This window comes from Amblyomma americanum, chromosome 1 (genome assembly GCF_052857255.1).
Source record: "Amblyomma americanum isolate KBUSLIRL-KWMA chromosome 1, ASM5285725v1, whole genome shotgun sequence".
Taxonomy (NCBI): Eukaryota; Metazoa; Arthropoda; class Arachnida; order Ixodida; family Ixodidae; genus Amblyomma; species Amblyomma americanum.
The window spans coordinates 104041283-104113371 of record NC_135497.1 but is presented as its reverse complement, the minus strand read 5'-3'; the positions used below and the strand labels follow the sequence as shown (position 1 = coordinate 104113371).

Genomic DNA, 72089 nt, shown 5'->3' with positions numbered 1-72089 from the left:
GATGGACCTCAGGGTCTACTTGCTAGTGCGTGGGCATTGCAAAGAGCTGAGTCTAGATGCCTGTGACAGGAAGGAGCAAACGCATTTAATGACTGATGAAGATCAGCACTGCTCCAGGAGAAGTGCAGCACCACGCAAACTTGCAGTGATGACGGTGACGGAGACTTCTGGTGTTAGCAACACGAATTTCCACCATTCTAACTCCGCCAGATAGGTTGCGCTAAGTGATTTCCATTGGATATAAGTGTTGTGTGGGACGTTTCACAGTGGTTCTGCAGGGGAGTCACAGCAAGCACGATCTAACTTTTTCGTCTTGACCACGATGTAGATCCTGTGTTCGCGCTGATGTCTGAATACCTGAGGCATTTGTTATTAACTAGCATGACAGATCCCCATTTTATGAGATCCGGGGGTTTCGAGTGGTTCATAGAAATGTTTCTCAACTTATTCAAGTATTCTCTAACCCAGTGGGGCCAAAAGGCTTGTAATTGGTTCTCTCTGAGTCGTCAAATGTTCCTCAGTTGGTCTGGTGGGGAGCAGGGAGTGTTTGACATGCTAAACAAAGGGAATGATGTGAGCCATTGTCCAGCCAGAAAACTCAATAAATAGAGGGCAGGGTCCATCAACACTTCTGAAAACAAAGGTGAGGGGATGAGAGTTCAACATTGCCTCCACTTCTGTAAGAATGATAATGAGGTCATTCTCGCTGACCATTTGTCTTCCCAGCACCCTTTACTGACTGCACAAGTCTTCCATAAAACCCTACCCACCACGGGAAATGTGGGCAAATAAACTTCTATTGTATATTCGAAACCATGAAGAATGAGAGAATGTCAGGATCTTGAATCATGCTCCATATTTTCTTCAGTTGCTTAAAAGATTTCACGAAAGTTCATGCATTGTCAGTGTTTACTAATACCTGTGCTACACGGGTACGTTGAAATGACATTCGAGTCGAACGGCATTCGAAACTTCAAATGGCATTCGGACTGGATGGATCCGCACGGTGCTACACGACTATTCCAAAAGCATTCGAAAGCTTCAGTATTCTGCCGCCAAGCTACAGGGGTGCTGCTGCCATCAAGTTTTGTTTTAAACAAATATAGCAGCAACAATTAATTTGTATAGTTACAGCCCGCTATAAAATTGCTACTTTTAAAAGTAATATGTCATTTATAATAAATTTTACTATTTATTCATTACTAAACGCATCTGTTCTAACAGAGGCCGATGCCCAAAGCCCTGCCATTTTTTGTGTGCGGTCTGTTGGCTACAATGGGCTCTATCTCTTGCGTGTGTCGCAAAAACGAAAATGTGCAATAAACTTCGAATAAAAAAAAAGTTCACTAAAATGTACACACAGACGCACTCGCACACAAAATAAAAAGACAAAACACAGCAACAGCACCAAGTGAAAAAACTGGCACCGGGCCAAAATGGCTGCCTTTCTTTCCTACGATGGGTTCCAGAGTATGCGGTAAATATTTGCTTCCTAACAAAACTTCTGGAAAAGATCCGTGTAGTGTATATAAATAGTATTTAGAATTTCATTGTTTAACGAACGTATTTGCTCTTCAAAACTTATGCTGCCATCTATGGCGCGAAGACGCTGCGGTAGAGAGTAGTCGCGCTTGCTCCTCGAAGGCATTCCAAAATCTCGAATGTCTCCGCGGAGCTCAGTCGACTGGATTGTCATGTGAACCGAATGCCGTTCAAAGACGTCGTGTAGCAACGCAGGTTTAGCTGTCGAGTCAAATGACATTCGTTTGGAAGGCATTGGAGACGCCCGTGTAGCACAGGTATAACACGGTCACCATCTGGGCAGAAATCGACAAAAGGCATGAAGGAAATTGACAGCCGTTATGTCATCAACTGGTTCGAAATGTACAGCCATTGTGACAGTACAGTCAAAAAGAGTGAGGTATACTTTCCTCTGATCTTCATTAGGGACAAGAAGAGATCCTGCAAATTAGTCGATGCCAATGATGAGGAAGGAGGTTGCAGTCTTGGAAGGTCTACAAGTAAAAGGGTTTCCTGGTCAAATATTGTAGACTGCGCCTTCCAACAAATAAAACATTTGCATTTCAGTTTCTTCGCTGACTGCCATCCTCAAGGAATCCAATATCTTTCATGGATCTTCATAAGGGTGTCACAAGCACCAGCATGAAAAACCTTCGCGTGAGCTTGCCAGATAAGTGTAATCAACGACGAATCCTTTGGAAGCAGAATAGGACAACTGGCTGCATGTATTTCGTTTATGCTCGTTGCTCTTCCTAGGACTCGTAATAAGCCCTTGTTGTTGATACTCGGTCTTAGTTGTATCAAGCGTCCTGGAAGGAAAGCTCTCTGTTCCAACAGGCAGTTAACTTCCACTGCAAAGTGGCGCTTTTGCTCGACGCCATTCAAATGCCTTTCAGCATTGACTTCTTCAGATGAACGTTCCCCTATCTTTTTGGGCCTGTTTAGGTTGTGCAGGTATCTAAAAATCTATGCTGTTAATCACAGTAGCCTCATTAAAGAGCTGAAGGTCTTGATGTCGAATAGAGGCTCATCCTGGATCTTGATTTCGAATGTGTGACGGTAGCCAATTTTTGATTGGGCATTGCACGCTGTACGGCTTCTTTCGAAATTTGGCCCGGCTGACCTGCCTTATCCCTTATCCACTGTGGATATAGATGGCAACAGCTTGTCTATGGAGATGCCTCTTGTAAGTAGATGAACTGGGTTCTCCTTGCCAGAACAGAATCGCCAGAGTGAAAGATCGGTAGAGTGCATATCTCTTTAACTTTGTTGCACACAGATGTCTTCCACATACGTGGATCTTTCAAAATCCAGCTGGGAACTATTTGTGAGTCCATTTAAAAAGGTCACATCGCTGAGGCCAAGGTCACCGTTATGAGAAACAGCTGTACATTCGCACAGCCATCAAAGCTGACATCAACTTTAGCCTTGTTAGAGTTACTGTTTTCAAAGGTGCAACCCTTGTCTTCGAGAGCAGTAAAACTGTGTCAACTCTTCTGCAAGATCCATGTCTGCATAAATACGTTGCCACACCATAGGCACTCTGACCAGCATCTGCGGAAAGATGAAGCTCAGCTTGGCTGATAGGTCCTTTATGCTATTGCAGCTCCTAGATTCTTCGGAATGCTGAAATCCTCAAGTGTATCTATATCTTTATATCTTCTCTCCATTTAAGGCAGGTGTCAGCCAAATGTGCTGGCAAAGGGCCATCCTTTTGAACATTTGCTTCTAATAGGTCTTGAAGAAGAATATTTGCCTGCACCAAAAAAGGTGCAAGGAAACCCAGTGGGTCATAGAGCTCTGCGACAGCTTTGAGTACGAAGTGCTTCGTGACTTGATGGTATTCGATGAAATGAATCTTAATTCAGGGCTTAAATGAAAAGTAGTCTGTCCACACATTCCAAGACAGCCCTAAAACCTAATTTATTTATTTATTGTCAACTGTATTTGTCTCTTGCATGTTACTAGGTTTGAGGATGTGCAAGCTATTTGAAGACTGTGAACATAGACTGAATACATAATGGACTTGGGGATTACATTGGCTGAGGAATTCATTTCTATAACGAAAAGCATTGTGCTTAAAATGCACCCCTGGGGAACTCCATATTCTTGAACGAAGTTTCTTGAGAGGTATGAGCATAGACGTATGTGAAAAGAACGATTGGACAGCAAATTATTTAGCCAGATTAACATCCTGCCACCAATGCAAAGCTCTGCTGGGTCGCAAGAATCCCAACCGTCCAGGTTGTCGTATGTCTTCTCGGGGCTGAAGAAGAGGGCAAGACAGTGCTGTTTGTGTATAAAAGCTTCTCTGACAGTATTTTTGAGGCAAACTAAATGGTCTGTTGTTGAACATGCCTTTTTAAAACTGCATTGATGGACATGACATGAAAGTATGACAATACTTTTACTACTCGTACTAAGACACCTATACCCTACTGGTACAGAATTAACTCTATAGCTCACAACAATGTCACTTCCTATAAATACCTCGGAGTTTACCTAACAAGTAAATTTTCATGGCATGTTCATGCGAAATATATCAGTAACAATGCTAATCGTGCTCTCGGTTATCTGCATAATAACTTCTCTCAAGCGCCAAAGCATCCCAAACTAATTTTTTATCAAACATTTTAAGTTTCAAAATTTATTTCCCATCTAACAAAACAGATGGAAGAATTGTAGAAAAAAGCTGCCCTTGGCCGGCTTCACGAGTCTACAATCCTAATGATCGGCAGGGAGGCAGCATAAGAGTTTATGCAGTTTTAAAAACAAGCACATCAAGGAAACACCAAAGAATACACGAAACAGCAATATGTATACATAAGGAAACTTAGAATTTGACCTAAACTAGAATATGACTCCGTAATATGGGATCCAGCTCTTTGTACACTAACTGAAGACATTGAAGCAATCCAACATCAATCAATGCACTTCATTCTATTATGCCTGAACTGCGAGTGTTTCTCTAACAAAGTCACAACTAGGTCTACCGAACTTACACACTAGAAAGAAAGCTTCCCATTTGTGTTTGTTTCACTATTTATTTCTATAACTCCTTACTGAAAACTTTATTAATTTCTGAACCAACTTATCAACATGTGTCGATCACAGACATAAGATTTGCACCCGACATTGCTGTATAATAATAATTGGTTTTGGGGAAAGGGAATGGCGCATTATCTGTCTCATATATCGTTGGACACCTGAACTGAGCCGTAAGGGAAGGGATAAAGGAGGGAGTGAAAGAAGGAAGGAAGAGGTGCCGTAGTGGACGACTCCGGAATAATTTCGACCACCTGGGGATCTTTAACGTGCACTGACATCGCACAGATCATTGGAGCGTGTGCGTTTCACCGCCATCGAAACGTGGCCGCCGCGGTCGGGTTCGAACCCGTGTGCTCCGGCGCAGTAGACGAGCGCCTTAACCAAAGACCGTAGGCATGTCAGCGTTTCCGGCAGCGTTTAGAATTGTTCGTTACATGACCCGATTGCCATTAAACACACTGCAATTTTCCTTTCATTTTTTTATTTCGTTTTGGTACCGCCTTTAGATTGGGTACAAGTTCAGAAGATCAACAAATCAGATGGCTTCCTACTATATACAACCTGAATGCACTTCACCGTGAAAGCATCACGATTCGCCGACTCAGGCGCCCCGCTGCCTGGGGGTCGGCGGCCAGTGTCTCGCGGTCGTGAGCCGCCTCTTCACGTGTCCGTGATGATCGGCCGTTGCGACTCGGCCAAGGCCGGTCGACGACTTCACAACGACACGAACTGGCAGCACCTCAGTCGCGAGTGGCTGCCTTCACCTTGTCCTTCACTCAGGCTGCTGTGTGGCTCCACTGGTGGCGGGTTGAATTCCGGTGTGAGGTCAGCGACAGACTGATACGGCGGCATAAGATTGGCGCGCGACGAGAGCACAGGCTCGGCGATGCCATCCTCGATTTCAATCTGACAGCAGGATGCAAGGCAACCCATTTTGCCTGGGCTCGTTTGCGGTGACTTGGTAGACAGTGAGTGGCAGATGTTACCTTATGCTGGTCGGGGCTTCAAGACCGCCGTCCTCTTGAAATGTGTCTACGCTCCCTTGGTGAACAGGGGTACCAACGGTAAATGACTGTAGTTCTACGACGCAGCGACGATCGCAAGCTCCGACATTCGACATTCGAAGGGAATCGCGCGTGGCGCCCCTATTGCCGCGTGGCGTTCTTCTTCATCGTCGTCAGCTAAGGAAAGTTGAGAGTTTCGTTCCGTAATGATTCCGCCGGGCGACGAAACTAACAATAGACTCTGTTACGAGTGCGCGAGCAGTATGCTTTGCTCGCTGCGCGCGAGGCTCTTGCTGGCCTCACGCGCCCGACGGAATGCAAAAGATAAATATGAAGCTATGGAGAAAGGAAATGCATCTCGTGCTAGGCGCCTTAACCGTGCAGTGAAGCAAGGGATGAAAGGAGGAATTAAGGGGTACGCGGGGAATTAAATACAGGTACCTATACAGGCAGTGAGGGATGTAAGCTGCGTGCAGCCGCCTCAGTGGTTATTGCGCTCGGCTGCTGAGCACAGTTAGGTCACAGGGTCAAATAATAATAATAATTGGTTTTTCGGGAAAGGGAATGACGCAGTATCTGTCTCATATATCGTTGGACACCTGAACCGCGCTGTAAGGGAAGGGATAAAGGAGGGAGTGAAAGAAGAAAGAGGTGCCGTAGTGGAGGACTCCGGAATAATTTTTACCACCTGGGGAACTTTAAGGTGCACTGATGTCGCACAGCACACGGCCGCGCCTTAGCATTTTGCCTCCATAAAAACGCAGCCGCCGCGGTCGAACTGATTATGGAAAAACCTGACGTGCACCCGCTTTCAGCTCAAAACATCCCTAAAGGCTTACCTGCCGAAATTCGAAAAAAAAAGTCTGAAAATGAATGACCTACCAATTTGCTTTACTTTTTGTTGTGCAATGGAGAGAACTGGAGACGACGGCTTCCGCAAGTATCGTACTCTCACGATCTCGCTAGCCAACCACACACGTCTGGAAGCCATAGCTTGCGTTTGTAGGTTTTAAGTATATGTAAATAAATATGTCACGTGGAAAGAAAAGACGCAGTAACTATCTCACTCTCGGTGGACACCTCAACCGCTCAGTGAGGGAATAGGTAAAGGAGGGAGTGGAAGAAGGAAGACCACCTTTTGTGTTTCGCCTCAATCTAAACGCGGCCGGAATTTGGCCGGGCAGCCGCCGACGGTCGGGTAAAATTCCGGCCGCGTTTCAAATTCCGACGACGATCACGCGAAACCGGGGGTAGTGAGACGACTATGAGACAACCAGCAGTCTAAAACTCTGGATGAAGCAGAGATGGGGTGTGGCGGACTCCTCCAATTATTGTTTTTCACCAAAGTTCCCGATATTATTTTGCTGTGACATGCGAGGCATTCGGGCCGAAAGTTGCGGCAGGGAACCCCACATGCCGGATGTTTGTCGGCGTTTCCTGCAGCATTCGTTACATGACCCGATTGCCGTGAAAGAGAGGTTAATTTTTGTTTCATATTCTTTTATTTTGCTTTGGCACAACCTTTAGATTGGGTACACGTTCATAAGATCAACAAATCAGATTGCTTCCGACTATGCACAACCTAAATGCACTTCACCGCACGAGCATCACGATTAGCCGACCCAGGCGCCCCGCTGCCTGGTGCTCGCCGGCCAGTGTGTCGCGATCGTGAGCCACCTCTTCACCTGTCTGTGATGCTCGGCCGTTGCGACTTGCCAAGACCTGTTGACGACTTCACAACGGCACGAACTGGCAGCACCTCAGCCGCGAGTGGCTGCCTTCACCTTGTCCTTCGCTCAGTCTGCTGTGTGGCTCCACTGGTGGCGGGTTGAATTCCGGTGTGAGGTCAGCGACAGGCTGATACGGCGGCATAAGATTGGCGCGCGACGAGAGCACAGGCTCGGCGATGCCATCCTCGATTTCAATCCGACAGCAGGATGCAAGGCAACCCATTTTGCCTGGGTTCGTTTGCGGTGACGTCGTAGACTGTGAGTGGCAGGTGTTACCTTGTGCTGGTCGGGGCTTGAAGCGCGTCAACCTCTTGAATTGTGCCTACGCTCCCTTGGTGCAAAGGGGCACCAACGGTAAATGACCGGAGTTCTGCAGCGCAGCGACGATCGCAAGGTGACTTTCGACATTCGAAGGGAAACGCGCGTGGCGCCCCTATTGCCGCGGGGCGTACTTCTTAGTTGTTATCAGCTAAGTTTTGTTCCCCGATGCCTACCAACTAATCAGCCAAGTGGCCGAACAGCAACCAGTGAATATGCATGTTGTGATTCTTGTACACATTTAGTGCTGTAATCGGCATCTACTGTTTTCATTGTTGCATAAATTGGAGACATCTGGCGCGGCGAATGAATTCCAGGTGCCTACCGCGCAGTGAGGGATGGAAGCTTCGTGCAGCCGTCGAAGTAGTTCAGTCGTTATTGCGTTCGGCTGCTGAGCAAAATTAGGTCACAGGATAAAAGTTGAGTTGAGGTGTTGAATGCTACAGGTAGGATTACCCTTGCTTATTCTGCCGGCAATTGCGCCGCCGTAGTGTCACTTCTATATTATTAATGTCCTAAAACATGTCGGATCTACCCCACTATGCGCACAGTCACTTATAATAGCACATATTCCACTCCGTACTCACCATCTATGCACACATTCACTCCACACAGTCCACTCCAGAAGTCACCATCTATGCACATATTCAGTCACAGTAGAACATAGTCCATCGCAGTGCTACAATCCATACACACATTCGCTCACAGTATAACAGTCCACTCCAGAAGACACCATCTACGCACAAATTCAATCACAGTAGATCATAGTCCGTTCCTGCTGTCACCATTTAGAAACGAGATCAGTGTCCTGCAGAAATGTTAAAAGAAGGCATGCAGCCTCTCTTCTGCATGTCTGGTTCCCACTCGGGTAGACAATGTCCTGAACTGTGCTCTGAAGGATTCTTTTCTTCTTGAAGGAAGCGAACATCGCATACCTTTCCGCGTAGTACTCTGGGCAGTACATAATATAATAATGTTCGATTGCCCCGCACAGACTACATAAAGAACAGCGGAGACGATGCCATGCCCGTCTTATGCATCCAGGCAGGAGTGCGAGCAGAGGCCGCGCGAATTCGATGTAGTTGATTGTCCTGGGATATTCTCAGTCCTTTGGTCACACATGGCTCATGGGGCGCACTCCACAGCACAGGATACCGAAATGATCGACCACCGTTTTCCTGTAGAGACTTTTCCCATCTCGAGGTACTTTTTTGGATGGATTCCTTGACAGAGCATTATGGGGGAGACTGTCTGGCACCTCATTGCCTCTTCATGGGAGAGGGCACCCATTGAAAATATTGAGTAAAGCCTCTGATGTGCAGGTTCTGCACCAAGCGTAGAGAGCTTATAGACAAGGGATGAGTAGGGAATCCGCGCTCTAATTCTCTGAAGGGCGGATTTTTAATCAGGATGACAACAGGTTGAGCCGCACGAGACCCTAGCTTCCGTAAAGCCGCATCAAAAGCAACGCTTTCGGCCGTTCGGGAGGATACGACAGCAGTAAAGGGTACAGACCACTTACAGTCCAAAGAAGGAATGTAAAAGGCTGCTGCGCTAGCTTGTTTGTCCTTGTTTACTGAACCATCCGTGGAAATTTGTAGATGGCACGCATACTCTGTTTCCAAATGTTCAAGTACGAGCAAACGCGTTGCTGCTAAAGGAAAGCTGCGCTTTGCGCTCGCACGGGGATTTGTGACCTAACAGTCGAGGGTCGGAAAAGACCAGGGGGGTTTCAACGACTTTAATGTGTAAAGAACTAAGAGTATTAAGCGCCAAGTAGGCCTTCGACTCATATCTCTTGCTGAGCCGGTGGAGAAAAGATCGCCCAGCTAACGTCTCTCCTAGGCGGCCAAGATGCTTGAGTAATCTCTGAGAAGCGACAAGGCTAAGATGTTTCGACAGTCATGAAGTACTGCCTTGTTCGCAGTCTCCTGAGGAACTCCAGTGGTTCTTCTTAGGCCCTTTCTGTGGAGAACTTCGAGTCGTTCAAGCTGTGATGCCGAGGGGGAAATTAAAGGCAATTTATACATTATGCGACTGACCACCAGCGCTTCGTGAAGTTTGACTATTGAAAAAGGATGGCTTCTCCATCGCTCACATGCAGTTCTACGGATCACATTGAGACGCGGAGATAGAGATGAAATAATCGCGTCGACAGCTTTTCGCCACTGTAGACGGGAGTCAATAATGACGCCCAGGAAGCGCGTGTGGTTGAATTGGCGGATGCAAGAGTGACCAAGGTCTATCTTCAACAGCGCTGGACGTCTTCCTACACCTGAAACAGAAAAAAGCTGGAGTTTTCCACTGATAGAGACAATTCCACACCTTGAAGGTAAGCTTGTACCGAAAGTAGAGCCTGTCGAGCTATCAGGGCTAATGGCTTGTGTTGGTAGCCAGTAATCTACATACAGATGTCGTCAGGGCATATTGACATACGCACTTGCCTGCAATTTTTTAGGAACGAATCGGGAACGCCAGCCATTACGACGTTAAAGAGCGTGAGGGAAAGAACACTTCCTTGAGGTGCACCTCGTGATAGAACCCTTTTGGTGCCTAATGTACTCCCTAACCGTACACGAACCGCACGATCACTTATAAACTTGTAAACGAGTCGTAACATATGGCCCTGTATGCCCATGGCTTGCAAACTGTTTAGAATTGAGCTCTTAAGCACATTGTCATAAGCATTTGCAACGTCAAGGAAAATGGCTAAGGTGGAAAAGCCGAAACTCTGGTGTTCAATGTGACTCACCAAGTCTAAGATGAAGACAATCAAATGCCAGCTGGTTTTAGATGGAGGCTACTACGGCACCTCTTTCTTGCTTTCTTCTTTCTCTTCCCCTCTATCCCTTCTTTACGGGTGGTTCGGGTGTCCACCGAAATATGTGAGAGAGTTACAGCGCCATTTCCTTTCCTCAAAAACCAATTTTCATTTCCGTAACGCAAAATGCGTCCTTGCGTTTTTACTCTCCCCTTTATTCCTTCCTTGACGGCGCGGTTGAGGTGACCACCGAGAGTGAGGAAGTTACTGCGCCTCTCCTTTCCACATGACACATTCTTGCAACCTACGAGCGAAAACGATGGCTTCCAGACGTCTGTGGTTGGCTAACGAGATCGTGAGAGTGTATACTTACAGAAGCCGTCGCCTCCCGGTCTCGGCACTCCATTGCAAAAGTTTGGCTGAGGCTTAGCTAAAGTGTTAAGCCTGGGTACCTCGAAGAGAAAAGCTCCGTGGTGATGCTCGTGGTTTAGTTTAAGGTTTCATACATGCTGCTTTTGAGCCAACTCCCACCCTACCACTTCTGGGTCTTCTCCTCCTTCCATGGCGAAAGGTCAGACGACGGAGGCTAGCTAGCGCATGGCGGCGACGGCGGCTGCGGCAGCAGCGACCACCTGCGCTCCGCGTGATGTCGCTCGGTTTCGCGCATGCGCAGCTGTGACTAATCTGTAGTGTCGCTCACGCGAAGCCCCGGTGTTGACGAGCCTAGTGAAACTTTTCGCTTCAAAAGTAAAGCGTAATAGTCAGTAGGCCCTTCGATTTGAGGTTTTTTTCGAATTTCGGCGGGTAAACCTTAGGCGATGTTTTGGGGCTCAAGTCGGGTGCACGTCTGGTTTTTCCACAATCAATTCGGTAATTCGGGGCTTTCCAGGTTTTTCGAAGCGATCATAATTCTGTAGTTCATAAAACTGTATTTTTGCTTATTTTTTAACAATCTGTATATGGCAGGTGACACGAACACAAAAAATATGTTTTGTAAATCTGATTGTTCAACCTCATGCCGGAGTCGTTCATGTGTTGATAACCAGTCATGCAGGGATGAACTGCCTCATCAGCTTGTTCACGAATCTCAACCGGTTTCTAGCAATAACCTAGGTGGGACCACCTACGAGCGTCGAGGCACGGCTCTGTACATGTTTATCATTAAGCACTGGCTCAAGCTCCGGCACGCCATGACTCAGTTACCTCCGCCCCCTCCCCCCCCCCCCCCCTTCACGTCCCAGAGTCACGTTCAAACCAACACGCTCGTTCCCGCGGCTAAGCAGTACGTCAACGGCATCCGGAACGCACACTCCTCCCCCAGCGGACACTCCGCGGTGGCTGAATGACTTTGGCGTTCGGCTGGAAATTCCAAGTGTCGACAGCGAATCCCCGCTGCGACGGCCGCATTTCAGTGGGGTCTAAATACAGAATATTGGCAGTGGCTTAGCTCCGCTATGCCATGATGTACGTAGGTACGTTTCCGTGGCTGAGCTTGTTGGCACCGTATGTTTAACTATGAGAGACATGTCCGTTTGAAATCTCCGGGTCGCAGATGCACTTTCGGAAACTCGAATGGTGTGATCAGACACGATGGGCCTTCACATTATCTTCGGTTGGTTACCGTTGACTGACGCCTTCCACAGGCGGCTATGCGGCGTCTATTACGCTCGGCAGTCTGGCGTCTCAGTTTGGCAAGGCGTTCCTCTCTCTGTGCGGGCGTCTTCGCTGCTCTCTTCGCCTTCTGACGATCGTTCTCTCTTTGTTGAGTAGCCAGCTTCCAGGCGACAACCACAGGATCGGAAGAGTTAATGTTCTCTTGTCTATACCGCCGTTTAGCAGCGCTGGATTCTCCTGTGCATTCATATCAAGCGTTGCGATACAGCCGTCTATTACATCTCCGCTTTTTATACGCAATGCTGCGCATGCGACGACGCGCGGTTCGGGTGATGAACGCGGTGTGACGTCATACCAATCGTCTGCGGTGGCGAGCCGCGTGGTGTGACGTCATGCCAGATGGCGCCGCGAGCGCGCAAAGCACAGTAACCGTCTCACATATCTCGGTGGACACCAGAACCGCGCCGTAAAGGAAAGGATAAAGGAGGGAGGGAAACGACAAAACGCGCGGCGCACCCACTCCTCCCCGGTTGCCATGGTAACGGCGCATGCGCACAACTCGCCTTCCACATATACCATGGTAGCGCATGCGGACAACTGGCGTCTCGCCTGTACCGTGAAATGCTCGGCTGGTAGCCTAGTGTAGCTCCCGCTACAACTGGCCTTTGCTGTGTGATGTGGCGCGCGTTAAATAATCCGAGGGGGTCTAGATTAATCCACAGCCCGGAACTGGGGCGTCCCTCATAGTCACCACTACCCTCCTGCTGCCTCGCTCAGTGCCATCCCGGAGCAATAATTATCTCCCCTCTATCTCGCTGCCATCAAATCCTACAACTCACCCTACCTGGACAGCAGCAGCGGCCTAGTGGTTTCAGATTCCTCCTCATATGCGAGAGGTGCTGGGGTCGATCGCCAGTGCAGCCTGCAGGTCCCCACCGGTTTTCCAGTCGGCACAACCTTTCCGCCGTCCTGGTGTTCGGCTTTTCAGGGGCGAAGTTTTTAAAAAAAGCAGCCGGCTGTTCCCTGTGGCAGGTCGCACTGCGTTTCGCTCCTGTCTGTTTCGCCCTGCCCGCGTCGCTAGACCATTCTGGCAAGCTTTTTTGCTCGGAGGGGCCCTGTAAACTCTCACCTCCGTTTCCTCTCAGCTCCGGGTGACCTCCGTTTCTGAGGTCCACCACCGCTTTCTAAATTTTAGCGATTTTAGTTGCCAAGCAGCCGCCTATTTAGGACTGGCAGCTGCCGGCTCGGCCATGTCCGAACGCGCCGCCGCTGATGAACCACAACTGGCCACCCGGCCGACGGCGTTGCGCGCGGACCACGCTCTCCCGACTCGAGAGCGACCTCACGGACAACGGCTCGGGCTATACCATTGTCCCGGATGAACGCCTGGCGCCTGTGCCGACCGCAACTCCAGCACTCACTCCCCGTGGGGCTTCGACCTGTCCAACCTCACGGACATTCCGGGCATCTCCCCTTAACCGGCTGATTCCCGCCCTTCCTTGGACCATGTAGATCTCGACCTCAGAGCGGACGCGACGGCCAGACAGGCCAGGGATCTGGTGCACGAGTCTGTCATGGACCCCAGACGCAATGTCTTGTCCTGGCTCCGGGCCACGCTCTTTTCCATAACCACGGACCTCTACGCATAGGCCGCCCACATATTGTCATGTGGAGTCGTGGCCAAGGAACGTGTCCGGTCCTTACGAGACGAAATACTCGCCCAAGACGGCGAGCTGGACATCCTGACCGCCAGGGTTGCAGATTTGTCCTCCCGGAGCACCGAGGCCGAGGCGGAACTTCGCCTCCTGAGGCTTAGTAAGACGCCCCACGGATCCTTGCTGGGGTGCGCTCACAGCTGCTTATCAAAGGGACGCAATGGAATCACAGCACCGGATATGACCGAGACTGGCGGGAACGTTTGCATGCGCGTGCGAACTCTCTCCCCGCGCGCCGTCTTGTGTCCTCTCCCCTTGGCGCCTCTCCTTGCTGATGATGAGGATGCATTTTAATGGCGCAAGGGCACCTTTGGTGAAAGAGCGCCACATGGTATTTTTCGCAAGGTTTGATGAAAGATATATATTTCCAAGCATTTCACCAGGCCAGCGGGAAAGATTGTACCCATAGTGTCACCGGTGGGTACCCTGGTCCACCGGACAGCCAACGTCGCCAGTCTTTAACGTGTACTGACATCGCACAGCAGACGGGCGCCTTCCGAAACGCTAAGGTGCCCGTTTGCTATGCGATATCAGGGCACGTTAAAGATATCCACATTGTCGAAATTATTCCGGAGCCCTCCACTGCGGCACCTCTTTCTTCCTTTCTTCTTTCACTCCCTCCTTTATCCCTTGCCTTGCGACGCGGTTAAGTGTCTGCCTATATGTGAGACAGATACTGCGCCATTTCCTTTCCCTAAAAACCATTTTTCATTTTTTTTTTCCTTTGCGTTTCGCCTCCATCGAAATGCAGCCGCCGCGGCCGAGTGCTGTACGTTGTGAGTGCTTGTTAAAGATCTCATGGTGGTCGAAATTATTCCGGAGCCCTCCACTACCGCACCTCTTTCTTCCTTTCTTCTCTCACTCCCTCCTTTTTGCCTTCCCTTACTGCGCGATTGAGGTGTCCGGCGAAATGTGAGACTGCGACAGATACTGCGCCATTTCCTTTCCACCAAAAACCAATTATTATTATTATTTCCTTTCTCCCGCCGCGGTTGCTCAGTGGGTAGGGCGCTCGGCTACTGATCCGGTGTTTCCGGGTTCGAGCCCGACCGCGGCGGCTGCGTTTTTATGGAGGAAAAACGCTAAAGCGTCCGTGTTCTGTCCGATGCCAGTACACGTTAAAGATCCCCAGGTGGTCGAAATTATTCCGGAGCCCTCCACTACGGCACCTCTCTCTTCCTTTCTTCTTTCACTCCCTAAATTATCCCTTCCCTTACGGCGCGCTCCAGGTGTCCAACGATATATGAGACAGATACTGCGCCATTTCCAAACCCAATTATTATTATTATTATTATTATTATTATTGTTATTATTATTATTATTATTATTATTATTATTATTATTATCATTATTATTATTATTATTATTATTAATAATATTATTATTATTATATTATTATTATTATTTCCTTTCCCCAAAAACCAATTTTCATTTTTTCCTTTGCGTTTCGCCTCGATAGAAAGGCGGCCGCCGCGGCCAGGTGCTGTGCCTTGTCAGTGCACGTTAAAGATCCCCTGGTAGTCGAAACTAATCCGGAGCCCTCCACTACGCCTCCTCTTTCTTCTTTTGCCCCCTCCTTTATCCCTTCCCTTACGGCGCGGTTCAGGTGTCCGCCGATATGTGAGCCAGATACTCCGACGTTTTTTTTCCCTAAAAACGAATTTAATTCCTTCCTGCTGGTCCTTCCTCCCTTTCTGAGAAAAGCGAGGTGGAGAGGAGGGCGTGCTGCGGATGGGACAACCCCGGCGGCGACTATCACGCGCAACCGGGGGAAGTGAGACAGCTAGCAGTCTTTTTAAAACTGTGGATGAAGCAGAGATGGTGTGTGGCGGGCTTCTCTAATTATCGTTTTTCACCAAAGTGCCCGATATTATTTCGCTGTGTCATGCGATGCATTCGGGCGGAAAGTTGCAGCAGGGAACACCATATGCCCGAGGCTTGTCTGCATTTCCTGCAGCATTCGTTACATTACCCGATTTCTATGAAAGACAGGTTAACTTTTGTTTCGATTTTTATTTTTATTTTTTATTTCGCTTTGGCACAACCTTTCGATAGGATACCCGTTCAGAAGATCCGCAAATCAGATTGATTCTTACTATATATATATATATATACAACCTAAATGCACTGCACCGTAAGAGCATCAGGATTTTCCGACCGCGGCGCCCCGCTGCCTGGTGGTCGGCGGCCAGTGTCTCGCGGTAGTGAGCCGCCTCTTCACGTGTCCGTGATGCTCGGCCCTTGCGACTTGGCCAAGGCATGTCGACGAGTTCACAACCACACGAACTGGCAGCACCTAAGTCGCGAGTGGCTGCCATCACCTTGTCCTTCGCTCAGTCTGCTGTGTGGCTCCACTGGTGGCGGGTTGAGTTCCGGTATGGGGTCAGCGACACACTGATGCGGCGGCATAAGATTGGCGCTCGACGAGAGCACAGGCTCGGCGATGCCATCCTCGATTTCAATTTGACAGCAGGATGCAAGGCAACCCATCTTGCCTGGGCTCGTTTGCGATGACGTCGTAGACAGTGAGTGGCAGATGTTACCTTGTGCTGGTCGGGGCTTCAAGACCGCCGTCCTCTTGAAATGTGTCTACGCTCCCTTGGTGAACAGGGGTACCAATGGTAAATGACTGTAGTTTGTGGGGACCTGCCCAGCAGCCCCTTGAGTTTGCTTTCCCGGCGAGGCACCTTGCAGCGGCGGTCTCACCTCGAGGCTGAGCGGATTCCCTTGTGAGTTACATTAACTGGCAAGAGAGTGCGCCAGCATTGCTGCGCGGGAGACTGCCAAAGCCCGTGCGCGGGAGAGGGGCTTCGGCTTGGATCGTCGGCGCTGGCGGACGTGTCGCACGCGGGTCCGCTCTTCGCCGGCGGGGCGAGGAAGCGACGGGGAGACAGGCTCCCGTACTCGTCCCGTCCGGCCTTCGGAGTATATATCCCTTGCCCTAGCGCGGGCGAACATTCGCTCGGAACCTTGCTGGTGAATCGGACGACCTTGATTCATTAGCGTACCTTGTTGCTAGCTGGCGTTATTGTTTCTGTAGCAATAAGTGCCTGTTTGTGTCAGCCAATGTGTCGTTCCTTTGTTCCCCCAGAGCAAGGCCCGCCGTGGTCGGCGAGTGCTCGGTAGCGTACGCGATCACGGGGTGGGGTCCGGGCGGCTTTGAACCGTGTCAACCGCGATTGAGTGGGGAGAACGTACTTATCTCCCCAATTCAAACCCCACATCTGGCAGCCCAACGTGGGGCCTGCTCTTGGAACATTGGACGACTGTCGGTTCGGTTCGAGGAACGCTCTTTGTCCATACTTGACAAGTGCTAGGCCTAGAGTGAATTTTGATCGCTAGGACCTGCGGCATGCTTTCTTGAGTGCGAGGTGTATTGCGCTGCAGCATGTTTCAACTTTTCGACATGCTCAGCACATTTTTTTTCCCTGGAGATTCTTCGCGAGAATCACTTGGTCTGCAGATTCCTTGGCCGTCATACCTCCGATGTAGCGAAAGGTGCTAAGAAGTGTTGGATCTGGACAGGCAGCCATCGAATACAGGCCTGAGGTAGCAAGCTGTCTTTTAACGAAGACACACTGGCCATTGTAATCTCATCAACAGACTTCTATGCCTATGCTACTACAAGTATACAGATTGTGATATTTATTTATCTTGTTTGTTATTATTATTTTTCTTGTTGTGCATTGATGTTTTTTATATCAGCACATAACTGGAGGTGGCTGCCACTATTATTACATTTTCATTGACATCTGTTCTTCTTTTGCACACTATGTCCACTGTGTCATTTATCTTCCTGTGTGTATCGTAGTGGTCTTCTTTGTGCATCGTAGTGCTCTTCTTGTAATGTGCACAGTCCTTGTAGGCTGCTGTGGTGTTGGCTTGCAAGTGAAAAAACGTTAAAAATAGCCTCACTGACCCTCTGAGTTGTTAATTACGAATAGGCTGCACAGCATGTGCAATTGCAGCCCTGAACAGACATTTTTTTTATTAACCAGTGGTTGTTTTCAAACATTTGAAAGCAGTCCCTCCTTCACATGAAGCAGGCACTCTAACCGGTGCAAGGTGATATCATGTGCACATTAACACAGCTTAGGAGCCTAAAATAATCAGAGCCGTCTATTACAGAGCAATTTGTACACTAGTTGCTACTTCGACATTGTAGGGACCAAACTCATTATTTCTATCTTTTTACATTGCTAAGAGGCTCTTAACACGGCTGCAGTGGTTTTAACATTTTACCAGCACGTCATAGCTGAGTTATACAAAAGTGCGTAATAAATAAATCTTAATGCCATTGAAACTTTATGGTGCATTAAAAGAAATAGACATTTGCTGCAAGTTGACAGATACATACTTTCATGATGCCTAGCAGAGGCATGTGAAGCACGAGTTGCTGCATGCTCTGAGTTTGCGCAAGTATTGGTGATCATGCTCCTAGTGGGTAGGAATCAAGAAATTGTAGCTATCTTCCTCAGTAATTTTCGGACATATGTATGTCAATGCCTGAGGATCTGTGCAGCACAAAACAGATTAAACTTCTTTCACCAGCATCAAGAAATCTATGTAACCACACAGTACAATTCTTTCAGCTCCCAATTCTAAGTTTAAAAAACTGTTAGCAACTATGTAGTACCATAAAAAGTTAGATTCCATGGGAGTGGCTGCCGCAAAAAATCTATGTCTAACATTCCATAGCTCACCTTTTGAGCACAGAAATGAGTGAAACAGGTTGCACTGTAACCCCTGCTCCAGTGGACGAAATTTGTGGCAAGCATCTCTGCAGGCATGATGTTTGCAATGGCTTTGGCATATGTGGAGACTTCCTTGAAAGCACTTATTGCAAGGGCCTGCATGACCAGAGATGGTACACTCTACACAGTGCTCTGACTGCTTTGACACACCCACCTAGACTGCACACTATACACAAAAACCATCCCTAAAATCCACACACAGAAATCAGTGCACAGAATTTTGCAGACAAAAATGCATCAATGCTTCTGCTAAAAGCACGCCTGCCTTATTCTTTACATGGGATGGAAAAAATGGGCCATTTCTGTTATTATTTTTCAGCAAGGTTCATAACATAGACACAGTTATATGTGTCATGTGCTTTATTATAAAATCCATTTCAAGCAATAAAATTAGGTCCTAGAGTGTAATTTATTATTTAATACATTTGGCAAAAACATGTCAACTGTACTTGTATGCTTTAAGATGAAAAGCAAGTATAATTTTAAATTGCTTAAATATTCAAAATGTTTCCTGTTAGTTTGCTTGAAGAGCATGAAAATGTCAGTGTCCTAGATTAAAATTTTGGATCACAGGGTCTGTTTTGGTGCTGATCACAGGGTCTGTTTCGCCCAGATGACACGAGTTTGAATTGAGTGGCTCAAATGATCGAATAAATTTTTTCTGGGCAACAAATGCGTCTTCTTGGGTAGGACCAACACCAACATAGCCAGAGAGAGCCATAGAATCAATCCTTATGGAGAACAAAAATTGCGATTTGTTGTCTCTAGTCTGTTTAAAGAAAACAAAATTGCTGAAAATGTATAACAAAAAAAATTATTAACACTTAGTCTGCTTATGAGCGGAAAAGCGAAAGCCAAAAGCCTATCCGTGTCCTCTCTCCCTCCATTTTTTTATTCTTTTTATTTTCTTAATTTTATATATTTGTTTCTTTTTTCATTGTTGTTTTTATTTTATTTCTATTTTGTGTTATTTTTGTTTTGCCTATTCTTCTTACATTTTTTAAATTCCTTTGATTGACAGGTGGGGCGGACATTTCGTGCACACGTTTCCTGCAGACAGGCCTTGCGCACACCCATGAGCCAGGGCTTTTGCCTTCAAATATCAAATTTCAATGTCTAAAAACTACACATAAACGCAAAGCACAGTTTTAGCTTGAAAGCTTTTGCAGATGAAAAGAGAAACTTAACTGCTCAGACTCACATGCCACAGGAGCAGTTTCTTTATGTAAAACAGACGCAGGAATGCAACATTCCCAATAAAGCAGAAAAGCGTCTTCTGGATATGACCCTGCAATGAATCAGACCAGAAAAACATGCCTGCTTCACTCCAGAAAAGATGCTGTACTTAACAAAAGCTGAGTGATGCCCGCAAAAATAAGCGAGCCCATAAACGGCCATCCTTGCACGAGTAATATTTTTATTAATCAGCATAAGAGTTCTTGCTCAGGATGTCAGTGGAGTTGTTGTATGCTACCGGTGGGATTAGCCTTGCTTGTTCTGCCAGCAATTGCTCCACCGTAGCGTCACTTATATGTTAAAAATGACCTAAAACCTGTCGGACCTGCCCCGCTATGCGCACAATAACTTATAATAGTACATATTCTACTCACGCAGTCACCATCTATGCACATATTCAGGATGTGCACTCACACTTATTCATGTTGAGGCAAATGATATGCCAGCACTGAGAGAAAAATTGCAGACTGTCTCGTCATCAAGACTTGATGTAAGCATGACATGCTTTGCAGTACCGGCGTATCATTGTCTAGGTTGGTTTAAAGATACGGTGCTAGCCGCATTCTCTCGGGGCAACTCCCTGGCGAGGCTCACTGCTTAAGGATCCCGTTCAGCAATGCCGAAATGGCATTACTTTCCACCGGCAATGTGTACACTACCGAGTTAATTCCTAGGCATTTCTAGGCAAAGAAGAAAAGCACGAATGTTTGCGCAACACCCCCAGAGGAGCAGTCACGGATGCATGCGAGATGCCCGATTCCACTGGCCAAGTCTGAACAGGAATGCAGAAAGGTCATCTCTGCAACTTCGGGGTCATTCACTTATACTGGGCACAGGCGATATCGCGATGCTGTTCAGTATCAATTGCATGTTCCTGCCTGTCCACAGCACGATAATCATTGCAGACCTCCGAGCAATCGTCACAATAAGGCATGCTCAGTAACGTGCGTGCGGATGTATTAGCTTCAACTCAAGCGTTAGTTGCACCCGGTTCTCCTGGCTAACATTATATATCGGCAGATATAGTGCGACAAGTTTCATCACTGGAAAACGTAAAGTGACCAGACGTGCCAATTTAGGCGGGACATGTCCATGTTTTGCGGGTCTGGTCCCGCCGTCCCGCCAGCATGCTTGCGGGACGGCGTTTTGTCCCGCCTTCGCTACACTGGCTACACCTGCTCTGCCTAGCTCCACCAAACCAGCCTAAATTATGGAAGAAACAAGCCATAGGCAGGCGCTCATAACTCCAGAGTTCAGTCACATCGGTCTTGATGAGAATGCTTTATTTTACGAAGCCGGTAACGTTTCACATTATGTCACGACTGAAAACGTAGAGGAATGGGAGAGCCAAAAGGAGCCGGACGGGCAACGGCCGGTGGAAGTTCTCCACCACTTTGAGACGAAAGATGTGCCTTGCGACAACATGAGGGCAATTATAGATTGAATACTGCATGTGCTTTCCAGGAATAAATGCCACAGTGGCGAGGGCGTTTTCGTTGATGACCAAGCTGTGATCTGCAGAGAAGACGACACTTAAAGCGCTGCTGATGCTCAAAGTGAATGGGCACATGACATGTGAACAGTACCACGGACACATCTGCAAAAATTGACTGCTGCAGAAGATCCATTCAAGCCAGAAGTATTAGATGTTTGCTCCAGCTAGGTCAAAGCTGGAGGAAAAGAAATGCTGCATGATATGGATAGAATAAAAAAAAGTGAATGTCTAAACTACTAGCCGTGTAATTCAGGGGCCCCCAACCCACGTCCCGCTTATGTCCCGCTTTGGGGTCTGAGGAATATGGTCACTTTAGGCAAACGCGAAAAGTTCGATGCGTTCGTCTACGCGCCGGTTCGTCAGCCGTCGAAACTGCCGCCGCTAACTCGTCATATTTGACGGATCCGAGACACGCTCCTTTCCGAAGAAAGACGAACCGAACACTCACCACTTTAGAGGTTTGCTGCCGCCATTTCAGCTGTCTTCGAAGGTGCTCGACTGAAAACGTTAGTGCACTGCAAGGACAGACCTCGACCGATAGGAAGATTCATGCGCCGTTCAACCGGGCTTGCGCAAGCAACAAGTGCGGCCGTGTCGTGCCTTCTTGTTCTCTGTCTTCGTTTCTTTGCGCAGTTAAACATGATTCCCTACCACCTCGACCAGTTTTCCGTTCTTATCAACAAGTACCCCAAGTTGCCCATGTACGCATGGCAAGTACGAAAACTTTGGCGCCAAACAGACAGCCAGCAGCTGGGATTGGCTTCATGAGGCTTGCCGAATGCCAATTTTGTTTGTTCGTGATTTTCTATAAGAGCCACCCTACTATAAGTCTTCAATACTGAGGAGCATGTGGTTCCCGTAGCGCACCGGAGCGATGAAAACCGTACAGGTAGCTGGCAGTAAGAGTGTACTACGTGGCATAAGTTTTCCAGCGGGAGCATATGCAGCGCGTAGAATGCTTCTCAGTAAACCGGTGAATTGTTCGAGCTGAAATTTCGCCCAGGAATGGCATTTCTTCGGCAGAATTCTTTTATACCAGATTTGTTGGGGTACCTGCCTGAATCGACAAGAAAAAGTCGTTTATTCGCATCGTCTGGGGTGACGAAGAAATGAATAAGGCCGCTTTTTCAGCGAGTGCACTGGTGGCGCCATCTCGTTTCTTGGTCCTAGGTCCTATAGATTTTTCAGAAGAAGCGGGGGATTGTTTTGCGGGAGGTTTGAAGATGCTGTACCATGAATGTCTTCAAACCTAGTGCAAGTGAGATTCTTCTCCTATTCACTGTACTTTTAAGGCGCCAAAACCACACACACACGCGCGCGCGCGCGTATGGTGTCTAAAAGTCTCAAAAACGAATTTGTCTTCTCAATGACGTGTCCATGAGTCTGCATGACCACATTGGACGCACGTGGCGACTATAAATGAAGTTCAGGAGACCATGCTGGCGGGCAAGTTGGTTCTGCGTTATGTGAAGGAGTCAGCGCTGGTGAATGCCTTACGTACGTGTCTTCTCTTCTGTCCCTCATCTAGTTTACGCGCTGACTTCTTCACATCACGGCCCTAAATAGGTAGGTAGGTAGGTTAATGCTATGAGGTATTCTGGGGAGGGGGATACTGGTACCGACGTATGTTGGCCCTTTGGGCATCACTCTTGGGGACCAGGGGAGGCGGAAGGGGACGGGGAAGGGAACTGTCACCATCGTCACTGCACTGCTTGTAATCCAGGGGCGTGGCGGCAGCTGGTCCTCCGAAGTCGGAGGCGGCAGGCCCGTCACAGCAGCAGCATAGGCACCAGGGTAGGATAGATGAACGGCCGCGCGCTGGGAGTGGCGCGCGGGCGTCGGGGCCTTGCTGGATGCAAGCAGCACGGCCTCCAACCAGCCGCAGGGCTTGCCAGAGGCTCAGCGAGGACTGCAGGGCAGCCGAGGCTGTCAGCAGAGGGCACCACGTTGGCTGAACCACGCGGCGGCAGGTGGGAACCGCTGTAGACTGCTACGGGATAGCAGCGCGGCGGGGAACGCTGTGTACCGCCGGTTCCAACGCCGCGCAGGGGGCTGTTTGGACAGCAGGGGCACCAGGCAGCTGGCGCAGCAGGCAGAAAGGCCTACTTCTTGGAGTAGGCCTGGGGAAGCTGGGGAAGCCTATAGTAGGGGCGGAAGGGCGCCGGACGGCGCTGAGCGCGCGTGGGCTCCTCGAGCTCGACCAAAGGGCGGGTAGGAGGGTGTGGCGGGCGCGGCAAGGGCTGGGGCGTGACGGTGTCGTCAAGAGGCGCGAACACATCGTGGGAGGAGAAGCTGGGGTCATCCGTTCTGCTCGGAGGTCCAGACGGAACAGAATGCTCTTAGCGGCGTGGGAAATCAAGTGTTTTTGAAAAGATCCTCATACATTCCTCCACGGGAACGAAAATGGCTGGAATGGGCCGCAGGTACAGTTTTGCCACGCGGAAAGGAATGGGATGCAAGGGAACGGTGACCATTATATTTCGCGGTGTCGCGAAACATATTGGAAGGGTCGCTCGCTCCACTCTGTAGCTCGACGAAGGAACAGGAAATCGCGGAAACCGTGGGTAACACGGGATCTGGTCAATAAAATTAACATAAAAAACCATCTTTACTGGAAATTTGTGAAAAGCAAGGACATAAATTTATTAAAAGCGTATAAAACATATAGAAATAGGGTAAATAAAGAGCTCAAAGTTGCCAAGGACGAATACTTTGCTACCTATCTGCATGACGCATCCGGGAACGTCGAACTGTTGTGGAAACGCCTAAATAAGATCATTAAACCAATCAGTCATTCCAACATCACCAGCATAAAAATCAACAATGAAGACATAAGCGGCACTGATCTATCTAATGCGTTCAATGCGCATTTTGTCTCCGTTGGGGAAACTGACTGCGCAAGCACAGCTTACTCTCCCACTGCAGATTGCATCCCTAATATCTCTGGAAGTATGGTATTCTTTCCCACTAACGAAAGTGAAGTGATTTATGTATATAATAACCTCAAAAATTCTAAATCTCGTGATGCAAATGACATGCAAATTGCTCCTATTAAATACATTATTGATATCATCGCTCCAGTGTTGACTAGCATGTATAACTTAGCCTTTGAGCTAAATACATTTCCAGAGCTAATGCAAATAGCCAAGGTGACTGTAGTACACAAAGGAGGTGACAAAAATTATATAAATAACTTTCGACCCATTTCAATTCTCCCAGTGTTCTCTAAAGGCTTAGAAAAAATTATGCACATTCGTCTTTATTCATTTTTAGGAAAGCATTCACTCATTTCACCTTGCCAACACGGTTTTCTGAAACAAAAATCCACAGAATCAGCTCTTTTAACGCAAAAAGAAATCATTATTAACGCTCTAGAGCATAAGAAACTAGTTTTAGGCATATATATAGATTTTTCAAAGGCATTTGATTGCGTGTGTCACAAAACGTTAATAATGAAACTTCAGCATTATGGCATACGGGGAAATTCTAATGCTCTCTTATCATCGTACCTTCAACACCGCTCTCAGTATGTTAGCCATAATAATAAAAATTCCAGCGTCAAAAAACTTACTTCCGGTGTCCCTCAAGGCAGTATTCTCGGTCCCCTCCTATTTGTTCTTTACATAAATGACATCTTTTCCACTATAAGCGAGGTACAATGGATTGGATATGCAGATGATACCGCGCTCTTCATTACCGGAGATAACCCAAACAATTTGATACACACAGCAAATATAGCATTACAGTTTGTTAAGCGTTGGTCCGAAAATAACTTTCTGAGAATTAATGCAAAAAAGACTCAAGCAATACTTTTTCGTGCAAGAAACACCACTGTCACTCCCACAGAAAAGCTATTTCTAGCGAATGATGAAATTGATATACGAACGCACGTTAAATCACTTGGGGTCTTTTTCTCAGAAAACCTAACCTGGGATAAGCACATTGAACACGTTTGCTACAAATTAAACAGAATCGCGGGAATATTGAGTACGAATCGGCATATATTACCTACAAAAGTAAAAAGGATGGTGTACAACGCCTTATTTTTATCTGCACTTAATTATTGTCATCTTGTATGGGCGACCACATCCAAAGAAAACATTCATAAACTAAAAATATGTCAAAAACGCGCAATTCGAGCCATTGCGAATATTTCATACCGTGATCATACGTCCGCATACTTCGCATCCTATCGCATACTTCCAATTGAAACCATGTATTCGTACCGCCTTCTTTGCCAGTACAAGACTGCTGTTCGCACCAATAATCAGTATTTTCTTCAGCTATTCAACCTTGACACGCGCACACATAGTCATAACACCAGACACAATAATTCATGGGTCGAACGTTTCTGCCGCACAACATATGGCAATCAATCTTTATCGTACCACATCGCCGTCCTCTTGAACGCACTCAGTCGCGTTGGTGTTGATACAAATACAGAATCTGCACGCTCACTTTTCAAAAAATTAGATCGTATTGCATCCGCTTTGTGTTAATACCCTCACCATTGTCTCTGGCTTCAATTCTTATCCTCCGCTGCACTATTGCCCACCTGTATGATTTTATATCCCTTCCTTTTTTCTTTATATCGTGCAGCTAACGACATTTTTTCTTACATATTGCTGCAACTACGCCCTATACCACGTGCATTGTATTATGTCAGCCGCTTACTTTTTGCATCTCACGTATAAAACCCTGACATTGTCGTCCATATGTATATATCTTGTACAATGCTTGTCATTGAGCGTCCTTTGTTTATTTTTCTTGAATTGCTGCTGAACTGTACCCAAGGGGGCCGGGCTTCGTCAAGCTGCGCATGTGCAGCTTTTTTCCGTTGCCCCCTTTCTTCCTCTCGGAGAAAAATAAATTTGACTTTGACTTTGACTTTGACTCCAGACCGGTCGTGGAAGTGTAAACAAACCGGCTTCCTACGCGGGGTGCGTTGCTAGCCGTCGGGCGTTCAGCGCGACGCATTTGGCGATACCTACGAAATGTGTGGCATACGGCAGCAATGCCCAATATGTAAAGGGAAGTAAACTCGGATTTTTTCGCTTTCCGAGCGCTTCCCGGGACAGCCTTCGACGCGAAGCGTGGATAAAAGCAGTTCGCCGGCTCGACGATCGTGCCGCCCTTGGGCACCGTGAAGCACGTCAAGACTCTGCGGGAATCACTTTGTGACAGCTACGGACGAGGTATTGTGTTTAAATGCGTGTGCAGTCTATCACGAAGTGTTTTATTCATGTGCAGGAAGGCCTCGAATGTCACCGCGGCACCCAGACTTCGTTCCGGCGCTTTTTGCTTTCTCAAGCCAGAAGGCCAAATGGGCAAGTGCAGTGGGCCGCTTTCAACGCGCGGTGGAGCGGACAACGAAAAAGAAGCTACGAGAGCATTCACGCATGGTGCTACAATTTTGTCGTAATCTCCTAAGGAAATTTCCTTGTTTATGCCACTACATCTTGGCCAATACCCCCATGTGGGTATGTGCCATGTATTAAGAGGCAGAAGAAGAAGAAGGTGCGTTATGCGTGTGTTTGAATCATATCCATGATGAAGAGCTCTGCGTGGTATCGCCGGAATGGATCAATGTGCGCCTCTCGCGCTCGTCTTTATGGACGCGCATGCTTGTTTAACCTATGCAGCGGGGTGCTGTGGGAAAATACAGTGAAATGCTAGCAGAGCTGCTTGGTTGCGAGTACGCTTGTGCTTTTACACCTCGTGTAGCTATTCTGCAGCGCTTGAGCACAACGATTGCTTGTGAAAACTGTTGTCCCCAGTCGTTTTCTGTACTACTGCGTGCACGATTTAGTATCCACCTTTCATGAATGGCAGGCATATACAGCGGAAAATGCCAACCTCACTGATCGGGGATATTTCATTGAACATTATGTTCCGAATGTAGCCTTCATCTCTGAAGCGGCGGCCCTTGCTAGCTGGTGTTCGCATCGCATGCCGGATGATCGGAGATACTGAAGAATTTGCTCTTCGGTGGGCACTACAGCCTGCCTCGGACTTCGCACCAAGCCATCAATCAACTCTAGAAATCCTCCAGGTACCAGGTGCTGCCCAGGACACGCCATCGTTGACAGATTCCAACAAAACGTGCTCCGCAGCGGCACTCAGTCCGGCCGGATTGGGCGCGCAGTACCCTACCAGTGAGCTTCCAGCGTTGTACGCGAGGTGGCAGCACAGGAAAATGAAAAAGGCGGGTTGTGGCGGGCGCTCGCTTCTCCCAAGTGACTCTAGGCCAGTGCCTTTTTTTTTCTCCCGCGTGGAAAAAAAATAATAACAGCGGCAGCGGCGGGGTCTGAAGGAGATGCCGAAGGTGCGGTGAAAGTCGTCTGTCGTGTGCTTGCGTTGCTTGGGTTGGCTATTATCGCAGAACAAACAATGCGATCTCGCAAGCGGTGGAAAAAGTTTGAAGTTAGTTGAATAAATTTGCTTAACTCCACAGTTTTTACAGCGAAACACCACGCGTACAGCACCAAAACATATTTATACGAATATAGCAAGCTACTATTAAAGCGCTGCGCGAACTGCAGTCACATTATTCTGGCCAATATGAACGAAATCGAAAATATGTAGGGGGTAATAAACTCTGTTGTCAGTACAGGAATGGTTTTCCGGGGCTTGCTAGATTGGTCTTTATACCAACTTTCGAGAATTAGGCTAGCAAAACAGATTGGAGAATATCATACCAGTATCGGCTAATACACATGCAAATTTTCAGATTTTTCTCGATAGCATAACTCAATGAGTGTCTGAAAGAGATAAATCCGTCATACTAGTAACATACATTACCGGATCGTTTTGCTGACATTACTGTCTGTTTTAATGCACTTTATTCTGATATGAATCTGTGTACAACCATGTCTGTAGCAAATGCTTGTATTTTACAGTTGTGTATTTACTGTATGTGCTCAAACTTAGCCAATGTTTTGTTGAGTAATTGGTTGGTTGCTTTTTAGGGGAAAGGAAATGGCGCAGTACCTGTCTCATATATCGTTGGACACCTGAACCGCGCCGTAAGGGAAAGGATAAGGGAGGGAGTGAAAGAGGAACGGAAGAAGGAGGTGCCGTAGTGGAGGGCTCCGGAATAATTTCGACCACCTGGGAATCTTTAACGTGCACTGACATCGCACAGCACACGGGCGCCTTAGCGTTTTTCCTCCATAAAAACGCAGCCGCCGCGGTCGGGTTCGAACGCGGGAACTCCGGATCAGTATTTGAGTAAAGGGATGAATTTTTGCCCAACGTTTCTCTCTCTCTCTCTCTCCATGTAAATAGAACAGCTGTCCAGCTAAATGCAACCACGTTTTTAACAATTGAAGGAGTGTCCTACTGGTGTTCTGTGCGATGTCAGTGCACGTTAAAGATCCCATGTGGTCGAAATTATTCCGGAGCCCTCCACTACGGCACCTCTTTCTTCCTTTCTTCTTTCACTCGCTCCTTTATCCCTTCCCTTATGGCGCGGTGTCCAACGTCGCGTGTCCAACGATATATGAGACAGATACAGCGCCTTTTCCTTTCCCCCAAAACCAATTATTATTATTATTATTATTAAGGAGTGTCCTAGGCGCGTAAAATGGGTTCAGTACTGCTGAGGGTCGTGTGGCCTACTCTGCAGTATCCATTCAAGGCAAAACTTGAGTTTCAGACCGGTGTGCGTATATGACATTGAAGTGACCTTCGCACTTGGCTCATTTGATAGCAACAGACTGAAGAAGTTGGCGCGGGAAAAACGAGGACAAGCGAGACAAAGACGAGCGCTTGTCTCGCTTGTCCTTGTTCTTCCGCGCCCACTTCTTCAGTACCCGCCGCGGTGGCTCAGTGGTTAGGGCGCTCGACTACTGATCCGGAGTTCCCGGGTTCGAACCCGACCGCGGCGGCTGCGTTTTTATGGAGGAAAAACGCTAAGGCGCCCGTGTGCTGTGCGATGTCAGTGCACGTTAAAGATCCCCAGGTGGTCGAAATTATTCCGGAGCCCTCCACTACGGCACCTCTATCTTCTTTCACTCCCTCCTTTATCCCTTCCCTTACGGCGCGGTTCAGCTGTCCAACGATATATGAGACAGATACTGCGCCATTTCCTTTCCCCAAAAACCAATTATTATTATTATTATTATTATTATTATTATTATTATTATTATTATTATTATTATTATTATTATTATTATTATTATTATTATCACTTCTTCAGTATGAACATCAACCAACTATCCCAACTTTCTGCTCTCAAAGCAACAGCGTTAAGTCAGATGACACGCATATTTTTACTATGGCCTAAGAGATGGTGTCTCCAAATTAAAACCGGGTCGTTTCCGAAATGTTGCCTATCCCACCCCCGAAATTTGACCTTCATTGATTTGGACCAAAATCTATTTTCAGGCTAGTTTCAATGTGCACGAACGATGGTAGTCTCTAAATGTGGCCCGGGCCAGTCCCGAAATTTGACCTCGGTTGATTTGGACCAACCATAACTAAGTGTCCAACCTTATTGAGCGTGCAACCATAAGAGAGCGTGGCCGACACGATGACGACCTCGAAATCGGGTCCGGGCCATTGCCAAAATGCTTTCGCTCGACCTTTGGTATAACCATGATTAAACCATGCCTAACTTTCTTTTTCGCACTGCACAGTCGATTAACTAGTTTATACTGACTAGCTAGCTTCTTAAATGTTAACTTCGTTTATCGTATGTTAATTCGTTTATCGTATATCCTGCGCCCAGTGCAAACACAAAACTTGCCGGAGACTCGTTTACCTTGAACGCCTCGTATGTTGCCAAATAAAATAAAACCGTCATCCGCTCTCTGTTCCTTGGCAGCGGGCGCTTCTCGGGGCGCAAGACGCGTGCATCTCCCGACGGAGAAAAGAAAAAAAAAGGGGGGGGGGGGGCTTCTTTCTTTTTTTTTTTGCGCCCGCGCACCCACGAACCGGCGCATCGCCGCCGCCGAAGCCGCGATACGCAAGCTGCGAAAGCTGCGACGCTCGCCAGCGCCATCTCTCGCTCGCAGCAAGCAAGCCGTGGGTCACGTGAGTCGATTTCGAAACAAGTTGAGCGGTATTTAAACCGTAGGCAATTTTTGTGCAGCCTCGCCACCAATGTTTCTATACAAAATTGGCGCACATGCGTTGCAACGCTTCGACCGCGCAATGGAGACACATTCCTGGCGACTATGCGGTTCTCTTTACTGCACAGAAGGCTCTAAAGTGCACTAATATTCTAAAGAAATGCAGCACTTTTTGCTCTACTTCGTGAATGCTTGAGCGTAAGTTGCGAGGAATGTCTATGTATCTCACAAGCTTCTTTTATCTTGAAATTAATATTTGCATATAATTGACCTTTATCGGAAAGGAGCCAACATTGTAAGCAGAGCTTACAGCATCACATTCCTACGTCGTAATTGAGATCAGCCGCGGGTTACTACAGCATAATAATAATAATAATAATAATAATTGGTTTTTGGGGAAAGGAAATGGCGCAGTATCTGTCTCGTTGGTCACCTGAACCGCGCTGTAAGGGAAGGTATAAAGGAGGGAGTGAAAGAAGAAATGAAGAGAGAGGTGCCGCAGTGGAGTACTCCGGAATAATTTCGACCACCTGGGGATCTTTAATATGCCCTGACATCGCACAGCAAACGGGTGCCTTAGCGTTTCGCAAGGTACCTGTGTGCTGTGCGACGTCAGTGCACGTTAAAGACGGGCGACGTTGGGTGCCCAGTGGAACAGGGTACACACCGGTGATACAATGCGTACAAGCTTTCCCGCTGGCCTGGTGATTAAACGGACAGTGAAGAGAACTGTATCAATTTTTTTTTGTTAGCAAAATCTGATCGGAATTTCATGGCTTTGTTGCCGTTTATCTGGGAGCGATAGATGCATTTATTTCAAAGAAATTTGGATTCGAAGTTGAAAAAGTTTTTCCCGACACCATCCTCAGAAAGGCTTACAAGACAGCCCTCCACCTACCCAGAAACACGTCCAACGAGAAACTCCTGCAGTTGGGCGTCAGCAACACCTTCAGCGAACTCGCGGAAGCGCTGCTGGGTGCACAGACCATCAGACTCGGAGGCACCCCCGCAGGACGGGCGCTCCTGAAAAGGCTGGGTCGGGACACGCGCGGAGATACGCGGAGGTTCCGGACCACCTCAGAAAATCCTTTAACATAGGGCCTATGCCAAAGAACATGGACCCTAATCTCCACGCAAACCGACGCAAGGCTAGGGCAGAATACGTCGAACGAACGCTAGCCCCAAAAGACAACACTGTCTACACAGACGCTGCCGTCTATCCATGCGGAGCAGAACATGCAGCCGCAATGGTGGTAGTAGACAACGAAGGACACCTAGTGACGAGCGCCACGGCGAAAGTCGCTGGCGCAGCGGAGGCCGAGGAAATTGCCGTCGCGCTGGCGGCAGCAGAAGGCTATAGGACCGGCCGCCCCCTAAATATTCTAACAGATTCGAAAGAAACGTGCAAAAACTACACGAAGGGCAGAATTAGCAAAATGGCAATCAGGATACTCAGCGGGGTAGCCCCTACCGAGTTAAACAAACCCAGACACAATCTGATTTGGATCCCAGGCCACGCGGGGGTAGAGGGAAACGAAAGGGCAGACAGCCTAGCTCGAGGCGAAGCAATCCGAGCAGGACAGTCTAACGCCCCGGAGTTCCATCTGCAAGCCTGCGAGGAGGGATACGCAGAACTTTTAAACTTACACAGGGGGATCAGAATCAAATATCCACCAACACACAAAGCTCTGACAAAGGAGGAGGCCACCATCTGGCGTAGACTACAGACAAATACCTTCTCCAACCTACACATACTCAACAAAATGTTCCCATAACAATACAGGGCCACCTGCCCGTGGTGCGGAGCCACACCCACACTTTATCACATTACTTGGGAGTGCGAACGCAACAAAGCATTCCACAAACACGAACACCCGAGTGCGGAGCAATGGGAGAGCCGTCTCACCAGCAGCGAGCTCACGGCCCAACGGGCCTTAGTGAGGCACGCGGGCGATGCAGCACGGCCTCTACTGAGCCGGAGTACCTGGGTTCGATCCCGACCGCGGCAGCCGCGTTTCGATGGAGGCGAAACGCAAAAGGCTCCAGTGTGCTGTGCGTTGTCAGTGCGATTTCGGAGACCACACGGCACATCTTCTTCTTTCACTCCAACCTTTCTACTCTTACGGCGCTGTTCCGGTGTCCACAGCAAGTTGCCGGCGAGAGTATCAATCTACATGCCTGAACTATCGAATTCGAAGTTCGAAACTGCAGACAAAATTTGCAGACAAATTTGAACTTCCGCGTCTTCGCGCCTTTCAGTGGCCTCTCGCACGTGAAAACGGCGGCGCTCCCCCCCCCCCCCCCCCCCGCCTCCGCCGGCTGCGGCGCGCGCGGAGTGGCCTTGGCAACGGTAGCGCGTGACGTCTGCAAAAATTTGGCGCTGTGAACCAATGAACGCGCTGTGAACCCCCGGCTGTTGAAGCCATTAGCAAGACGTGATGTCGTCTGCCAGGTTTACGTGCGAAAGACCGGCACCGCGCATCTCCGCGAGGTGCGAAAACGGGTATCTTTAAAAATGTATTGTAAATTTCCCGCTCTCTTTTGAGGTCTCGTACGCGGCATGGACGCTCGGTGGCCTGTACTCTACATAGTGCAAGTATTTAAAAGCCAAGCTCAAACACCCCTTTCTGTGGCTCTTTAAGGAAAGGAAATGACGCCTGTCTCGCATATCTCGGTGGACACCCGAACCGCGCCGTAAGGGAAGAAATATTTCAGACGCGCGGCGCCGACAACTACTACTGCTACTACACCGACGGCAATTCGACCGAACGAGCTGTATACGCTGTCGCGAAATAACATCAGAGGCTTAAAAAATGAGAACAGTGAATTTTAATGCATCGCTTAGGCAAGAAAAAAGTTTTCCGAGTCGAGAAAATCTATCCTTCACATTACCATTTCACACATGGTTACAATTTGAAGCTTACATTTTTTCCACAACTGTCGTGCTGCTTGCGAGTGCTGACGCAGGCCGCATCAAGAACATAAAGATGCACATCAACGTGCTGTTCTTGCGAAAAACAGTCCGGCAGTGAAGCGTGTGTATCAAGGTTCCTCCATGCGCTCCAGCCACCTGGAAACCTTTTCGTGACTTGTTTGTACACGGCCTGGCAACTGCGGTCCTCTGGTTACAGGGTGCTCCTCACCACCGCCGATGGCTCTGCGGCTTCTCGGAGACCTCCCTCTTGCTCTGCGCTGCATCTTCGCCGCGCGCTTGGCGACGCCGCTGCTTGATGACGAACTACTTCGCAAGAGGCGTCTCTTGTAAGCGCTGCTCTCGCTGCTTCGGTTGCTGCTGGTCCAACCACTTCGCAAACGACGCTGTTTCTCAGCGCTCTTGCAGCTTCCGCTGCCACCGCTACTGCTCTCTAACCAGCGTTGACTCTTGGAGCCAGGGACGCCGGTATCGTCCGACGAACCAGTCAACTGTCCTCGCGTTCGCCTTCCGTGGCAACCAGGCGTTGTGCGTCTTGAGGAGTCTCGCAGTTCGGCGCTGGGCCTGGTGTCGCCCGTGCTGCTGCTACTGCTGACTGGAGACTGAGAGCTTCTAGACCTGCTTCGGGCCGTCATTCGGACTGGCCTTCTTTTCCTTCTGCTGGAGGAAGGAGCGTTGTGGTCACCGTGAAGCAGCGGCGTTGTCCTCGCGGCGGACGACGTCTTCGCTGTGGCTTTCGATGGCAACGTATGCTTCAAAGGCCTACCTCTACCCTTAGGATCCTGCTCTGGCCGACCACGACTAGAAGTCTTCCCCGAGGACCACAAACGCTTTTTTTCCACTGTCGCCGCCTTACGTTTCCTTCTCAGTGTATTAGTGGCTGTCGCTGAGGCTTTACCTTTGGATACGACTGGCTTGGGAGGTTCTGCCTTCACTCCGGACCGGCGTCCATTCGCGTCCGTGGCCGCCAGGAAATTGGCTTGCTTGCTGGCGAGCCTGGCGGACCTCCTCCGGGTCACGGGCGGTCCAGGGGACGTGTCGGCGACTTCGCCACGTCGACGCTTCGCAGGAAAGGACGCTGCCTGCGTTTCCTTCGGAGGTCTCATTTTTCAGTCTTTCAGTCCGAACGAGGCCAACACAGTCACCGATAGGTGGGGCTGCACCCGGCTTTAACAAGCTTCTATCGCAGCCACATTGCCGGCTGCTGATTTGGATTTGGATTTGTATACGTGGCTTTTCCTTTGTGTCGGGTGCCGAGTGGTGGAACTGATGTCGTTGTTGTCGCGACTGGCCAAGCAGAGAAGCGCACCTTTGCTTCCTTATCCCTGCTCTTTTTCGACTAGCCAGCTAACTTTCGTACATGAAAATATTTATCTGAAAAACTCCGTGCCCCACAATCCTTGGCCAATTCTCCTAGTGGGCATGTGCCATTGTTTGAGGGTAACAACAGCCCCGCTTCAGCGCCTCCGTGTTCGCCACAGGGTACCCCTTTACTGTGACTTTCATTTCCTCAGTAATAATAACTGGTTTTGGGGGAAAGGAAATGGCGCAGTATCTGTCTCATATATCGTTGGACACCTGAACCGCGCCGTAAGGAAATGGATAAGGAGGGAGTGTAAGAAAGGAAGATAGATGTGCCGTAGTGGAGGGCTTCAGAATAATTTCGACCACCTGGGGATCTTTAACGTGCACTGACATCGCACAGCACACGGGCGCCTTATCGTTTTTCCTCCATAAATACGCAGCCGCCGCGGTCGCAAAAATCAATTTTCTATGCTGTGGATTCGCTCAGCTAATTCAGGATATACAAAGGCAAAGCTGTCGGCAATCATTGTGTTCGTTGGCGTTGACAACGTTCTAGACTCCGAGTTTGAGGAAAGGAAGGGTGTGTAACTGGCTTCCTTGGTCAGTGCACACCTCAATCGCGCTTTGAGGTAAGTACGTACGTGGCGGTGGTGAGAAAGATATGTGGGCTGCACGCATTAGCGCTGACAACTTTGTGGCAGACACGCGGCACTGCAGCTATATCGCCCAACAGGCCGCAGCGTTCATTGCGTGAGCAACCTGTCGCGATGAACCATAAATTTAACTGCTACCAGCCGTGCTACGATGGGCTCGCTGCCTATCCAGTGTGCGGAACGTACTCAACGTTACAGACGCCAAGCCGTGTCTACTTACCCGATACACCACAACTTTCGCTTTGTAACCAGGTTGAGCAGTAGTTAAACCGCAGCTTATTTTACGCGACAGCATATACAGCTCGTTCTGTCGAAAAGCCGTCGGCGTCGTATTAGCTCTGGACCTCTGGAAACTCTGGACCTGTATATATGGGAAATGCAAACCAGTAAAGTATTGTATTATGTTAATTCAAGAGGCAGCGCCCTGACGATTGAACACACATGAACACAGACGTCACCGGCATTCTTATTAGGCATCATAACATAATAGGACAAAAAGAACATCTAAAATTAATATTCCCTGATCCGCCTGGGGCAGTCTATAAAGACTATCAAAAAATTTGCGTGTCTTCTAAATTCCCCAAAAATTTCTAATCGTCTGGCAGAAGAAGGCGGCCGCCCTTGCTATAAGCCGAGATGCAAAATCTGCTCACATGTTACTGGCTCACTTCTGATTATCAAGTCAAAATTAAAGGCACATTCTGCTGTGACACTTCGAAGGTAATTTACTTGCTGGAGTGTTCTGTGTCCAATAGCAATACAGAGGAAAACCGAAACCCCTGTTCGATTACGCTTCGACAACCACAAAGCTCACCGCGCTCCTCTCCACAACCTACCGCTATTTAAGCACATCAGGATTCCCGGTCGCTCATTCGATAAATAGAAGTCACTATTTTACAATTATCTTATATACAAATTTTATACTGTTTCTGCTGACTTGAACAACCGTCCTGGCGCGCTGTATTGTCAGCCATGGTAATTAACAGTTATGCTTCCCACATTTGTGCTTTCGTTTAGGTATTCTAAATTTTTAATGTATCTTTCATTGACATATACACCATCACCCGCGATACTGATATCGCATCCAGTGCATGCTCTGCCTTGTTCTTGACCTTATGTAAAAGTGGCATTGATAGTTGTTGGTGTAAAAGCATATACCTGAGTACCACTGTGATGAAGACGTCCCCAGTCGAAACGTCAGTAAGCCCTTGTGTTTTCAAGCATGTTAGTCTAATTTATAAGTGTATAACTTCTGGTTCGTAGTGACTTCTTCGTAACTGTTGTGTGTGTGTGTGTGTGTGTGTGTGTGTGTGTGTGTGTGTGTGTGTGTGTGTGTGTGTGTGTGTGTGTGTGTGTGTGTGTGTGTGTGTGTGTGTGTGTGTGTGTGTGTGCGTGCGTGCGTGCGTGCGTGCGTGCGCGCGCGCGTGTGTGTGTGTGTGTGTGTGTGTGTGTGTGTGTGCGCGTGCGTGCGTGCGTGTGTGTTCGTGCGTGCGTGCGTGCGTGTGTGAAAACATTCATTGTACAGCATCTTCAAACCTCCCGCAAAAACAACCCCCACTTCTTCTGCCAAATCTCCAGGACCTAGGGCAAAGAAACGAGATGGCGCCACCAGTGCACTCGCTGAAAAAGCGGCCTTATTCGTTTCTTCGTCGCCCCAGACGATACGAATAACAGACTTTTTTCTTGTCGATTAAGGCAGGTACCCAAAAAAATCTGGTATAAAACAATTCTGCCAACCAAATGCCTTTTTTGTGCGAAATTTCAGCTCGAACAATTCACCGGTTTACTTCTGAGGTGCATACTACGCGCTGCATATCCTCCCGCTGGAAGCGTTTACAGGAACGCTTATGCCACCGTACTACACTCTTACTGCCAGCTACCTGTACGGCTTTCATCGTTCCCGTGCGCTACGGGAGCCACATGCTCCTCAGTATTCAAGACTTATAGTAGAGTGGCTCCTATAGAAAATCACGAACAAACAAAATTGGTATTCGACAAGCCTCATGAAGCCAATGCGAGCTGCTGGCTGTCTGTTCGTCGCCAATGTTTTCGTACTTGTCATGCGTACATGGGCAACTTGGGGTACTTGTTGATAAGAACGGAAAACTGGGCGAGGTGGTAGGGAATCATGTTTAACTGCGCAAAGAAACGAAGACAGAGAACAAGAAGGCACGACACGGCCGCACTTGTTGCTTGCGCAAGCCCGGTTGAACGGTGCATGAATCTTCATATCGGTCGAGGTCTGTCCTTGCAGTGCACTAACGTTTTCAGTCGAGCATCTTCGAAGACAGCTGAAATGGCGGCAGCAAACCTCTAAAGTGGTGAGTATTCGGTTCGTCTTTCTTCGGAAAGGAGCGTGTCTCGGATGCGTCAAAGATGATGAGTCAGTGGCGGCAGATTCGACGGCTGACGAACCGGCGCGTAGACGAATGCATCGAACTTTTGGCGTTTGCGTAAAGTGCCCATATTTTCCCCAGACCCCAAAGCGGGACATAAGCGGGACGTGGGTGGGGGGCCTTTGAATGGCACGGGTAGTATTTTAGACATTCACTTTTTTTTTCTGTCCATATCATGCAGCATTTCTTTTCCTCCAGTTTTGGCCTAGATGGCGCAAACATCTAATACTTCTGGCTTGAATGGATTTTCTGCAGCAATCCAGTTTTGTAGATGTGTCCGTGGTACGGTTCACATGTCATGTGCCCATTCGCTTTGAGCATGAGCAGCGCTTTAAGTGTCGTCACTTGAAACTGCGTCTTCTCTGCAGACCACAGCTTGTTCATCAACAAAAGCGCCCTCCCCACTGGTGCATTTATTCCTGGCATGCACATGCAGTACTCAATATATAATTGCCCTCATGATGCACGGCACATCTTTCGTCTCAAAGTGCTGGAGAACATCCACCCGCCGTTCCCTGTCCGGCTTCTTCTGGCTCTTCCATTCCTCAAGTTTTTCAGTCGTGACATAATGTGAAACGTTACAGGCTTCGTCAAATAAAGCATTCTCATCAAGACCGATGTGACTGAACTCTGGAGTTATGAGCGCCTGCCTAGGGATTGTTTCTTCCATTATATAGGCTGGTTTGGTGGAGCTAGGCAGAGCAGGTGTAGCCAGTGTAGCGAAGGCGGGACAAAATGCCGTCCCGCAAGCATGCTGGCGGAACGGCGGGACCAGACCTGCAGAACAAGGACATGTCCCGCCTAAATTGACACGTCTGGTCACTTTCTGTTTTCCAGTGATGAAACTGGTCACACTAGATCTGCCGATCACCAATGTCAGCCAGTAGAACCGGATGCAACTAACGCTTGCGTTGAAGTTAATACATCCGTACGCACGTTACTGCGCATGTCTTGTGACGATTGCTCGGAGGTCTGCAATGATCATCGTGTTGTGGATAGCCAGGAACATGCAATTGATACTGAACAGCATCGCGATATGGCCTGTGCCCAGTATAAGTGCACGACCCCGCAGTTGCAGAGATGACCTTTCCGCATTCCTGTTAAAACTTGGACAGTGGAATCGGGCACCTCGCATGCATCCGTGACTGCTCCTCTGGGAGTGTTGCGCAAGCATTCGTGCTTTTCTTCTTTGCCGCGTTAGATAAGAGCGTTGTTAGAAACGCCTAGGAAGTCCCTCGGTAGTGTACACATTGCCGGTGGAAAGTAACGCCATTTTGGCATTGCTGAACGGGTCCGTTAAGCAGTGAGCCACGCCAGGGAGGTGCCCTGAGAGAATGCGGCTAGCACCGTATCTATAAACCAACCTAGACAATGATACGCCGGTACTGCAAAGCATGTCATGCTTACATCAAATCTTGATGACGCGATAGTCTGCAATTTTTCTCTCAGTACTAGCATATCATTTGATTGAACATAAATAAGTGTGAGTGCACATCCTGAATATGTGCATAGATGGTGACTGCGGGAGTGGAATATGACTATTATAAGTTACTGTGCGCATAGCGGGGCAGGTCCGACAGGTTTTAGGTCATTATTAACATATAAGTGACGCTACGGTGGAGCAACTGCTGGCAGAACAAGCAAGGCTAATCCCACCGGTAGCATACAACAACTCCACTGACATCCTGAGCAAGAACTCTTAAGCTGATTAATAAACATATTACTCGTGCAAGGATGGCCGTTTATGGGCTCGCTTATTTTCGCGAGCATCATTCAGCTTTTATTAAGTACTGCATCTTTGCTGGAGTGAAGCAGGCATGTTTTTCTGGTCTTATTCATTGCAGGGTCATATCCAGAAGACGCTTTCCTGCTTTGATGGGAATGTTGCATTCCTGCGTCTGTTTTACATAAAGAAACTGCTCCTGTGCCATGTGAGTCTGGGCAGTTAAGTTTCTTTTTTTCATCTGGAAAAGCTTTCAAGCTGAAACTGTGCTTTGCATTTGTGTGTAGATTTTAGGCATTTAAATTTGATATATGAAGGAAAAAGCCTTGGCTCATGGGTGTGCGCAAGGCCTGTCTGCAGGAAACGTGTGCACGAAATGTCCGTCCCACTTGTCAATCAAAGGAATATTAAAAATGTTAGAAGAAAAGGCAAAATAAAAATAAGTGGTAAAAATAAAAATACAGAAATAACACAAAATTGAAATAAAAACAACAATAAAAAACAAATATGAAATTTGAAGAAAATAGAAAGAATAAAAAATGGAGGGAGAAAGGACACGGAAAGGGTTTTGGCTTTCGCTTTTCCACTCATAAGCAGACTAAGTGTAAATAATTTTTTTTGTTATACATTTTCAGCAAGTTTGTTTTCTTTAAACAGACACAGAGACGACAACTTGCAATTCTTGTTCTCCATAAGAATTGATTCTATGGCTCTTTCTGGCTATGTTGGTGTTTGTCCAACCCCAAAAGACGCATTTGTTGCCGAGAAAAAATATATTGGATCATTTGAGCCACTCAATTCAAACTCGTGTCATCTGCGCTGAAACAGACCCAGTGATCACTGTGATCTGCACCACAACAGACCCTGTGATCCCAAATTTTAATCTAGAACACTGAAATTTTCATGCTTTTCAGGCAAACTAACAGGAAACATTTTGAATATTTAAGCAATTTAAAATTATACTTGCTTTTCATCTTACAGCATATAAGTACTGTTGACATGTTCTTTGCCAAATGTTGTATTAAATAATAAATTACACTCTAGAACCTAATTTTATTGCTTGAAATGGATTTTATAATAAAGCACATGACACATATAACTGTGTCTATGTTATGAATCTTGCCGAAAAATAATAACCAACAGAAATGGCCCATTTTTTCCTCCACAAGTAAAGAATAAGGCAGGTGTGCTTTTAGCAGAAGCATTGATGCATTTTTGCAAAATCCTGTGCACTGATTTATGTGTGTGTATTTTAGGGATGGTTTTTGTATACAGTGTGGAGTCTAGGTGGGTGTGTCAATGCCGTCAGAGCACTGTGTAGAGTGTACCATCTCTGGTCATGCAGGCCCTTGGAATAAGTGCTTTCAAGGAACAGTCTCCACATATGCCAAAGCCAATGCAAACATCATGCCTGCAGAGATGCTTGCCACAAATTTCGTCCACTGGAGCAGATGTTACAGTGCAACTTGTTTCATTCATTTCTGTGTTCAAAAGGTGAGCTATGGAATGTTAGACATAGATTTTTTGCGGCAGCCACTCCCATGGGATCTAACTTTTTATGGTACTACATAGTTGCTAACAGTTTTGTAAGCTTAGAATTGGGAGCTGAAAGAATTGTACTGTGTGGTTACATAGATTTCTTGATGCTGGTGAAAGAAGTTTAATCTGTTTTGTGTTGCACAGATCCTCAGGCATTGACATACATATGTCCGAAAATTACTGAGCAAGATAGCTACAATTTCTTGATTCCTACCCACTAGGAGCATGATCACCAATACTTGCGCAAACTCAGAGCATGCAGCAACTCGTGCTTCACGTTCCTCTGCTAGGCATCATGAAAGTATGTATCTGTCAACTTGCAGCAAATGTCTATGTTTTTAATGCATCATAAAGTTTCAATGGCATTAATATTTGTTTCTTACGGCACCTCTGTATAACTCAGCTATGACGTGCTGGTAAAATGTTAAAACCACTGCAGCCGTGTGAAGAGCATCTTAACAACGTAAAAAGATAGAGATAGAAATAATGAGTTTGGTCTCTACAATGTCGAAGCAGCAACTAGTCTATAAATTGCTCTGTAATGGATGGCTCTGGATAATTTTAGGCTTCCTAGGCTGTTTTGATGTGCACTTGATATCACCTTGCACCGGTTAGAGTGCCTGCCTCATGTGAAAGAGCGACTGCTTTCAAATGTTTGAAAACAACCACTGGTTAAAAACAAAGTCTGTTCAGGGCTGAAATTGCACATGCTATGCTGCCTATTCGTAATGAACAACTCAGAGGGTCAGTGAGGCTATTTTTTAATGTTGTTTCACTTGCAAAACAACAGCACAGCAGTCTACAAGGACAGTGCACATTACAAGAAGAGCACTACAATGGACAAAGAAGACCACTACGATACACACAAGAAGTTAAATGACACAGTGGATATAGTGTGCAAAAGAAGGAAAGATGGCAATGAAAACGTAATAATAGTGGCAGCCACCTCCAGTTTTGTGCTGATAGATAGAAAAAACATCAGTGCACAACAAGAAAAATCATAATAACAAACAAGATAAATACATGTCACAATCTGTATACTTGTAGTAGCGTAGATATAGAAGTCTGTTGATGAGATTACAATGGCCAGTGTGTCTTCGTTAAAAGACAGCTTGTTTTCTCAGGCTTGTATTCGATGACTGCCTGTCCAGATCCAACAATTCTTAGCACCTTTCGCTACATCGGAGGCATGACCGCCACCTTGGTCAGCTCATCCACAGCCACTGGGGACGGAGGGCCGAGGGTTAACTCACAAATCCACAAAGGCGGCGGTGGCAGCCAAGTACAGTATCAATGGCCAATTCCTGTTCTGTGGAGGGAGCATGCTTATATAGCTCTTCACTCAGTGAGCATTTCTTTCATAGTTGCGTCTCACTTATTTCCTATTTTTTTGGTAGCGCTGAGAAAAGCAGGATATTGCTTTCCTTTACAAGGTGCTCCACGGTACCATTGGTTGTCGTAAAATGCTATCAGATATTTTTATAAGAGTCCCCACTAGAAACTAAACTTGTCAGTGTTCAATGCAAGAATCTTATCCAGTGAGTCTTGCCTAATTGTTCTTTTTGAAGAATATCGGGCAGTGAATGGGACATCGCAGCGCTTAACAATGTTATGAGGACTGATGCAATGTATACACTAAATAACGGGTACATAAGGAGGTGGTTGTCATTATAATCAAGATTAATAAAAACCGAAAGTTGAAGATACTGCGAGCCTGTGCACCAACACCCAGTCACTGGCAAGGTGGTTAAAAGGAAATGTAAAGATGTCATATCAGTGATGAATTAAATATGGAAAATGAGGTTTATAAATAAATAGTATGTAAACCTAAGCTGTAATTTTCCAGCCTTATACTATGCCTTATACTTAGCCTTATACTTGGAGCCATGGAAAGAAAAATGATAGGTGTAACATTAAGAGACCGGAAGCATGCAGAGTGGGTGAGGGAACAAGCACGTGCTAATGACATCCTAGTCGAAATAAAGAGGAAGAAATGGGCTTGGGCAGGGCATGTACTGCAAAGGCAAGATAACCACTGGCCCTTATAGGTAATGGAGTGGATTCCAAGAGAAGGCAACCGTAGCAGGGGGCGGCAGAAGGTTAGGTGGACAGATGAGATTATGAAGATTGCAGGCATAGGGTGGGCGCAGCTGGCAAAGGACATGGCTAATTGGAGAGACATGGGAGAGGCCTTTGCCCTGCAGTGGGTGTAGTCAGGCTGATGATGATGATGATGATGATACTAGAGAATCGTAGCACAGGCTAACCTCTCTGCCTTGAATTTAGTAAGAATGCACTACACTGTACTGATGGGCAACTTCGAAGTCAAAGTATGGAAGTTCGAAAGAAGCAGGCATGCAAACAAAAGGTAAACATGGAGTGACTGAGTGGGGAGACAAATAATGAAAAAGACTTGACAATGAATGCCCTTCCTGGCACCATGCAGGCTGTAGAAGGACTAGAGGAGGTAAGGTGTAGTGACTGTACAGTCGTGATGTCTAGAATCAGCCTGAATTGAATAGAGTGGAGGAAAGTTGTCATGAAGAAGGTAAATGTGATGACCTTCCCAGCATAATTCCACGGCGCTCAGTTGAAGTAGGAGGTACGCTAGCTAGGTAGGATATTGGCAAGCTCTCCAAGGAAACAAGATGCATCATACTATGAAGTGGTAGCGCATGAAAGTCTCAGACCTCTTAGATAAGGTAGAACATGCAGAACCATCAAAATTTATATGTGGAAGGTAATTATGCAAAGTAAAAAATTGTACTAACATGAAGAGAACTCAGCAAGCACTAAAGCACCCAGAAAGCCTGAAAGGAGCAAAGTCTGGATTAGGCGTGTGCAGAGATACATGTTTGTAGAAGGGACAAAGGCAACAGTGCCGTGAGAAATTTAAATATGGTAGGTAAGACAGCAGAAAAATTCTGTGTGCATTTCTTGATGTGTGCTGCTCTTACAGGTTGATCCTGACATTAATCAGTTTGTATCCCATAAATGCTTGTGCTCTTGGGGATTCTGGAAAGAGGCTCACTGCAATTCGTATGGTAGAAGCAATTTTTTGTACCATTTTCCACGTGAACTTATATGGTAGCCAAAATTATAATACTAATGCAGGAAATGGTGCAAACAAGGAAATGGAAATTTTCATTTAAACTGAAGCGATTATAGAGGATATGTCACAAACAGAGGGAAAAGTGCAGGAGACAAGCAACTCGAGATTTTTGGAAGGACAGTAGAGATTCGTTATACAAGAGTGCTTCACGACCTCAAGTATAGGGAAGAATGCTTATATTGTATTAACCCAGCACACAGATCTATGGAAAGGAGAGTGAGTGATGTGGGTGACATTAAGAGGAAACAGCAGATTGTATTAGAGATTGAACTTGAGTTATCAACATCCTAGTGGAATCAAGCGGAAGATATGGGCTTGGACCAGACAAACGTAACATCCAGAACAGATAACCGATGATCTATTAATGTAACAGAGTGGAATCCAGGGCTAGGGAAACAGTCAGGTACGGTAAAAAGATAGATGGGCAAATGCGATCTGAACATTTGATGGGATGGCCACATCTTCTGCGGAACAGGGCAAATTGGGTATCAGTGGAAGAGTCCTTTTCCCTTCTGTGTATGTAGCCTGCTGATGATGGTGGTGAATGTGACATACACACTGATATCTTTGTGTTTCACCTCGATGAGAAAGATAGCTGCTGCTGCCTAGTTTTTAACCATGGACTTTTGTTTTTAGCAGCTAATCTCTTTAGCTGCTTCACTACTATGATGGACTATGAATATGCTGAAAGGTTGCAGCTCTGAAGCTTCTATAGCTAACTAGGGCTTGTTCTCAGTGTTAACATTTCTTTTATGGTAAATCTGCTATGGTCAAGACAGTTATGGTAATATTGAGACACTTGTGGTTCTGCTCATGAATGCTACCTAAAGGAGCCACGTACCATTCAGACTCTTGTCTGCGCTACCCACATTGCCCTTTGAATTGGGAAGGACAAAGGCTAGCATTAGAGAGGTGAACCTTGTGAATTACTTGCTCTTACTATCTGTTATCATCATTCTATTTCCAATGCTTAAAACTAATCTCATTATATGTTCTGTACATATTTCGTTTCCTAATACAGGTAGCAAGCAGGCTTGGAATGTGGAGCAGTGCCAGATCCTGCCTAGTTCAACAAAGAATCTGTGGAGTCCCAAGACAAAGCCATACCTATCAGAATGATGCAGCTGCAAGTGCTTTTACAGCTTGTGGCTGTGATGTGCAGGGTGTGTGCTTAAGATGGTTAAGAACCATCTTTTATCATATTATTATCATTTTATTTCGACAGGTCCCGCCATTTATAGTTACAGCAAAACCGCGTTGATACATTCCCAGTTCGTTCAATTTACCAGTTCGTACGCTCGAAATCACGGACATTAAAAATCTCCCATAGAGTCGCACTATTTTTTTTTTTCTGGGGAATGTGTTAGCGGTTAACATGCTTTTCCGGCTCCTATGTTTAATATTCTGACAAATCGTGGTCGCATGTTACATTTCTTGACCAACCCGCACATGCGCAAACATACAAGTGCACCAAACATGAAGGCACGGGACATAAAGAGCTGAAATGCAGCGGCATGCAATCATCCACCGTGGTGCCTTCTCTGCGGTTCCTAGGTGCGAGGAGACGAAGAACCACCACCACTACCACCGCCACCACCGTCGCCAACAACCTCAAAAATAAAAATGTTGCGCTAGCACTCAAGAGAGCCGTTTTTGCGGGGACGCGACATAAATTATAAACCCCAGCGACGCGCATACATACGAGCGGGGCGCTGCTGGGAAACGCTGCTTAAAAATTGCAAACTCCTAACCAACTCTTAGGAAGCCGCAAGCGCCAGCGTTAGAAGTCACTTAGCCCTCCTTCGCAACTCCACAAGTACAAATAGAAAACAATGTATTTGTAAAGCTGTTTGCCGATGACTGTGTTGTTTTCAAGGATATAATAAGTGATTATAACTATACTTGTCACTACAAAAAACGATAGTAGCAATCACAAAATGGTGAGTGTGCGGGGGTGTGAATATTAACAAAGATAAAACTATATTGTTACAAATCACAAGGAAAAAAGTTCCCAGGTTATGTAGTTATATACTTCACAACCTTTATATTTTAGAAGTGGAGAGCTATAAATACTTCGGAGTAACCCTCACTAACAACCTCACTTGGTCCTCACATCTGCTCTAACGTCTCCTCATCCGCAATGAAGAAATGATGATTTATTAAAAGAAAACTTAGAAATTCTCCCATCATTACTGGAATCACGGTACACAAGGCTTGTATTAAGTCCCGACTTGAGTGTGCAGCAGCAGTCTGGGATCCACATAATTAAAAAGTCGGTGCTCAACTGGAGCGTGTACAGCGAAAAGCAGTTCATTTTATTTATGGTAAATATAGAAGGACAGATTCTTCAAGTGCATTATTAATTCTAAAGAATAATTTACAGTCCTTAGAAGTAAGGAGAAAAGTTACAGGTCTAGCATTACTTCAACGTTTCATCTCAGGAAACCTGAAGCCAGAGCTTCCCAATTTTGCGAAATTGGCGACAAAGCTTGGCAAAGTAAAATGGATACGGTCTGTAAAGAAAATTACATCCTTAGGGTGGTGTTTTTATCTATAACTCGCACCATTGCACTTCCAAAGTGACTGGAAAGTATCTGCCACACTCCTACAGTGCATTGTTAAGAGTTGTACTGATCTTCTCAATTGGGTGAAATTCGCAAGCATTACAATAACACAACTTTACACGAGCATTCATTAGCCCCAATTTATCATGAACCCCTGGGATTACTGTCATGGAGTGGAATCTTCTTCCTTCGGCTTTTTTGTAAATCGAAATATTTCATAAAGGAGATGGAGGATTTTTTGTATGGCTCCTATTATTGTTGTTGTGATGTCCTGTATATGACTGTAGCTGTTGCGGCTGGTGGTTTTATGACTTTTATATTTCAGTTGTGTGCCCCTCCTGCTTGGTCCACAATCATGGCTCGCAGTATTTACAAGCAAATTAATAAATAAGCCATTAGTGTACGTCTGCATCTGTCTCGGAGCCTCTTTCTTTTTCAGAAGCGCTGCAGCGGTGGCTCAGTGGTTATGGCACTCAGCTGCTGACCGGAAAGACGCGGGTTCGATCCCGGCATAAAGGACCGTGTACTGTGCAATGTCAGTGCATGTTAAAGAACCCCATGTGGTCGAAATTTCTGGAGCCCTTCACTACAGCGTCCCTCATGGCCTGAGTTTCTTTGGGACGTTAAACCCCCACTAACCACAATCTTTTTGAGAAGCACTCCTTCGCCGATTTTCTACCCCCCCAGCCAGGTCATGCACCCTGTCACATGACATGGCATGTGATTCTGAATCGTACTCAGTGGTTGGCCGGGCTGGTGGGGTGCCAGCTGCGCAACAGTCAGCATGTGGAAAGTTTTCACTGCTCTCTGGTTGACACGTCGAGTCATCTGACAGGGAGGCATGACCTAGTTTGGGGGGTGGGGCGGGGGGGGGGTGGCAGATAGAGAAGCGGCGAAGGAGCGCTTTTTAAAAAGAAAATGGCCCCGAGACGGATGCATGCGACTCGACTCTTTGGCCGTGTCTGACGTCATACCTCGCTCACATTGGTTGACTAAGCTCTGATGTCATGAGCTATGACCAATCCTGAATTAGTGTGACAGCGCGTACGGCTTCTCCGAACGTCAGCTCTACGCGCTAAAAGCTGAAACGCTGCAGTTAGGGCGCTTGGCTACTGATCCGGAGTACCCGAGTTCGACCCCGACCGTGGCGGCCGCGTTTAGATGGAGGCGACGCGCAAAGGCGCCCAGGTGGTCGAAATTATTCCGCAGCCTTCTACTACGGCACCTCTTTCTTGACTCTGTCCCTCCTTTATCTAATCCCTTAGGCGTTACGGCGCAGTTCAGGTGTCCGCCGAGATGTAAGACATACTGCGCCATTTCCTATCCCAAAAACCAATTTTCACTTTTTTTCGACAGTCTGCTGCTGCGGTGGCTTCCCCGCAGTACTTAGGTGCAAAGGGGCGAAGCATTCGAAAATGACACGAAAGATATTTTTGTTACCTTGGTCATTGCCGCCGACGGACCGGATGCGCTACGAAGTTCCTTCCGAGCTTAAGACAGCGTAAATGCGGACTGAATTCTGCGAGCGCTAGAAAAGGATATTTTCAGATCTTGTGCCACGAAATTCTGACATTTTTGTGAAGTGAAATTGTCAATAAATGTTTTTGTACATCTTTCAACAGTCAAATTAAAAAAGAATTAGGCGGTTAATTTGGATCATGTCTTCCCGAATAATACGTTTTTCTTGCAGTTTTTTTTACATATCAATGAAGTATTACTATATTGCATAGGGAGCAGGATATCAATATTTTTCTCATGAACGATAAATTATTACTTCTTTCTTCCCATCTAGACGAGCAGTTTGCTGATGTGATGTCTCGAGGAAGGCCATTCCAGTCAGCAGCTCCGCTGGGGAAAGAAGATGCTGCAAGAATATTTTGCAGGAACATATGTGAGCAACTGGGAAGGAATGGGATATACGGTGAAATCTGTTGTCTGGGAGAACAAGATATGGTGATTAATGAGGTGAGCTGTTTAAAAACATGTTAAATAAGCAGAAGATATGGTGAGGAACAGCGAGATTCACAGACCAGATTATTTTCTTTGTTAAGAGATGCTGCCATCATATAGAATATTATGAGTGTATGAACTTCGTAGCATGGCATTGAAGGGGCTGTAGTACATTGATTGGATACGTATTTGATGACGGTTCTTCATTGCATGTGCATATTCGAGTCTCGAATATTTGAGTGTGTGGTATATGTAAGTACTTTGCTTGCTGTGGAGCATTATGTAGGTGGACGTTTTTAGTATCCTATTATTTCATGTGAGGAGGATATGATGCGTGTGTAAGCCATATGACCAAGTAGTGCACCAGCTGGCATTGCAGAGGAGATGTTATCAATCGAGGAAGCACTAAAAAGCAACTTGAGGAGGCAATGACCTAAAACAACTTTGAAGAGGTAGGGTTAATTAAGGTTCATCACCCAGTAATTGTCATTCTGCTCATGGTAAATGTCATGTTTAGGGATACCTATATAGATCAATCGGTGTACTCTTATACGTATTCACACACGTGCGCAATCATTGACCAGCCCTTATATGTAGCCTTCATGGATAACGAGAAAGCATCCGACTGAGTTGAAACCTGAGCCAGCAGTCATGCAGGCATTATTTAATCAGGGTGTAGATGAGCCTTATGTAAAACACCCGGAAGATATCTATAATGGCTGCACAGCGACCGTAGTCCTCTATAAAACCAGCAATAAAGTTTTAATAAGGAAGGGTGTCTGACAAGGAGACACGACCTCACCAATGCTGTTCATCACCTATTTATAGGAGGTGTTCAGAGGCCTGGTTTGGGAAACAGCTGAGGACAAGAGTTAATAGAGAATACCTTAGTAATCTGCGATTCGCCGATAACATAACCTTGCTAAGTCACTCAGGGGATGAATTGCAAAGCACGATCAGTTACTTAGAGCAGAACGATTGGTGTAAAAATTAACATGCAGGAAACCAGAGTAATGTTGAACAGTTTCGAAAGTGAGCAGCAGTTTACGATTGTTAGCGAGCTGCTGGAAGTGGTAAGAGAATACGTGTAATTAGGGCACTTAGTGACCACAGATCCAGATCACGTGTGTGAAATAACTAGAATAAGAATGGCTGGAACTCATTTGGCTGGCTTTCTCAGACCATGAATGGAAGTTTTCCAATATCGCTCGAGAGAAAAAATTATGTAACAGCTGTATCTTACCCTTACTTACTTATGGGGCAGAAACATGGAGGGTGATGAAAAGGGTTCAACTTTAATTGACGACAACACAGTGAGCTATGGAAAGGAAATGGTAGGTGTAACATTAAGAGACAGGATGAGGGCAGAGTGGGTCAGGAAACAAACGCAGGGTAATGACATTCCTAGTTGAAATCAAGAAAAAGAAATTGACTTGAGCAGGGCGTGTAATGCGAAGGCAAAATAACTGATGGTCTTTAAGAGTAATGGACTGGATACCAGCAGATGTCAAGCATAGCAGAGGGCGGCAGGAAGTTTGTTTACAAATGAGATTAAAAAGTTTGCGGGGATAAGGTGGCCACAGCTGGCATAGGACAGGCTGAATCAGAGAGGTATGGGGGGAGGAGGTGTTTAGGCTATTAGTCACGCTGGCTCACTGCAGGGAGGTGGTGAATGGCGGCTTTTTTTCGTTGAGTTGAAGAGCGAAGTCCCTTGGCATATACTGGGGGCAGGTTACCTTTTTTGTGGTTGATGTTGTTCGGGGTGGTTTGGATATGCTAGGATTCCAGAAGGAGCCTTTTCTGGTAATTTCTTTCGGTTCCGAGGATGCGGGTTTCTTCAAAGTTGATTCTATGGTCGGAGTCCTCGGAATGCTCGGCTACTGGATTGCGATCTCTTGCGAATTTGCGGACGTCATTTTTATGTTGCCGAATTCTTGCTTTGAAATTTTTGGTTTTGCCAATGTAGCTTGCGTCGCAGTCCGCGCATGGAATTTTGTAGACAATGCCTTGGGCTCTTTCTCTCGGCGGCTGGTCTTTGGGAACAGGTAGGCAAAGCGCAACAGTGTTTGTGGGCTCGTGTGCAACTTGAGATCTGATTTTTTTAGGATTCGGGCGATGGTTTCGCTGACACCTCCGACATAAGGTAACGCGACGTATTTTGGTGGTGGCGTTTGTCTTTGTGCATTGATTTCTTGGCGAATGTTGTGTTCTTGACGTTTTTGACGTGTTTTTGCAGTTCTATGCAGCACAGAACTTAACAGAAAAAAAGAACAATGCACGATATTCAAAGAACTAATCATGAACGGCTACCCAAAAGACTTTATTCAAAAAACCATTCGACGTCAAAAGCACAACATTCGCCAAGAAATCAATGCACAAAGACCAAACAGAATAGGATGATGCGCTTTTCAACAAAAGACCCTTTGTTTCCAGGTGCCTGATTCTCATTGGCTTTAGTGCTGGGCAGACTAACATCAGTTTTCAATTATTCTTACTCTATGCTGCCTGTGCTGGTGTATTGGTTTGTGAGTTGCTGTCGTGTCTGTATGATGTCTTGTACTGAAAATCTGTGTTTCATAAACCTCTCGAATTCTTGTAATGTTATATAGGTTTCTGTCGAGACCATTCGCATGTGATGCAAAGAGAAGGTAACCAATGGTCCCTTCGGGTAAAGAGGTGGATTTCTAGAGAAGGCAACCGTAAGTGGGACAGAAGAAAATACCTTGTGCCATGGCACTCTTTGTCCACAGACGCCTTTGTGCCATTTAAATCTATCATCATCGGGAAGTTTGCTTGGCCAAAGGTGGTCACAGCTGGCTCAGGACAAGGCTAATTGGAAATCAATGGGAGGAGCCTTTGTCCCGCAGTGGACGTAAGTACGCTGATGATGATGAGAGGCCTTTCCAAAAAGTACTCCCAACTAGAGCACTACACGGGCTCAGGCTCACCCGAAAGCCCGGGCCGGGCCTGGGCTTTGGGTTGTGGGCCTGGGCCAGGCTCGGGCCTGTATACTGACGGGCTTGAGCCAGGCTCAGGCTTGTGTAGTGAGCACGTACTTTCACTTAGCGCCCGCTTCTTATGTTCTCATGGGGTTAACAAACTGCAGGTCAAGAAAATATTGTAGCTATCTTTCTACTTTTTCCAGAGTACAAACTTGTTAATCTTCAGTAATAAGTCATATGATAGGTTGAGCATGCAAACAATGAAAATGATGCGGAAAACAGAATAAATCAGGCAAAACAGCATATATACCACTCTTTACAAAGCTGAAGTTCTGAAGCACCGAAAGTCACAAACACAGTACTTTTGCTTGCCGCCTTCTTAGCTTCACAAAATCGATAACCATAAAGCATAAGTACGGCGGCGTCCACGCACAAAATAAAGCAACATTTTGCTTTACTCGTTCGAATATATCCTGAGAGGAACAGGAACTGTGAGGCTGTCTTTGCTGTTTGCTGCCAGATGTTCAGCTCTGAATGCATCACACGTATCTCCTCCCCAGCATGCGCCTTGTCTCTTTAATGTTCTGCGCTCGACACTACCGAGTCTTGTGTTTCCTGATAACTGTTGTATTATTTGTTTTGTTTAGTTGTGGTACTCCCGCGGGTTTCCCGGAGCATAGGGGAGACTGTGCATGCGGGCAAATCTGGGCCTTGAAGGGTGCATGTAATAAGTGCACCCGTGTAGTGTAGTTTCTCTATTTTAGTCTCAGTATTTGTGCTAATGACTTTTTACAATGTATGGAATTATAATTATGAGACTTCTTTCTGTTGTCTGCCAAGTCCTTTTTTTTTTTTCGAATTTTGTGACGATTAATTCTACAAAAGCTCTCTAAACGAATTGTCTAAGATATGACCGCATTAACACTCAGTTTCAGTGAAGTGTGGGACCTGTAGTAGTTGACATCTTCATTGTGTAATATATCCAAGCCCAGTTGATCTTCCTGCATTCTGTTATTGCTGGATGGTAAGAGACAAGCGACAGCGGGAGAAGCAGCTGTTTGAACAGACGCAAGCGGACACCTGACTGGCTTGCAGTCTCGTGCGACCTTTTGCGTTTCGGTGGCGATCCGATTGCAACGTTACAGCCTGTTCGACATAAGCTTGCAAATATTAAATCCGAAGCTAAGAGACGGAAAACGGCTTGAGTTGATTATTTTCAGCAAGTTGGTTTGTGTGGCATTCAAGGCACTGCACTTTGTTCTGGGCAAAAAAATAAGTACCAACTCAAACAGAAGCAGACACTAGAGAATTTTAGACCTCTGTTCTAACAAGCACTAATGCTTTTTCACTGAAATTCATAGTAACAACAATGTTTGTGCTTCTGTAGCAGGCTTACAGCTTTTGTGTTGTTTTGGGCCTGAGCCGGGCCCACCGACTTGTTGGGCCAGGCCGGGCCTGGTAGTTGAGAGCTTTCTTGGGCTCGGGCAGGTCCAGGCATTAGAGAAACCGGGCTGGGCTTGGGCTGGTAGCGGTAGACGTTATCAGGCCCAGGCCGGGCCGGGCCAATAATTATGGCCCGTGCAGTGCTCTATTCCCAACATTCGATCACCATTCTTCTCACTGGACTGTTGTACGCATTTAGTGCAAGCACAGAGAAAGTGGTGGTGCGACTGTTTTGCATGTGTCGCCAACAGTTCATGGAGCCTATTTTGACTGCTGTGTATAAACAATAGAACGGTCTGTGGGGCTGCATGTTCTGATTCATCATGTGGTCCAGCAGTGCATATTCATCAGTAGTCAGGTTAACTCTTAGTGAAGTAGTATTTCCTTGCTGTAGCCTGCCATGAAAGTGAAATGCGTGTACACTTTGTGGCGCAGCTGGAAGAAATCTGTGCCACTAGCTTGCTTATAAGCTATCATCCTGTCTGATTGCTTGTATGTGAATATAGTTTTCACAGCTGCCATGCCTGGTGCGTCAGCAAAACCTTGAGTTTCTCCCACGCTTGCTGTATGTTGGTGCCTCTTTGAAGCTTTAGATTCTGGATGCCAACCCTGCTGATAAAGCAAAAGACAACAAGTAGTTTTGCCTTAACTATACAACACGCTATTTGCTAAAATGCACGTGCATATTATTGGCATAGTTGGCATGGCACATTTGGTGGCATATAGTAATAGCATTTAGATTGTTGGCAAATTTGGGGTGAACTTTTTTCCTTCTTTGTTAATTCATCCGTAGAATGCTTAGGAAGTAACTGTTGCTAACAGTTGTATGACACTTTTAGTGATGCTGACAAAATCAGTAATGCTGATTACTACTCTGAAAGGACATTGCAGTATTTATGTTTTCAATACGTCCTTTGTTCAATTTTCAACTACTACACTTCCGAGCATATGGTTTCAGTTTCCCTGACATGAATAAAAGCTATGAAAAGAAGCATTCCTGCCTGTTCATGAAGACCATCAGTGCAATTAATTTGAATTTCTTCGCCTGCAGGAGTAGTAGCCCTGAAAATAGTTTCAGGTGTGTAAGCACCAAATTTTTCTTACAACAGTAGTAGTTAGCACTCATGTTCTAGAGGTTATCCACCTGAAGACAGTCTGGCATCTGGTTAAGCAACTGATGAAATCTAATAAATGAAAGGTGGTTGCTGCATTTTACAAAGCTTGTTGCTGGCCAAATTGTTTCCATTCTGAAGGAAACATGTTAAAACTGTACACTGACAGTATCAGCACTCATCTTGTTCATTTTCTTTCTTACTCGTGTCTTACTAAAGTATTGGCGCTAACATTTTTTCCTAAGATGGCAGTGGTGCTGTGGTGTAGACTGGTGCAACACAATTCTGATCGCCTCTGTGGTGAGACCTGCATTTCTCTCATGATTGGAATCACATTACTTGAGTTGGTGCTTTGTTCTAGATTGCAGGTATACATGGAGGACAGTGTTGCTTTTCATGCAATGCATACAAATCACTTCACTTTGTGCTTCTTTGTGCAATGTTTATGGTCAAACAAAGTGATACTCTCATGTGAAAAATTGGAAGCAAACTTGCTTGCTGCATGAGCCCAATGCAAAAAACTGCTTTCATCATTTGCATCATATATAATATACATGCAACAGACACTGTGCAGCCACATAGCTAGCTAAAGAAAAATTGCTTTTGAAGGAGCATTTTTAGTTTTCTTGGCAGTTGTCTAGTGCTATGGCAAGACAACCAAAAATGTGGTCATGTACCTTAATAGATCTGTCTTGCTGATAAACCCATGTTCATGTGCTGTTAGCTGAGCATCGAACATCTGAGCCCAAGAAAGAGATAGCGAATAATGGAAAGGCAGGGAGGTTATCTAGGCAGTGTCCTGTGAAATCAACATCTTAAAGGAGCATACCTAGAGGCCTAGCTTTTGGTTGCGTGTTTTCTTGTTTGTCTTGAATTGTAAGGCATTATTATACAAGGATTACCATGCGATATTCTCCTATGACCGTTAAATAATTCATAAGTGAGTTTGTTTCTCGTGCTGTGTCGGTTTCGCTTTCAACAGCCGACTGATGACGGTAACTTCAAAGTGAGCTGATAGGTCATGTCAGGCATGAAAAAACTGCAATGTAATCTCTTCTTCTACATGTATTGTCATTCCGGCTCATGAGGAAGGCTGGCTTCAGCACTGTAGTGAATTAAAATGATGAAGCAGCGACTATATGGACGTTTTTCCATGCCTCACATTACATATAACCACACTTTGACGTACGGCTATCATTGGAAACCAAAACAGCATGACAGAAAAATTCGATTGTAATTTATTTTAGTAGTCGTAGGCAAATACCACATGGCAATTCATGCATAGTAGTGTCTTCCGCATCATTGTAGAGCATAAGACATGCCACGAAAATTATCTGTCTGTACTCCTTCAAGTTCTTGTATTGTCAAAGATCTTGTGATGGACCTCAGGGTCTACTTGCTAGTGCGTGGGCATTGCAAAGAGCTGAGTCTAGATGCCTGTGACAGGAAGGAGCAAACGCATTTAATGACTGATGAAGATCAGCACTGCTCCAGGAGAAGTGCAGCACCACGCAAACTTGCAGTGATGACGGTGACGGAGACTTCTGGTGTTAGCAACACGAATTTCCACCATTCTAACTCCACCAGATAGGTTGCGCTAAGTGATTTCCATTGGATATAAATGTTGTGTGGGACGTTTCACAGTGGTTCTGCAGGGGAGTCACAGCAAGCACGATCTAACTTTTTCGTCTTGACCACGATGTAGATCCTGTGTTCGTGCTGATGTCTGAATACCTGAGGCATTTGTTATTAACTAGCATGACAGATCCCCATTTTATGAGATCGGGGGGTTTCGAGTGGTTCATAGAAATGTTTCTCAACTTAATCAAGTATTCTCTAACCCAGTGGGGCCAAAAGGCTTGTAATTGGTTCTCTCTGAGTCGTCAAAAGTTCCTCAGTTGGTCTGGTGAGGAGCAGGAAGTGTTTGACATGCTAAACAAAGGGAATGATGTGAGCCATTGTCCAGCCAGAAAACTCAATAAAAAGAGGGCAGGGTCCATCAACACTGCTGAAAACAAAGGTGAGGGGATAAGAGTTCAACATTGCCTCCACTTCTGTAAGAATGATAATGAGGTCATTCTCGCTGACCATTTGCCTTCCCAGCACCCTTTACTGACTGCACAAGTCTTCCATAAAACCCTACCCACCACGGGGAATTTGGGCAAATAAACTTCCATTTATATTCGAAACCATGAAGAAGGAGAGAATGTCAGGATCTTGAATCATGCTCCATATTTTCTTCAGTTGCTTAAAGGATTTCACGAAAGTTCATGCATTGTCAGTGTTTACTAATACCTGTGCTACACGGGTACGTTGAAATGACATTCGAGTCGAACGGCATTCGAAACTTCAAATGGCATTCGGACTGGATGGATCCGCACGGTGCTACACGACTATTCCAAAAGCATTCGAAAGCTTCAGTATTCTGCCGCCAAGCTACAGGGGTGCTGCTGCCATCAAGTTTTGTTTTAAACAAATATAGCAGCAACAATTAATTTGTATAGTTACAGCCCGCTATAAAATTGCTACTTTTAAAAGTAATATGTCATTTATAATAAATTTTACTATTTATTCATTACTAAACGCATCTGTTCTAACAGAGGCCGATGCCCAAAGCCCTGCCATTTTTTGTGTGCGGTCTGTTTGCTACAATGGGCTCTATCTCCTGCGTGTGTCACAAAAACGAAAAAGTGCAATAAACTTCACCGAATAAAAAAAAAGTTCACTAAAGTGTACACACAGACGCTCTCGCACACAAAATAAAAAGACAAAACACAGCAAAAGCAACAGCACCAAGTGAAAAAACTGGCACTGGGCCAAAATGGCTGCCTTTCTTTCCTACGATGGGTTCCAGAGTATGCGGTAAATATTTGCTTCCTAACAAAACTTCTGGAAAAGATCCGTGTAGTGTATATAAATAGTATTTAGAATTTCATTGTTTAACGAACGTATTTGCTCTTCAAAACTTATGCTGCCATCTATGGCGCGAAGACGCTGCGGTAGAGAGTAGTCGCGCTTGCTCCTCGAAGGCATTCCAAAATCTCGAATGTCTCCGCGGAGCTCAGTCGACTGGATTGTCATGTGAACCGAATGCCGTTCAAAGACGTCGTGTAGCAACGCAGGTTTAGCTGTCAAGTCAAATGACATTCGTTTGGAAGGCATTGGAGACGCCCGTGTAGCACAGGTATAACACGGTCACCATCTGGGCAGAAATCGACAAAAGGCATGAAGGAAATTGACAGCCGTCATGTCATCAACTGGTTCGAAATGTACAGCCATTGTGACAGTACAGTCAAAAAGAGTGAGGTATACTTTCCTCTGATCTTCATTAGGGACAAGAAGAGGTCCTGCAAATTAGTCGATGCCAATGATGAGGAAGGAGGCTGCAGTCTTGGAAGGTCTACAAGTAAAAGGGTTTCCTGGTCAAATATTGTAGACTGCGCCTTCCAACAAATAAAACATTTGCATTTCAGTTTCTTCGCTGACTGCCATCCTCAAGGAATCCAATATCTTTCATGGATCTTCATAAGGGTGTCACAAGCACCAGCATGAAAAACCTTCGCGTGAGCTTGCCAGATAAGTGTAATCAACGACGAATCCTTTGGAAGCAGAATAGGACAACTGGCTGCATGTATTTCGTTTATGCTCGTTGCTCTTCTTAGGACTCGTAATAAGCCCTTGTTGTTGATACTCGGTCTTAGTTGTATCAAGCGTCCTGGAAGGAAAGCTCTCTGTTCCAACAGGCAGTTAACTTCCACTGCAAAGTGGCGCTTTTGCTCGACGCCATTCAAATGCCTTTCAGCATTGACTTCTTCAGATGAACGTTCCCCTATCTTTTTGGGCCTGTTTAGGTTGTGCAGGTATCTAAAAATCTATGCTGTTAATCACAGTAGCCTCATTAAAGAGCTGAAGGTCTTGATGTTGAATAGAGGCTCATCCTGGATCTTGATTTCGAATGTGTGACGGTAGCCAATTTTTGATTGGGCATTGCACGCTGTACGGCTTCTTTCGAAATTTGGCCCGGCTGACCTGCCTTATCCCTTATCCACTGTGGATATAGATGGCAACAGCTTGTCTATGGAGATGCCTCTTGTAAGTAGATGAACTGGGTTCTCCTTGCCAGAACAGAATCGCCAGAGTGAAAGATCGGTAGAGTGCATATCTCTAACTTTGTTGCACACAGATGTCTTCCACATACGTGGATCTTTCCAAATCCAGCTGAGAACTATTTGTGAGTCCATTTAAAAAGGTCACATTGCTGAGGCCAAGGTCACCGTTATGAGAAACAGCTGTACATTCGCACAGCCATCAAAGCTGACATCAACTTTAGCCTTGTTAGAGTTACTGTTTTCAAAGGTGCAACCCTTGTCTTCGAGAGCAGTAAAACTGTGTCAACTCTTCTGCAGGATCCATGTCTGCATAAATACGTTGCCACACCATAGGCACTCTGACCAGCATCTGCGGAAAGATGAAGCTCAGCTTGGCTGATAGGTCCTTTATGCTATTGCAGCTCCTAGATTCTTCGGAATGCTGAAATCCTCAAGTGTATCTATATCTTTATATCTTCTCTCCATTTAAGGCAGGTGTCAGCCAAATGTGCTGGCAAAGGGCCATCCTTTTGAACATTTGCTTCTAATAGGTCTTGAAGAAGAATATTTGCCTGCACCAAAAAAGGTGCAAGGAAACCCAGTGGGTCATAGAGCTCTGCGACAGCTTTGAGTACGAAGTGCTTCGTGACTTGATGGTATTCGATGAAATGAATCTTAATTCAGGGCTTAAATGAAAAGTAGTCTGTCCACACATTCCAAGACAGCCCTAAAACCTAATTTATTTATTTATTGTCAACTGTATTTGTCTCTTGCATGTTACTAGGTTTGAGGATGTGCAGGCTATTTGAAGACTGTGAACATAGACTGAATACATAATGGACTTGGGGATTACTTTGGCTGAGGAATTCATTTTTATAACGAAAAGCATTGTGCTTAAAATGCACCCCTGGGGAACTCCATATTCTTGAACGAAGTTTCTTGAGAGGTATGAGCCTAGACGTATGTGAAAAGAACGGTTGGACAGCAAATTATTTAGGCAGTTTAACATCCTGCCACCAATGCAAAGCTCTGCTGGGTCGCAAGAATCCCAACCGTCCAGGTTGTGTCGTATGTCTTCTCGGGGCCGAAGAAGAGGGCAAGACAGTGCTGTTTGTGTATAAAAGCTTCTCTGACAGTAATTTTGAGGCAAACTAAATGGTCTGTTGTTGAACATGCCTTTTTAAAACTGCATTGATGGACATGACATGGAAGTATGACAATACTTTTACTACTCGTACTAAGACACCTATACCCTACTGGTACAGAATTAACTCTATAGCTGACAGCAATGTCACTTCCTATAAATACCTCGGAGTTTGCCTAACAAGTAAATTTTCATGGCATGTTCATGTGAAATATATCAGTAACAATGCTAATCGTGCTCTCGGTTATCTGCATAATAACTTCTCTCAAGCGCCAAAGCATCCCAAACTAATTTTGTATCAAACATTTTAAGTTACAAAGTTTATTTCCCATCTAACAAAACAGATGGAAGAATTGTAGAAAAAAGCTGCCCTTGGCCGGCTTGACGAGTCTACAATCCTAATGATCGGTAGGGAAGCAGCATAAGAGTTTATGCAGTTTTAAAAAAAGCACATCAAGGAAACACCAAAGAATACACGAAACAGCAATATGTATACATAAGGAAACTTATAATTTGACCTAAACTAGAATATGCCTCCGTAATATGGGATCCAGCTCTTTGTACACTAACTGAAGACATTGAAGCAATCCAACATCAATCAATGCACTTCATTCTATTATGCCTGAACTGCGAGTGTTTCTCTAACAAAGTCACAACTAGGTCTACCGAACTTACACACTAGAAAGAAAGCTTCCCATTTGTGTTTGTTTCACTATTTATTTCTATAACTCCTTACTGAAAACTTTATTAATTTCTGAACCAACTTATCAACACGTGTCGATCACAGACATAAGATTTGCACCCCACATTGCTGTAATAATAATTGGTTTTGGGGAAAGGGAATGGCGCATTATCTGTCTCATATATCGTTGGACACCTGGACTGAGCCGTAAGGGAAGGGATAAAGGAGGGAGTGAAAGAAGGAAGGAAGAGGTGCCGTAGTGGACGACTCCGGAATAATTTCGACCACCTGGGGATCTTTAACGTGCACTGACATCGCACAGATCATTGGAGCGTGTGCGTTTCACCGCCATCGAAACGTGGCCGCCGCGGTCGGGTTCGAACCCGTGTGCTCCGGCGCAGTAGACGAGCGCCTTAACCAAAGACCGTAGGCATGTCAGCGTTTCCGGCAGCGTTTAGAATTGTTCGTTACATGACCCGATTGCCATTAAACACACTGCAATTTTCCTTTCATTTTTTTATTTCGTTTTGGTACCGCCTTTAGATTGGGTACAAGTTCAGAAGATCAACAAATCAGATGGCTGCCTACTATATACAACCTGAATGCACTTCACCCTGAAAGCATCACGATTCGCCGACTCAGGCGCCCCGCTGCCTGGGGGTCGGCGGCCAGTGTCTCGCGGTCGTGAGCCGCCTCTTCACGTGTCCGTGATGATCGGCCGTTGCGACTCGGCCAAGGCCGGTCGACGACTTCACAACGACACGAACTGGCAGCACCTCAGTCGCGAGTGGCTGCCTTCACCTTGTCCTTCACTCAGGCTGCTGTGTGGCTCCACTGGTGGCGGGTTGAATTCCGGTGTGAGGTCAGCGACAGACTGATACGGCGGCATAAGATTGGCGCGCGACGAGAGCACAGGCTCGGCGATGCCATCCTCGATTTCAATCTGACAGCAGGATGCAAGGCAACCCATTTTGCCTGGGCTCGTTTGCGGTGACTTGGTAGACAGTGAGTGGCAGATGTTACCTTATGCTGGTCGGGGCTTCAAGACCGCCGTCCTCTTGAAATGTGTCTACGCTCCCTTGGTGAACAGGGGTACCAACGGTAAATGACTGTAGTTCTACGACGCAGCGACGATCGCAAGCTCCGACATTCGACATTCGAAGGGAATCGCGCGTGGCGCCCCTATTGCCGCGTGGCGTTCTTCTTCATCGTCGTCAGCTAAGGAGAGTTGAGAGTTTCGTTCCGTAATGATTCCGCCGGGCGACGAAACTAACAATAGACTCTGTTACGAGTGCGCGAGCAGTATGCTTTGCTCGCTGCGCGCGAGGCTCTTGCTGGCCTCACGCGCCCGACGGAATGCAAAAGATAAATATGAGGCTATGGAGAAAGGAAATGCATCTCGTGCTAGGCGCCTTAACCGTGCAGTGAAGCAAGGGATGAAAGGAGGAATTAAGGGGTACGCGGGGAATTAAATACAGGTACCTATACAGGCAGTGAGGGATGTAAGCTGCGTGCAGCCGCCTCAGTGGTTATTGCGCTCGGCTGCTGAGCACAGTTAGGTCACAGGGTCAAATAATAATAATAATTGGTTTTTCGGGAAAGGGAATGACGGAGTATCTGTCTCATATATCGTTGGACACCTGAACCGCGCTGTAAGGGAAGGGATAAAGGAGGGAGTGAAAGAAGAAAGAGGTGCCGTAGTGGAGGACTCCGGAATAATTTTTACCACCTGGGGAACTTTAAGGTGCACTGATGTCGCACAGCACACGGCCGCGCCTTAGCATTTTGCCTCCATAAAAACGCAGCCGCCGCGGTCGAACTGATTATGGAAAAACCTGACGTGCACCCGCTTTCAGCTCAAAACATCACTAAAGGCTTACCTGCCGAAATTCGAAAAAAAAAGTCTGAAAATGAATGACCTACCAATTTGCTTTACTTTTTGTTGTGGAATGGAGAGAACTGGAGACGACGGCTTCCGCAAGTATCGTACTCTCACGATCTCGCTAGCCAACCACACACGTCTGGAAGCCATAGCTTGCGTTTGTAGGTTTTAAGTATATGTAAATAAATATGTCACGTGGAAAGAAAGGACGCAGTAACTATCTCACTCTCGGTGGACACCTCAACCGCTCAGTGAGGGAATAGGTAAAGGAGGGAGTGGAAGAAGGAAGACCACCTTTTGTGTTTCGCCTCAATCTAAACGCGGCCGGAATTTGGCCGGGCAGCCGCCGACGGTCGGGTAAAATTCCGGCCGCGTTTCAAATTCCGACGACGATCACGCGAAACCGGGGGTAGTGAGACGACTGCTATGAGACAACTAGCAGTCTAAAACTCTGGATGAAGCAGAGATGGGGTGTGGCGGACTCCTCCAATTATTGTTTTTCACCAAAGTTCCCGATATTATTTTGCTGTGACATGCGAGGCATTCGGGCCGAAAGTTGCGGCAGGGAACCCCACATGCCGGATGTTTGTCGGCGTTTCCTGCAGCATTCGTTACATGACCCGATTGCCGTGAAAGAGAGGTTAATTTTTGTTTCATATTCTTTTGTTTTGCTTTGGCACAACCTTTGATTGGGTACACGTTCAGAAGATCAACAAATCAGATTGCTTCCGACTATGCACAACCTAAATGCACTTCACCGCACGAGCATCATGATTAGCCGACCCAGGCGCCCCGCTGCCTGGTGGTCGCCGGCCAGTGTGTCGCGATCGTGAGCCACCTCTTCACCTGTCTGTGATGCTCGGCCGTTGCGACTTGCCAAGACCTGTCGACGACTTCACAACGGCACGAACTGGCAGCACCTCAGCCGCGAGTGGCTGCCTTCACCTTGTCCTTCGCTTAGTCTGCTGTGTGGCTCCACTGGTGGCGGGTTGAATTCCGGTGTGAGGTCAGCGACAGGCTGATACGGCGGCATAAGATTGGCGCGCGACGAGAGCACAGGCTCGGCGATGCCATCCTCGATTTCAATCCGACAGCAGGATGCAAGGCAACCCATTTTGCCTGGGCTCGTTTGCGGTGACGTCGTAGACTGTGAGTGGCAGGTGTTACCTTGTGCTGGTTGGGGCTTGAAGCGCGTCAACCTCTTGAATTGTGCCTACGCTCCCTTGGTGCACACGGGTACCAACGGTAAATGACCGGAGTTCTGCAGCGCAGCGACGATCGCAAGGTGACATTCGACATTCGAAGGGAAACGCGCGTGGCGCCCCTATTGCCGCGGGGCGTACTTATTAGTTGTTATCAGCTAAGTTTTGTTCCCCGATGCCTACCAACTAATCAGCCAAGTGGCCGAACAGCAACCAGTGAATATGCATGTTGTGATTCTTGTACACATTTAGTGCTGTAATCGGCATCTACTGTTTTCATTGTTGCATAAATTGGAGACATCTGGCGCGGCGAATGAATTCCAGGTGCCTACCGCGCAGTGAGGGATGGAAGCTTCGTGCAGCCGTCGAAGTAGTTCAGTCGTTATTGCGTTCGGCTGCTGAGCAAAATTAGGTCACAGGATAAAAGTTGAGTTGAGGTGTTGAATGCTACAGGTAGGATTACCCTTGCTTATTCTGCCGGCAATTGCGCCGCCGTAGTGTCACTTCTATATTATTAATGTCCTAAAACATGTCGGATCTACCCCACTATGCGCACAGTCACTTATAATAGCACATATTCCACTCCGTACTCACCATCTATGCACACATTCACTCCACACAGTCCACTCCAGAAGTCACCATCTATGCACATATTCAGTCACAGTAGAACATAGTCCGTTCCTGCTGTCACCATTTAGAAACGAGATCAGTGTCCTGCAGAAATGTTAAAAGAAGGCATGCAGCCTCCCTTCTTCATGTCTGGTTCCCACTCGGGTAGACAATGTCCTGAACTGTGCTGTGAAGGATTCTTGTCTTCTTGAAGGAAGCGAACATCGCATACCTTTCCGCGTAGTACTCTGGGCAGTACATAATATAATAATGTTCGATTGCCCCGCACAGACTACATAAAGAACAGCGGAGACGATGCCATGCCCGTCTTATGCATCCAGGCAGGAGTGCGAGCAGAGGCCGCGCGAATTCGATGTATTTGATTGTCCTGGGATATTCTCAGTCCTTTGGTCACACATGGCTCGTGGGGCGCACTCCACAGCACAGGATACCGAAATGATCGAGCACCGTTGTCCTGTAGAGACTTTTCCCATCTCGAGGTACTTTTTTGGATGGATTCCTTGACAGAGCATTATGGGGGAGACTGTCTGGCACCTCATTGCCTCTTCATGTGAGAGGGCACCCATTGAAAATATTGAGTAAAGCCTCTGATGTGCAGGTTCTGCACCAAGCGTAGAGAGCTTATAGACAATTGATGAGTAGGGAATCCGCGCTCTAATTCTCTGAAGGGCGGATTTTTAATCAGGATGACAACAGGTTGAGCCGCACGAGACCCTAGCTTCCGTAAAGCCGCATCAATAGCAACGCTTTCGGCCGTTCGGGAGGATACGACAGCAGTAAAGGGTACAGATCACTTACAGTCCAAAGAAGGAATGTAAAAGGCTGCTGCGCTAGCTTGTTTGACCTTGTTTACTGAACCATCCGTGAAAATTTGTAGATGGCACGCATACTCTGTTTGCAAATGTTCAAGTACGAGCAAACGCGTTGCTGCTAAAGGAAAGCTGCGCTTTGCGCTCGCACGGGGATTTGTGTCCTAACAGTCGAGGGTCGGAAAAGACCAGGGGGGTTTCAACGACTTTAATGTGTAAAGAACTAAGAGTATTAAGCGCCAAGTAGGCCTTCGACTCATATCTCTTGCAGAGCCGCTGGAGAAAAGATCGCCCAGCTAACGTCTCTCCTAGGCGGCCAAGATGCTTGAGTAATCTCTGAGAAGCGACAAGGCTAAGATGTTTCGACAGTCATGAAGTACTGCCTTGTTCGCAGTCTCCTGAGGAACTCCAGTGGTTCTTCTTAGGCCCTTTCTGTGGAGAACTTCGAGTCGTTCAAGCTGTGATGCCGAGGGGGAAATTAAAGGCAATTTATACATTATGCGACTGACCACCAGCGCTTCGTGAAGTTTGACTATTGAAAAAGGATGGCTTCTCCATCGCTCACATGCAGTTCTACGGATCACATTGAGACGCGGAGATAGAGATGAAATAATCGCGTCGACAGCTTTTCGCCACTGTAGACGGGAGTCAATAATGACGCCCAGGAAGCGCGTGTGGTTGAATTGGCGGATGCAAGAGTGACCAAGGTCTATCTTCAACAGCGCTGGACGTCTTCCTACACCTGAAACAGAAAAAAGCTGGAGTTTTCCACTGATAGAGACAATTCCACACCTTGAAGGTAAGCTTGTACCGAAAGTAGAGCCTGTCGAGCTATCAGGGCTAATGGCTTGTGTTGGTAGCCAGTAATCTACATACAGATGTCGTCAGGGCATATTGACATACGCACTTGCCTGCAATTTTTTAGGAACGAATCGGGAACGCCAGCCATTACGACGTTAAAGAGCGTGAGGGAAAGAACACTTCCTTGAGGTGCACCTCGTGATAGAACCCTTTTGGTGCCTAAGGTACTCCCTAACCGTACACGAACCGCACGATCACTTATAAACTTGTAAACGAGTCGTAACATATGGCCCTGTATGCCCATGGCTTGCACACTGTTTAGAATTGAGCTCTTAAGCACTTTGTCATAAGCATTTGCAACGTCAAGGAAAATGGCTAAGGTGGAAAAGCCGAAACTCTGGTGTTCAATGTGACTCACCAAGTCTAAGATGAAGACAATCAAATGCCAGCTGGTTTTAGATGGAGGCTACTACGGCACCTCTTTCTTGCTTTCTTCTTTCTCTTCCCCTCTATCCCTTCTTTACGGGTGGTTCGGGTGTCCACCGAAATATGTGAGAGAGTTACAGCGCCATTTCCTTTCCTCAAAAACCAATTTTCATTTCCATAACGCAAAATGCGTCCTTGCTTTTTTACTCTCCCCTTTATTCCTTCCTTGACGGCGCGGTTGAGGTGACCACCGAGAGTGAGGAAGTTACTGCGCCTTTCCTTTCCACATGACACATTCTTGCAACCTACGAGCGAAAAAGATGGCTTCCAGACGTGTGTGGTTGGCTAACGAGATCGTGAGAGTGTATACTTACAGAAGCCGTCGCCTCCCGGTCTCGGCACTCCATTGCAAAAGTTTGGCTGAGGCTTAGCTAAAGTGTTAAGCCTGGGTACCTCGAAGAGAAAAGCTCCGTGGTGATGCTCGTGGTTTAGTTTAAGGTTTCATACATGCTGCTTTTGAGCCAACTCCCACCCTACCACTTCTGGGTCTTCTCCTCCTTCCATGGCGAAAGGTCAGACGACGGAGGCTAGCTAGCGCATGGCGGCGACGGCGGCTGCGGCAGCAGCGACCACCTGCGCTCCGCGTGATGTCGCTCGGTTTCGCGCATGCGCAGCTGTGACTAATCTGTAGTGTGGCTCACGCGAAGCCCGGTGTTGACGAGCCTAGTGAAACTTTTCGCTTCAAAAGTAAAGCGTAATAGTCAGTAGGCCCTTCGATTTGAGGTTTTTTTTGAATTTCGGCGGGTAAACCTTAGGCGATGTTTTGGGGCTCAAGTCGGGTGCACGTCTGGTTTTTCCACAATCAATTCGGTAATTCGGGGCTTTCCAGGTTTTTCGAAGCGATCATAATTCTGTAGTTCATAAAACTGTATTTTTGCTTATTTTTTAACAATCTGTATATGGCAGGTGACACGAACACAAAAAATATGTTTTGTAAATCTGATTGTTCAACCTCATGCCGGAGTCGTTCATGTGTTGATAACCAGTCATGCAGGGATGAACTGCCTCATCAGCTTGTTCACGAATCTCAACCGGTTTCTGGCAATAACCTAGGCGGGACCACCTACGAGCGTCGAGGCACGGCTCTGTACATGTTTATCATTAAGCACTGGCTCAAGCTCCGGCACGCCATGACTCAGTTACCTCCGCACCCTTCCCCCCCCCCCCCCCTTCACGTCCCAGAGTCACGTTCAAACCAACACGCTCGTTCCCGCGGCTAAGCAGTACGTCAACGGCATCCGGAACGCACACTCCTCCCCCAGCGGACACTCCGCGGTGGCTGAATGACTTTGGCGTTCGGCTGGAAATTCCAAGTGTCGACAGCGAATCCCCGCTGCGGCGGCCGCATTTCAGTGGGGTCTAAATGCAGAATATTGGCAGTGGCTTAGCTCCGCTATGCCATGATGTACGTAGGTACGTTTCCGTGGCTGAGCTTGTTGGCACCGTATGTTTAACTATGAGAGACATGTCCGTTTGAAATCTCCGGGTCGCAGATGCACTTTCGGAAACTCGAATGGTGTGATCAGACACGATGGGCCTTCACATCATCTTCGGTTGGTTACCGTTGACTGACGCCTTCCACAGGCGGCTATGCGGCGTCTATTACGCTCGGCAGTCTGGCGTCTCAGTTTGGCAAGGCGTTCCTCTCTCTGTGCGGGCGTCTTCGCTGCTCTCTTCGCCTTCTGACGATCGGTCTCTCTTTGGTGAGTAGCCAGCTTCCAGGCGACAACCACAGGATCGGAAGAGTTAATGTTCTCTTGTCTATACCGCCGTTTAGCAGCGCTGGATTCTCCTGTGCATTCATATCAAGCGTTGCGATACAGCCGTCTATTACATCTCCGCTTTTTATACGCAATGCTGCGCATGCGACGACGCGCGGTTCGGGTGATGAACGCGGTGTGACGTCATACCAAGCGTCTGCGGTGGCGAGCCGCGTGGTGTGACGTCATGCCAGATGGCGCCGCGAGCGCGCAAAGCACAGTAACCGTCTCACATATCTCGGTGGACACCAGAACCGCGCCGTAAAGGAAAGGATAAAGGAGGGAGGGAAACGACAAAACGCGCGGCGCACCCACTCCTCCCCGGTTGCCATGGTAACGGCGCATGCGCACAACTCGCCTTCCACATATACCATGGTAGCGCATGCGGACAACTGGCGTCTCGCCTGTACCGTGAAATGCTCGGCAGGTAGCCTAGTGTAGCTCCCGCTACAAAACTGGCCTTTGCTGTGTGATGTGGCGCGCGTTAAATAATCCGAGGGGGTCTAGATTAATCTGCAGCCCGGAACTGGGGCGTCCCTCATAGTCACCACTACCCTCCTGCTGCCTCGTTCAGTGCCATCCCGGAGCAATAATTATCTCCCCTCTATCTCGCTGCCATCAAATCCTACAACTCACCCTACCTGGACAGCAGCAGCGGCCTAGTGGTTTCAGATTCCTCCTCATATGCGAGAGGTGCTTGGGTCGATCGCCAGTGCAGCCTGCAGGTCCCCACCGGTTTTCCAGTCGGCACAACCTTTCCGCCGTCCTGGTGTTCGGCTTTTCAGGGGCGAAGTTTTTAGAAAAAAGCAGCCGGCTGTTCCCTGTGGCAGGTCGCACTGCGTTTCGCGCCTGTCTGTTTCGCCCTGCCCGCGTCGCTAGACCATTCTCTGGCAAGCTTTTTTGCTCGGAGGGGCCCTGTAAACTCTCACCTCCGTTTCCTCTCAGCTCCGGGTGACCTCCGTTTCTGAGGTCCACCACCGCTTTCTAAATTTTAGCGATTTTAGTTGCCAAGCAGCCGCCTATTTAGGACTGGCAGCTGCCGGCTCGGCCATGTCCGAACGCGCCGCCGCAGATGAACCACAACTGGCCACCCGGCCGACGGCGCTGCGCTCGGACCACGCTCTCCCGACTCCGAGAGCGACCTCACGGACAACGGCTCGGGCGATACCATCGTCCCGGATGAACGCCTGGCGCCTGTGCCGACCGCAACTCCAGTACTCACTCCCCGTGGGGCTTCGACCTGTCCAACCTCACGGACATTCCGGGCATCTCCCCGAAACCGGCTGATTCCCGCCCTTCCTTGGACCATGTAGATCTCGACCTCAGAGCGGACGCGACGGCCAGACAGGCCAGGGATCTGGTGCACGAGTCTGTCATGGACCCCAGACGCAATGTCTTGTCCTGGCTCCGGGCCACGCTCTTTTCCATAACCACGGACCTCTACGCATAGGCGGCCCACATATTGTCATGTGGAGTCGTGGCCAAGGAACGTGTCCGGTCCTTACGAGACCAAATACTCGCCCAAGACGGCGAGCTGGACATCCTGACCGCCAGGGTTGCAGATTTGTCCTCCCGGAGCACCGAGGCCGAGGAGGAACTTCGCCTCCTGAGGCTTAGTAAGACGCCCCACGGATCCTTGCGGGGGTGCGCTCACAGCTGCTTATCAAAGGGACGCAATGGAATCACAGCACCGGATATGACCGAGACTGGCGGGAACGTTTGCATGCGCGTGCGAACTCTCTCCCCGCGCGCCGTCTTGTGTCCTCTCCCCTTGGCGCCTCTCCTTGCTGATGATGAGGATGCATTTTAATGGCGCAAGGGCACCTTTGGTGAAAGAGCGCCACATGGTATTTTTCGCAAGGTTTGATGAAAGATATATATTTCCAAGCATTTCACCAGGCCAGCGGGAAAGATTGTACCCATAGTGTCATCGGTGGGTACCCTGGTCCACCGGACAGCCAACGTCGCCAGTCTTTAACGTGTACTGACATCGCACAGCAGACGGGCGCCTTCCGAAACGCTAAGGTGCCCGTTTGCTATGCGATATCAGGGCACGTTAAAGATATCCACATTGTCGAAATTATTCCGGAGCCCTCCACTGCGGCACCTCTTTCTTCCTTTCTTCTTTCACTCCCTCCTTTATCCCTTGCCTTGCGACGCGGTTAAGTGTCTGCCTATATGTGAGACAGATACTGCGCCATTTCCTTTCCCTAAAAACCATTTTTCATTTTTTTTCCTTTGCGTTTCGCCTCCATCGAAATGCAGCCGCCGCGGCCGAGTGCTGTACGTTGTGAGTGCTTCTTAAAGATCTCATGGTGGTCGAAATTATCCCGGAGCCCTCCACTACCGCACCTCTTTCTTCCTTTCTTCTCTCACTCCCTCCTTTTTGCCTTCCCTTACTGCGCGATTGAGGTGTCCGGCGAAATGTGAGACTGCGACAGATACTGCGCCATTTCCTTTCCACCAAAAACCAATTATGATTATTATTATTATTTCCTTTCTCCCGCCGCGGTTGCTCAGTGGGTAGGGCGCTCGGCTACTGATCCGGTGTTTCCGGGTTCGATCCCGACCGCGGCGGCTGCGTTTTTATGGAGGAAAAACGCTAAAGCGTCCGTGTTCTGTCCGATGCCAGTACACGTTAAAGATCCCCAGGTGGTCGAAATTATTCCGGAGCCCTCCACTACGGCACCTCTCTCTTCCTTTCTTCTTTCACTCCCTAAATTATCCCTTCCCTAACGGCGCGCTCCAGGTGTCCAACGATATATGAGACAGATACTGCGCCATTTCCAAACCCAATTATTATTATTATTATTATTATTTCCTTTCCCCAAAAACCAATTTTCATTTTTTCCTTTGCGTTTCGCCTCCATAGAAAGGCGGCCGCCGCGGCCAGGTGCTGTGCCTTGTCAGTGCAGGTTAAAGATCCCCTGGTAGTCGAAACTAATCCGGAGCCCTCCACTACGCCTCCTCTTTCTTCTTTCGCCCCCTCCTTTATCCCTTCCCTTACGGCGCGGTTCAGGTGTCCGCCGATATGTGAGCCAGATACTCCGACGTTTCTTTTCCCTAAAAACGAATTTAATTCCTTCCTGCTGGTCCTTCCTCCTCCCTTTCTGAGAAAAGCGAGGTGGAGAGGAGGGCGTGCTGCGGATGGGACAACCCCGGCGGCGAAGATCACGCGCAACCGGAGGAAGTGAGACAGCTAGCAGTCTTTTTAAAACTGTGGATGAAGCAGAGATGGTGTGTGGCGGGCTTCTCTAATTATCGTTTTTCACCAAAGTGCCCGATAATATTTCGCTGTGTCATGCGATGCATTCGGGCGGAAAGTTGCGGCAGGGAACACCATATGCCCGAGGCTTGTCTGCATTTCCTGCAGCATTCGTTACATTACCCGATTTCCATGAAAGACAGGTTAACTTTTGTTTCGATTTTTATTTTTTATTTCGCTTTGGCACAACCTTTCGATAGGATACACGTTCAGAAGATCCGCAAATCAGATTGATTCCTACTATATATATATATATATATATATATATATATATATATATATATATATATATATATATATATATATATACAACCTAAATGCACTGCACCGTAAGAGCATCAGGATTTTCCGACCGCGGCGCCCCGCTGCCTGGTGGTCGGCGGCCAGTGTCTCGCGGTAGTGAGCCGCCTCTTCACGTGTCCGTGATGCTCGGCCCTTGCGACTTGGCCAAGGCATGTCGACGAGTTCACAACCACACGAACTGGCAGCACCTAAGTCGCGAGTGGCTGCCTTCACCTTGTCCTTCGCTCAGTCTGCTGTGTGGCTCCACTGGTGGCGGGTTGAGTTCCGGTATGGGGTCAGCGACAGGCTGATACGGCGGCATAAGATTGGCGCTCGACGAGAGCACAGGCTCGGCGATGCCATCCTCGATTTCAATTTGACAGCAGGATGCAAGGCAACCCATTTTGCCTGGGCTCGTTTGCGGTTACGTCGTAGACAGTGTGAGGCAGATGTTACCTTATGCTGGTCGGGGCTTCAAGACCGCCGTCCTCTTGAAATGTGTCTACGCTCCCTTGGTGAACAGGGGTACCAACGGTAAATGACTGTAGTTTGTGGGGACCTGCCCAGCAGCCCCTTGAATTTGCTTTCCCGGCGAGGCACCTTGCAGCGGCGGTCTCACCTCGAGGCTGAGCGGATTCCCTTGTGAGTTACATTAACTGGCAAGAGAGTGCGCCAGCATTGCTGCGCGGGAGACTGCCAAAGCCCGTGCGCGGGAGAGGGGCTTCGGCTTGGATCGTCGGCGCTGGCGGACGTGTCGCTCGCGGGTCCGCTCTTCGCCGGCGGGGCGAGGAAGCGACGGGGAGACAGGCTCCCGTACTCGTCCCGTCCGGCCTTCGGAGTATATATCCCTTGCCCTAGCGCGGGCGAACATTCGCTCGGAACCTTGCTGGTGAATATGACGACCTTGATTCATTAGCGTACCTTGTTGCTAGCTGGCGTTATTGTTTCTGTAGCAATAAGTGCCTGTTTGTGTCAGCCAATGTGTCGTTCCTTTGTTCCCCCAGAGCAAGGCCCGCCGTGGTCGGCGAGTGCTCGGTAGCGTACGCGATCACGGGGTGGGGTCCGGGCGGCTTTGAACCGTGTCAACCGCGATTGAGTGGGGAGAACGTACTTATCT

General features: G+C 47.2%; 1 long non-coding RNA gene across 2 annotated transcripts; it reads left to right on the top strand.

Annotated features, from left to right (window-relative positions):
• The first annotated feature begins 36894 nt into the window (after positions 1-36894).
• LOC144113384 (uncharacterized) lies at positions 36895-56367 on the top strand. 2 transcript variants are annotated; one of them, XR_013310756.1, is made up of 6 exons: positions 36895-37481; positions 39401-39487; positions 40625-40773; positions 44952-45093; positions 48287-48459; positions 51195-56367. It is a non-coding gene; the product is annotated as an uncharacterized LOC144113384 (long non-coding RNA). The 2 variants fall into 2 exon arrangements; XR_013310755.1 differs by having other exon boundaries at positions 36903-37481; positions 48287-56367.
• Positions 56368-72089: the final 15722 nt, after the last annotated feature.